General features: G+C 43.7%; 1 protein-coding gene and 3 pseudogenes across 1 annotated transcript; 2 read left to right on the top strand and 2 right to left on the bottom strand.

Moving 5' to 3' along the window:
* Window positions 1–16485: 16485 nt before the first annotated feature.
* Window positions 16486–35630, bottom strand: LOC136507335 (amino acid permease 3-like; annotated as a pseudogene).
* On the top strand, window positions 27058–31797 carry LOC136509382 (uncharacterized; annotated as a pseudogene).
* LOC136509381 (uncharacterized) lies at window positions 31878–32548 on the top strand (annotated as a pseudogene).
* Window positions 35631–53470: 17840 nt separating the features above from the next.
* Window positions 53471–55519, bottom strand: LOC136508109 (amino acid permease 3-like). Its single transcript, XM_066502730.1, has 3 exons — window positions 54703–55519; window positions 54459–54601; window positions 53471–54367 (listed from the first exon to the last, which is right to left on the bottom strand). Exons 1-3 carry the CDS (start codon window positions 55367–55369, stop codon window positions 53732–53734), a joined length of 1446 nt encoding a protein of 481 aa, XP_066358827.1. The 5' UTR covers window positions 55370–55519; the 3' UTR covers window positions 53471–53731.
* Window positions 55520–72089: the final 16570 nt, after the last annotated feature.

Here is a 72089-nt window from a genome sequence, read left to right as displayed (position 1 = left end):
TGCTTGGGACGGAGGAGTCAAACGCTCGGCTGTGAGAGCAGGTGACTCAGCAGGAGGAAGTACTCTCCATCCTTGAGAACACCCACCTCGGTATGTACCTATTTTGCTTTTGGTTGATGTCTTAGTTTTTCCTTTCCCTTGCTTCTGAGCTTGTTATCCTTCTTCCAGAACTAGGCGGAAGGGTTGGGTCGCTGGAGCGGGAACTGGAGATGGCCAAGGCGGCGATTGGTCGGAGCGTAGAGGTGCTGGCCAAGTCCCTTGAAGAGTGACATGCTCTTGAGGGGGAGCTCGACTAGATCCACAATGTCACCCAGGTCGTCGTCTCGAAGGTGTTCAGGTCGGCATCGAGCACCAGCCGCTCGCTATCCGACTGGTGGAGGTCTTGGATGAAGTTTGGGCGCTTATCTCCAATGAGATATTCTACGGGACGTTGGGGGTGCTGACCTCAGTGGCGATGCACCACCCAGACCTAGACTTCCCCGCCATTTGTAGTGGGTACGCCGATGGCTAGAGCGCGGACGCCATCCATGCGCCCAGGGAAAACTTGCTACCACACGCACAGTTGGTGGCGGAGCAAGTCTCCGCGCAGTGGGTGATGGAGGCTCACTATGCGAGCACGGCTGAAGGCGTGCATCAAGAAGATGTCACCCAGCTGATGGATGGAGTGGAGGCCGAGTCGGAAGCGAACATCATCCCGCTTCTGACCAAACCGAACGTCTCCCTATCGGAGAGCGAGCAACCCATATCTTTGTCGGTCGCGTCATTAGCCGATGCCACTGGGCGGCCACAGTAGTATTTGGAGTAGAAGTAAATAGCATATGTAAAGGATAAGTTCATGGGGGAGCCCCCGTGTGAACAGTTTGTATTCATGAATACATCAATTTTGTTTTGTGATGAATCACTTTGTGAGGGGAAGCTTGTCCCATCCGTTCTTTGTTTTTACCCTAGCATAGCTCTGTTTTTTATCATTTCTTTTTCGCACCTGCCCATTTGACCCATAGGCTACAACCTTAAGAGCCCGGGCATGGCCTGCAAGGCTCAGCTGCTTGTAACCGTAGGTCGTGGCGGGGTGTGATCAGTTAGGAGTTTAAAACAAAATTATGTAGGGTAATTAAAGGAGCGGACTACCCTTTCGTTTGGGCAAAAAGTAATTACTATATGATAGTAAAAAAGAGAGGTGGAATCACACCCTCGTGGAGCCCTTGAGTGACCTAGGCCAAAAGTGTCTAGGCCTAGGTGCTTTGTAGGAGCGAACGTTGAATGAAAGAAAGCGGTAAGACCGAATTTTAGGGGAAGAAACAATGTAACTGTTCGATGTTCCAAGTGATGGTGAGAATATCCTCATTGTCGTCCTTCAATCGGTAGGCGCCTGGTCAGATCACCTCGGTCATCGTATAGGGTCCTTCCCATGTCAAAGAAAGTTTGTGTTTCTCCTTGGTTGATTGGGTTGTCCGAAGCACGAGGTCTCCGACCTCGAGGATCCTCCCTCTAATTTTTCTTTCATGGTACCTTCGGAGAGTTTGCTGGTAGCGAGTGGAGCGGATGATGACCATCTCGTGAGCCTCCTCAAGCATATCGACCGCGTCTTGCTGAGCCTCCGTGGCTTGGTCGCAGTCGAAGGCCTTCACCCTTGGGGCGCCATGGTCGAGGTCGAAGGGTAGTACTGCTTCATCTCCGTAGGCTAGGAAGAAGGGTGTGAACCCTGTGGATCGGTTTGGGGTCATTCTCAGGCTCTAGAGGATCGCTAGGACCTCTACAGCCCATTGCCTAGCATACTTGTTGAGTCGGTCGAAGATGCGTGGCTTGAGTCCTTGGAGGACCATGCCATTGGCCCGCTCAACCTGACCATTAGTACGTTGATGTCCGACTAAGGCCCGGTCGATCCTAATGCTGTATTCATCACAAAAGTCTAGGACCTTCTTGTCGGTGAAGTTAGTTCCATGGTCAGTGATGATACAGTTAGGAACTCCAAACCGGTAGATGATGTCGAGGAAGAACTTGACCGCCTCTTCCAAATGAATGTTGGTGATGGGCTTTGCCTCTATCTACTTGGTGAATTTGAGTAGATGAGTGAAGCCTCCTAGGCCCTTTTTGAGGGGTCCTACCATGTCAAGGCCCCAAACCGTGAATGGCCAGGTGATGGGGATGGTTTGGAGCTCCTATGCTGGCAAATGAGTTTGCCGAGCGTAGAACTGGCATCCTTCGCACCTACGGATGACCTCCTGTACATCTTGTAGTGTGATGGGCCAGTAAAAACCTTGCCAAAAGGCTTTTCTGACCAGTGACCTCAGGGCCACGTGATGTCTGCAGATTCTGGCATGGACCTTGAGGAGGAGCTGTTTTGCTTGGTCAAAAGGGATGCACTTCATGAGTATTCCTGACGGACTTCTCTTGTAAAGTTTGTTACCGATTGTGACGAATGTCTTAGCACATCAAGCGATCCATCATGCTTTAGTCCTTTTGGGTGGGAGAACCTCCTCAAGGAGGTAGGCGAGTAGCGGCGCTCGCTAGTCAGTTTGATCGAGTGCTACCACGGCGACATCGGTGGGTTACATCATCACGGGAGCACCAAGGTCGGAGCTCCCGAGTGCCAGGTTGGTATCAGGGCATGTCTGGATCAGACCTTCCAGGATGCGGGTGGATGGCTCATGAAGGTCGTTGATGAAGACCCCATCTAGTGTCAGAACCCGCCTGGCAACCAATTTTGCGACAAAATCATCAGCATCGTTGTCCTTTCAACATGATGTAGTTCGATCCCCTAGAATTTGTCCTTGAGCTTGTGCACCTCCTGGCAGTATGCTGCCACGAGGGGGCTTTTGTAAGAGGACTCCTTCATGACTTGGTCAACGACCAACTCTGAGTCGCCACGGACGTAGAGCCACGTAGCGCCGATCTCGATGGCAATGCGCAGTCCGTTGATGAGGGCCTTGTATTCCATGGCATTGTTTGAGGCCGAAAAGTGGAGGCGGTTCACATAATGGATCCTGCTCCCATCCAGAGAGATCAGAACCACTCCAGCCCCCAAGCCGGGCGCCATTATAGACCCGTCGAAGTACATCGTCCAGTACTCGTGGGTGATGTCTGGAGTTAGGATCTAGACCTCCGTCCATTCGGTGATAAAGTCCACGAGAGCCTAAGACTTAATAGTGGTACGGGGGATATACCTGATGTCGTGGCCCATTAGCTCGAGTGCCCACTTGGAGATTCGTCCCATGGCATCGTAGTTGCGGATGATGTCTCCCAGTGGGTATGAGGTGACGACCGAGACTTCGTGGTCGGTGAAGTAGTGTAGGAGCTTCTGGGTTGCCATCAGCATGGCATATAGAAGTTTCTACACCTGGGGGTACTGAACCTTGGCGTTGGTGAGTACCTCCCCGACGAAGTATACGGGTCGTTGGACCTTAAGGTGGTGTCCCGGCTCCTCCCTTTCGGCGACTAGGGCTGCGCTCACCACGTGGTTGCTTGCTGCGATATAGAGGAGGAGGGGTTCTCCCCGTTCAGGAGCGACGAGGATTGGGGCCAATGTCAGGGATGCTTTGAGGCTTTCTAGAGCCTGCTGTGCCTCCTTAGTCCAGACAAACATGTCTATCTTTTTGAGAAGCTTGTAGAAAGACATCCCCCGCTCGCCTAGCCGGGAGATGAACCAGCTCAGGGCAGCCAAACAGCCGGTGAGCCTTTGTATGCCCTTGACGTTGCGCATGGGGCCCATGTTGGAGATGGCAGTGATTTTTTTAGGGTTGGCCTAGATGCCGCGTTCGAACACGATGTATCCAAGCAGCTTCCCCTTTGGAACCCCGAAAACACATTTCTCGGGATTCAATTTGATGGTGAACCTTCGGAGGTTCATGAACGTTGAGGCCAAGTTCGCGATCAGGTCGCAAGCTTGAGCCGTTCTGACCACTATGTCATCAACATAGATGGCGATTGTTGGTTTTGGCCACTCTCCTTGGTTAGGTTGGTCGAGCGGGTCGATTTGATCGGCGAAGCATTGCTGCATGCACCATTGATAGGTGGCGCCAGCGTTCTTCAGACCGAAAGGCATGGTTACGTAACAGTATGAACCATACGGGGTGATGAATGAAGTTGCGAGCTGGTCGTACTCTTTCATCGTGATCTGGTGATAGCTTGAGTAGGCATCCTAAAAGGAGAGGATTTCGCATCCTGAGGTGGAGTCGACTATCTGGTCTATGTGTGGCGAAGGAAAAAGGTCCTTTGGGCATGCCTTGTTGAGGCTGGTATAATCAACACACATTCTCCATTTCCTGGTCTTCTTTTTGACAAGAACAGGATTGGCAAGCCAGTCGAAGTGGTATACCTCCTTGATGAGTCCGGTTGCTAGGAGTTTGGTGACCTCCTCGCCTATGGCCCTACGCCTCTCATCGTCAAAGCGATGCAGGCGTTGCTTGGTGGGCTTCAAGCCCAGGATGAGGCGTAATGCATGCTCGGTGACCTCCCGTGATATGCCCGGCATGTCAGAAGGATTCCATGCGAAGGCATCGTGATTGGCACATAGAAAGTCGGTGAGCTCCCATTCCTATTTGGCCGGGAGCTGGGTACCGATCCACACCATCTTGGTTGGGTCGGTGGGTCGATTCCCACCGCCTTAGTTTCTTCAAGTGGGCGGAAGGCAGTCGAGGAGGTTGGCTTGTTATAGTCCAGGACCACCGGAGTCGATGATTCTCCAAGCTAAGGGAGCTCGACTAAGTTGATGACTACAGTGGTGAGCTCAAAATGCTCATGGTCGCACGTGTAGGCGTGCGAAAAGGTGCTACCCACAGTGATGACGCCATTTGGTCCTAGCATCTTCAACTTCAGGTAGGTGTAGTTGGTGATCGCCATGAACTTGGCATAGCATGGCTACCCCAAGATGGCGTGGTAGGACCCTGGGAACTCCACCACCTCGAAGGTAAGGACCTCCGAGCGAAAGTTGGCTCGGTCGCCAAACATGACAGGCAGGTCGATCTGCCCGAGTGGGTATGCCTGCATCCCCGAGATTACATCGTGGAAGGGAGAGCTCATTGGGTGGAGCTCCAACCGGGGGATACACATGGCGTCGAGGGTATCAACGTAGAGGATGTTGAGGCCACTGCTTCCGTCCATCAGCACCTTGGTGAGGCACTTCTTGTGGACAATGGGGTCAACGATGAGCGGGTAGTGACCCGGTCTGGCGATGTGGGTGGGATGGTCCCTCTAGTCAAAAGTGATCAGAGATTCTGACCAGCTAAGGAAGGAGGGGATGGCCATTTCGGCGACGCATACCTCTCTGTAGCGCACTTTGTGCTAGCGCTTGGAGTAGATGGCATTAGATCCCCCGAAGATCATGAGGCATTCCTCGGGATTCGAAAAGCCATCCCCATCATTGCCCACCGTGCCTCCTTTCTTGGCCGCTGCCTCCTTGCCCTTTCCTTCTTTTGGCCCGCCGGCCTGTCGCAGAAAGCGCTTGAGGAGTTCATAGTCCTTGTAGAGGTGCTTGACAGGGTAGGCGTGGTTGGTGCATGGCCTCTCCATGAGCTTGTTGAAGTGGTCAGGCTAGCCCTGCTAGGGTTGCTTGCCTGCACGATTAGCCATGGCGACCAACGCAGAGTAGGTCGGTCGGCGCTGATCCTTCTTGTTCTTTTTGCCCCTCTATGTGGAGGGCCCCTCGTCTTGGTCCTCGTGCTTGGCCTTTCCCTTATCCCGGCCTCCACTAAAGACCGCTCCGACTGCCTCCTCGTCAGAGGCGTGGTTTGTGGCGATGTTGAGCAGGTCACAGGTGGTATGGGGCTTCAGGCAGCCAAGCTTGTGGATCAGGGACTCACAGGTTGTCCTAGAGAGGAATGCGCTGACGACGTCTGCGTCAACGACATCAGGAAGGGAGTTGCATCGTTTCAAGAACCTATGGATGTAATCCCATAGGGACTCATTGGGCTCCTATTAGCAGCTCTTGAGGTCCTAGGAATTCCTAGGATGGACATACGTCCCTTGGAAGTTTCCAACGAAGATCCTCTTGAGGTCTGCCCAGTCGTGGATGCCATCAGGCAGGGGGAATTTAAGCCACGCTCGAACATGCTCCCACATGCAAATGGGGAGGTACTAAATGATGAAGTGGTCATCATCCACTCCTCCGGCTCGATAGGCAAGCCGAAAGTCTTCGAGCCATATACCGAGATTTGTCTCCTCGGTATATTTGGCGACGTTGGTGGGCGGTCGGAAGCGCTGTGGGAACGGCGCTCTCTAGATGCGTCAGCCAAAGGCCTGTGGTCTTGGGCCATCTGGGCTAGGACTTCGGTCATTGGGTCAGCGACCATGCCTAGGGTATGTTTCACTTGCCCCCTCAATGGTCCGGCTAGAGCCCGTGCCGCCTGCTCTCACCACCATCTGATGGACGTCATCATCATGCCGGGCTTGATGCAGGTTGTTGATGACACTATGAGCATCTCGGTTTGGCCCGAGGCATTCGCGCACAGGTTGTCAGTGTGGAGCAGGCCCTGGGTTAGGCCATGGTGTAGCTGCGGCCTCCTATTCCATGCCCGGTGGCTGTAGCGATGAACGGATGGAGTGATTCGACTGGTGCACCAAAATTCCCCTAGTGGGGAGAGAGGTCGCAAGTCGGTGTCGTGACCCGGAGCTCTCCGCCTGCTGAACGGCGGTGGTTTCCACCAACGCCTGGAGGTTCCAGTGGATCGCCTGCTCCTAGGTGTCGACAGGCTCTGGAAGGCCACACAGAAGCATTGCTGCAGCGGCGTTGTTCTGGCCAGCCTGAGCAAAATGTGGGGGATCGTTCCCCCATCCATGATGTTGCGCTACACCTGGCAGGCGTGACCCTAGGCACCACTCACCAGGTTACACGTGCGTGGCATAGCTTGCTGTGCCGAGCGCTCCAGTGCAGGTGGTGACTGGTTCTGCCACCTTTGTTGTAGCTCCTAGCCGTGCTCCTGCGCACACGCGAGGGCCTCCGCGCGAGGGTCCGGAACGGTGTGGGTCTATAGAGACTCTGCTACCACCGGTGGATGTCCCGGAGCATCCACCATAGCGCACTCCTAGGATAGAGGGTGGCTAGGTGCCACGACATCACCAATGCTGGAGCCATCGCTCTCAACCTCGTCATCCATGAGGTCATGGAAAGAGGCGGGAGGGTAGCCCGCCATCCCCATGAATTTGGATGTGAGAGGGGACGGCGTCCGCATCTTTCAGAGCCCCCGTGCATACACATCCATGGGGGACGCAAGGCCATAGGGGAACTGGTTGCATGGCAATCGCGGTAGGGACAATGGGGTCCCTCCAGAGAAATGGCGGAAGATAGTAAATAGTGAGTAAAGAATAATATGTACGTTACTCACAGTGGGGTTTGAGCCTAGCATAGGCTTGGAGCGAAGTGCAGGCGTTTCGTCGTTCGGGTCGTCGGGTGTCTCAGGGCCAATGGAGGGTGCTCCTCCTCTGATTGGTGCTGGGACAAGTGCCTCCTCGTGGAGGCAAAGCATGCCGAGCTGGACAGCGATGAAGTCCAGGTTTCCGAAGAGGAAGGCGTGGAATGGCTCAAAGACGGGAGGAACCCACGTCCCAATAGGTGGGAGCATGGGAAACTCCAGCGAGCTGAAGCGAGTCGTATCGCTTGAGCCCGCCATGCCGAAGGTGGAGGAAAGGTGGGCCATCCGATGACCAAAAGCGTGAACGTACGACGTTCTCCCCACGGACGGCGCCAACTGTTGGTGCGAAAAGTGACCAACACGTAAATATTTGTAGTTTTACCGTACGTTGTGATCGGATGTGGCCTAGCACTCAACGGCACAAGGTTTATACTGGTTCAAGCAACGTGCTTTACGTCCAGTTTGAGTCGGTTGGTGACTTTATTCCTGAGCCTAGGTGCTCGAAGTTTGTTGTGGGGTTACAAATGAGAGGGAGTAAGATGGGGGGTATCAGAGGTCCGGTTGGACTCTGAACCGAAGAGCCAAGAGTGACGAGAGCTCCAATGTGCACTAAGTGTTCGAACGTATGCTCTATCTAGCTTTAGAGTTCTAGAGCCAAGCAGAGAGAATCAGAATCAACTATCTGAATCGTCCTTCTTTTGGAGAGAGCCCATCCCCTTTTATAGATGAAGGGGACGTCTTTACAAGAGGGAGAGTGTGAGAGAAAGAGAGTGTGTGTGCTACCTAGTCTTGTTGCCCACACCGTCAGGTACAAGGTGGTTTGTCGACGCCCACAATACTGTTGACGCCCAAATGCATGTGGTAGGCTCCATCGTGTTCTTCTGGTAGGGCCAATGTCGGCGCCTACCATACAATAGGACAAATGTCTGCGCCCATAACAATGTTCATGTTCTGACATGCCTAGAAGGTTGCAGAGCACCCTTCTGACATGACCTAATGGTACTGTCCTGCAAGCATGCAGGGCACGGTCCTCGGTATTGCGGTTTGACTTCAGCACCCTGCCTTACTTGCTCTGCCTAATTATTTGGGTCCTTACCGAGCGGGCATCCCCGTTCGGTCATTTCCCAGTCGGCTCCGATTGCATCGGTTGGAGAAGAGCTGTAAGCAGAGGTTCGGTGTACTCCCAGTCGGAGAAGCGAGTTGGAGTCGGAAGTGAGCGTTGTCCCTCCTTGGCCAGGCCTTCCAGTCCGAGAGGCGGGTCAGAGTCAGAGGCGGGCGTCGGCCCTCCTTGGCTAGGCCTTCTAGTCGGAGAGGCGGGTTGGAGTTGAAAGTGAGCATCGTCCCTCCTTGGCCAGGCCTTCCGGTTGGAGACTGGATCGCCCTTCCGGCCTATCGTTAGGTATCTGGGCCGGCCTAGGAGTTGTGCATCATTCGCAACGTCGTCTGCTGGTCTGAGCTTTTGCTAGGAAGCAGGTCCATTAGGGACCCTGGGTTTATGAACCCGACACATGGGTTCTTTCAAACAAACATACCAAGATCACTTGTGCTATTAAGATATCAAAAGATATTCTTAACTTCAATCCACCAACATTTTGTAGGAGTAGCACTGCTACTAGATAGCAAATCATTACAAAAATAATATCCGAACAGAAACTTTTGCAAGATATATTAGCACATAAATAGCATAGAGATAATGGACAACATGTCCCAATATTTCATCTCAGTCACTATGACATAAAACAATCTTCCTCTATCATGAGGTAGAACAACCATAGGATACCTTCATATTGAATCACTCGATATGATCTTTATATAGATAACTTTTATACAAAATCCTGATAGAAGATGCTTGGATCATAAACACAAAATGAAATTTTGGTTTAGTCCGTATCTTCAATCTCAAACTCTGTCTTTAGATTACAACGTGCTATTAACATGTGTTCATCACTAATGATGTCAAGATTATTGACTATCATATAACATTATGAAATCCGATTAAGGACTTCAAAATGAACACCACGTGTAATCAATCCTATATCCCTTGAGTTTAGGGAATACACATAAACTCGATTGTACCAATTTCGACTTAACTACTTTAAGCCATATATTGACTTAAGCAATACACAATATGTGTTGTGATTTTATGTATGAGGGTTGGGTATGTGAACTCCTTCTTGGAAGCTTCACAAATACACCAAAGCAAGTGATCATATATATGTGATCACTACATCTATCAATTATCAACTGCAAAGATAGATGCTTTTATACTGCCAATCAATAGATAGAATCGAAAATTTATAACTTACTATGGAGAATAATTTGCATTGAAAATCAATGCCTGGACTTTGCATAAACCCCTTGTGCTACTAGTCTTGCTTTGATCTCACCACCACATTGTTTTCAATCCATTTTAGGATGAAAACACTTTTGTACCCACAGTAAAGGTACCTTGAGGTGTTGGCATTACAACCCAAAACATCTCTTTTCTGGTGAGCAAGACTATCTCTGTATGTATTACATCACTCAACAAGTTCCAGTAAGAGTGAGCAAAGCACTCTGCCATGGTCTTATTGACTGGATGACTTGGAATGTTGTATACGGTTTATTCAGAGAAGTACGTGTCGACACATGTAGCCTTTCTTCTATGATATAATTCTTCGGTTATCAAAACTCAAAGTACCCTGAATGACTCATTGTGACTTCCCAAAATGAGAGTCGGGGCTTTTCGATATTCCAGCATCAGTATTTAGGTGCACCTCTGTGCTAGGTTTGTGGATGGCATCCATCCACTAGGTAATAATAAATATTTACCCACAAGGTGTCGCCAACCATAGGTTGACATGCATTCACTATCTTAGAAGTAACGCCTTCTATTGCTAGCATGAATAATCCTGCTTTATGGTCGTACTTCTTCCCCTCTTATTTACAATTGGGAGTTGAGTGGTTTTACTTGGTACCACCACTCTTTCTGGCACATACTTGCAATGGATTAACAGGTTTAAAAGATACCTTAGTAATCAGTAAATGCATTTGGCAGTTTATTTGCAATATTATGCAAATCAACAATTATTTAAACTCAACATTTAGTACGTGATCTTAAGCTTGAAATGCCTTATGCATTCCAAACAATTTCCTAGCATTATGTATGGTACATCAAATCTCCACTAATGCCTAGAAATGCTCATTATCAAACTACAACCAGCGTATGAGGCTGTAAATAGATCCTCCATAAGAGGTCCTTGATACTTAACAATCGACGGAGATTAAAATCTCACATTGATCCCCAGTTTCCTGTGTGTGCCCACTAATTTACACTGCGGTGGTGAGATTGGTACGTATACAACGTAACCCAATCTTACGCAAAAAGGAAATCTTTATGGATTCCCACGTACTAAATGCATATAGGGGATATGCAGTTAATCTCAAATCAGGAGTGTGTAAATCTACCTGACCCCAACATGAAGTTGGCAAATAGCAATTCACTAACAATGGTCCTGCTATGATCTTGATGTCTTTCTTATAGATTCCATTTATCCTTTTTGGATACGTAACTAAACTTTTGTTACCAAACAATCATCATTGTAGGCACAAAAAGTCAGTAGTGTTCTGGATAATGAGCTCACAACATGAGCCATTATTTACCAAATGCATGGCTGAGTGTGAAACTTCACACACTCTAGATCATCTTATAGATGTATCTTCACAACCATTAAATGCCTGAACTGTCCATACAATCTTTGTATCGGACCCACACATATTCTCTTGAATATGATTAAGGAATCTAAGACACTCAATCTGATTTTAAGATAAGAGGGTCTTAAAATCCATTTCCTTGTGGCACTTATCGTATCCACACTTTGGGAAAATCTTGACCAAAAGAATTGCCAATAATTTTTCATGCATCCCTTTGGATGGCCAAGTTGATCATTCTAAATCTGAAATGCATCAACAGTGGCCAAGTTGATCATTCCAAATCCGAAATGCATCAATAGTGTGAAAAATTATCTTATATGCAACATATTGTACGGGGATGGTTGTATGCATAATACAACCAAAACGAGACTTATCTCATTACTTATATGCCATATCCAATGTTGTCTTTTTGTGTTTCCATACGAAAACATATTTAGATATCTCTATAATTTGATAAGATACGAGTGTAGTTAGGACATAATTAAATATCCTCAACTGCTAACTCAGTATCCATAGGAAGAATGATAGTGGCAACATAGGCCGAACTATCATTACATCACATCAGCGATGGCCAAAATTGTTCCCTCTTCTTGTCATAAGAACCAGGAACATTTTGCTTCCCTAATTATAGAGTTTGTGGTACAACTGTCCACTATGCACATATCATTCCACATTGGAATAATTCTCGTACAATCTACATATGACAAGAGTTTAATGAGATTCTCGTCTAATATATAGAAATTCATAAATATTGTCGAGTATCAAATACATCGATATGATACCCACAATAGTTATGCGTTGACAACACAAATATTACAACATCTTCGGTGGACATCATCGCATAACATCAATGGACCATGAGATTATTCCATATCTCAAAACAAATGATTCGAAGAATATTCGATGATCATGTTGTCCATCTATGTGATGTTCTCTTTACGAGAAAAGGAGAAGTGTTGTTATGTGATCCCATAAGATCCGACATAAACAACCAACCTCCTATGTAGCTTTAGATTTTTAGATTGAAGTATCCTTCATATCTTATTTCTGTAGCTCCTGTTTCATCCCTTATAGAATGTTGATATAGATCAACTACAAATTTGAGAGTACGGCATTGTTTAGCGCTATGCTAAACACAACCACATATATGACATTACTCTTTGTCATTCTTAGGTTCACATTGCCACCACTCATATTGCACATTAGGCCTTTTGTTTTTACTAGTGGAAGCAAATTGTATGAACAATATGATCATAATCTTCAATAGTTCAAAAAACTAGAGACATGATCCACTCATGATTAGCCTCAAGCTATATGAGTTTATTTATTGTTCATAAAACTCCTAAAGAGTTAGCCACGAAGAATGTGCATTTCCTTCTGCAAGATATTCTTATCAAAAAAACCTTGATAGATGTAGTACCTTAACAACAATAAGGCATCATTTCCTTTGATCTATAATGAAAGCAACCCCTAATTGAGGTTCATTAAATGCTTCCATTAGTCTATGGGATAAAACCAATGTCAATGTTCATTGTCCATGTGGGATGTTGATGCCATCAAGAGCGAGTTCATCAGACTCCTCTAAAGTCAAACCATTGATTTAATTAATTTACACCTAAGGTAAATTAAAAATCACTATGGTGATATTGTATCCAATGCAAAATTTAGGGGGTTCCATATCTTGTCACTTTGTTTTGGATAGTTGGAGATAGTCAACAAAACTATAAACTTTCCAACAATTGGAGGTAATCACAAGATGTGTGACCTCACAAACAATTATTATTAATGTTGGTACACACACTATAGATAATCTCTATGTCCAAAACATAAAGTAGATCTCTCAGCAATAGGCAAATAAATTGCTGCTATAGGCACGGTCTCTAGGCTGATATATTTGTATGAATATACCGCAGCCGATGCCTAAGGCTCTACTACCTGTATGTAGCCTTTACTAATGAATGATGGTAGTCACTCTAAAAGTGTACCATTCTTATATTTCCAAAACACTTATCTGGGACAACACAATGCAGGTAATCATTAAGTTTAAATAAATATGATGTAGACCTCTCATTAATGGGTGAATATTCACTGCTATAGGCACGGTCTCTGGACCGAATAATTCAAGATAAATTAACCGCTGCCAATGCCTAGGACTCCATTACTTGTGTTATGATCCCAAATATATCTAAGATATGCATTGAATGATTTTGCATTTAACCCATCATTAATTAAGAAACGCTTAATTAAGAGGATTTACCATTGTTAAAATACAATTTATAAAAAAAATTATCAAATTAACAAGGGTAACAAAGTACATATGTACTAATAATGTTAAAGTCATAGACTAAAATAGAAACTTACTAAGCACATAGTGCTATAGTTGGCTAGTGGCAAAACTATGCAAAATCCCGTTAGATCAAAGCAAAATCCACTTCCTATGTAAGCCTCACTAGCAAAAATAGCTTGGCTGCCATTTTGCTTTTTCGGATTAGGCTATGAGCCTAAATTCATCCAACCTTAATTAACTATCAATTAATTAAGAGGATCCAATTTTGTTGCAACTAAAATTAATTGCCAAACAACAAAATCGCCGAATTATGTATGTTTAGACATGAACAATTTTTTTGGTTGAAAAATAAAACAATGTATAGGAGCAAAAACTCTACCATACTACTGTTAAAGTCTATGACTAAAACAGATAATTATAGACGCAGAAAAACTTCACTAAACATTATCATAGTAAATTTAACTGCAATATAATATCATGATGCAGTTTATGAGAATTGATACGTCTAAAAAATTATCTATTTACACTAAGTAAATAATTACATCATAATTTATGTAGATCTGAGATCTAAACATAGCATTTATATCCTGTATAAATGTGGTATATATTGCAGTGATGATTTAAGTTAAAATTCGAGGGCTAAAACATAAAATCATGAATACGTTAATAATCTATTTAGATTATTATGCAATTCATATGAACCATAAAGGACTTCTATGAAAAATGGCACGGACGACACAAGGCGTCGCTCGGCCTCACGGCCATCGGAGACATCGTCGGTCTGGGACCGGATAGTGCCGTCGCCGCCGCGCTGGTGGGTGGGCCTTGGGCCAGCCACCGGCACCAACGGGGCTGTTAGGCGCTGCAGCCGTCAGGCGCGTGGCCACCGTTGCCTGCCGGGTATGCTGCCGCCGCCCCAGGCCGAGCGGGCTCGCAGCCCCAGCCGTCGCCGGCGGGAAATGGAGCCGCCGTCCTCTGGCCGGGCGCGCAAGTGCCTCCCATAGCCGAGTAAGCTCACCGCGTCCGGTCGGGCACGCGGGTCCGCTGCCGCAGTGGCCAGCGAGCAGGCCTAGCGCTTGACCCCGCCGTCGGGTGCACGGACGACTTCGCCGCTGGCCTGGCAGGCAAGCACCGCGGTCGGCCTAGCGCGCGGCAACCTCCTTCAGCCAGGTGCACAGAATTTCGATCCAATTTCAATCATTCAAGAACGCCAATTATGCTTACCGTGTGAATGAGCATCTGTTGCGTCTTTCTATTTCGGATCGATAAAAGCTTCCGTGCGTTCCTTCTTTTCTCCAGCTCTTCGATCAATGCGTTCGTTCCTCCATCAATGCGAAGAACACCGGCGTCGGCGTCTGTTCTTGTGGCCGATTAACCGACAGGCAGGGCATCCGGATCCTGTATTCTGCCATGAAGAACAGCATCGCCTTCGGTATTCTCCAACGAACTGCTTGTACGCCCTTCTTCTCAGGGAAGAACAACCTGACTGATAACGTGCTAGAAAATAGAGAAGGCAGAGATCGTGTGATGCAAATGATTCTCCGTTGTATTACCAACGAACAGTAGTACATATATACACAGGGCTAATGTGAGCGGTTATAAGTGTGAAAGAGAGAGTTGAAAAGACACCCCTTAAATTAATCCATAATTGATCACTAAATAATAATTCTCAACAAACACTACATTAATTCTTACGAGAGATACTTAGAAAAAAGATAAATCCTAAAAATTCTTATAATAATTAAAAACATCTTACTTTAATTTAGGAGACTCTAGTCATCATCACTGATAATAGCGGTTTGATCTATTTTAATTCATAAAAAAATTGTCCACCTAAGCCATTAAGAAATACATAAAGTAACCCCTAATTTTGTATCTAAATTACCCACATTTGCCATTATAAAAGATAATTCAAAATTACCTCTTAAATTTGTATATAAATTACCCACATATGCCATTATGAAAATATTCCAAAATAAATGCAAAATTTACATCTAAATTACTCACCTTTGCCATTCTAAAACATAATTCAAAATAATCCCCTAACATTGCATCTTGGGGCTATATTTTACGGTTCTTTAATATTACTGTAAAGTAAAAAGTCGACTATTATATAAGGCTTAAGTGTTAAAATTATCTTGAGGCTAGCACTAATACCCCATCTAGATCTCGCTTCAAACTCTGTTACTTATCTTAAGGGACATAACACAAGTTTCAAATGATTGCATATGGTGTCATACTGACCTAAAATGTTTTTTAAAGGTGTAAAAAGAAGAATTAATAAAAGGTGTAATAACTACAAGAATTTTAACTTAATTTGAGGATAAAAAATATGAAGCGATCAATAAGAATAAATTTTGAAAATTCAAAATTTAAATTCATGTCTTCATATCATATCTGATGCAACAAAAGCCACCATAGTTAATGGTAATTTTTCAAAATAATTACATGTTCAAAATTATAGAGGTGCCAAAGAAAAATATGAATATGGATAAAAAAAAATATAGATCGATCAGTCCCTTACAAAAAAAAAACTAGTTAATATGTTTATGATAACTGGATATAGACTACGGAGTATCTGTTAAGTCTATCATGTTAGAAAATAAGCAAAAAGAAAAAAAATACAATGTAATATAGGTAATTATTTATTAGTCAGATTAATTAAACAATAATTAATATTTATACCTCATAAAATTCTAGACCGTGAGAGAGCCTGAGTTGATGGACTAGTGGTACCTAATCTGTTGCTTTTTAATCATTCTCTGTTATCATACCTAGTCAAAAAATAAAAAAATATAACATTCTCGAAGTTATTATTGATAGTCAAAGTCTTAGACTTTCACTCCAATGTTGTAAAGAACGGCAAGGATTTGTGGATGGGCGAAGTAAAAGTATACGAATAATTGAGGTCACTTAAATTTGGAAAAAAAAAATGCTTCAATTTAAGTTACAAGAAACACCACACTAATGAAACTAGAAGCCAAGTGATGTATAGTTCTGGATCTTAGTTACCCTACTTTCTTCTCCTTATGCACATCCTTCTAAGTTGAGCTCAAATCCTTGACAGTTACGCCAAATCAGTCCTTTGATGAGGAAAAAAAAAGAGAATGTTCCTCTTCATCGCTGCATGTCTAGAGCTAACTACATACGTCCAGAAAGTTAACCGCTGAATGGCCGGTAGACCTTGAGGGCGTCGATGACGTCAGCTATGGAACCTGCTGCAGCGGCTATGGAAACAAGGAGACAACTGATGCTGAGCGTCTGGAGGCAGATCCACTTGGTGCTTCCGCGTGGCACGCGGCGCTGCTTGATGTACATCTCGACGGGGAAGTAGACGGTGAGCGGCCAGAACGAGACTGGCGCCGAGGAAGCCCACCAGGCACCATGTAAAAAAGCCATATATCCATCACATTTTCACGTACGCGATCAGTAAGGCGCGTCTGCTGTACTATAACTACAGACATGCCTTCTTGATGTGTGTTTGTAGTAAGTCGCTGGCGGGGTCGCAGGTCCGACGAGGTCAACACGTATCTGTAATAAACGCTTACTGTAGATGCGTGTTGGTAAAAGACGTCTGAGATAAATCTACAGACGCGTGTAAGTAAAAAGCGTCTGTATCTGCAGTAATTATTATAGACATATGTTGTGATTTCCGAGTCTCGGATAACGGGATCAAACGCTACGGACGCGCGTACGTGACACGTGTCTGAAATAAGATCTCTTATTGCAGACGCGTATGTTGTTGCAGACGCGTGTTTACAACACGCGTCTTGAGTAATCCTACTTGTAGCAAACGCGTCCTCCTCTATATGCATCTGTACTTTTGTGGTAGACGTGTGTTCCATACGTGCATCTGTAGCACTTGGCTTGCGTACTTAGCAGTTGGCACGTGCTAACGGGCAGAGGGAGGTACTTGGCGCGTACGGAACACAGCGGGCAGTGGCTCTTGCGCGGCTTTGAGGAGCGCGGGCGGAGTTGGCAGGCGGCGACCGGAGTTGCGCAGCGTAGTCGAAGGCGGGCGGACTTGCGCTCCGTGCACGCAGGCGGGCGGCGGGTGGTGGAAGGAGGGATGTGCGGTAGCCGGCGGGGCAGACTGCTGTGGCGGGCGGCAGGCCGGAGGGGCTCGCTGCTGCAGCGGGCGGCGGTGGGCGGCCTTAGGGCCGCGCCGCGTAGGCGGCCAGGCGTAGGTGAGCATGTCTTAAGGTCGAGCCACTGACGCTCCTCTCTTTCCCTCTTCTCTACCGGAGCACTGCCGCGCCACTCGACGGCAAAATTCATCGCCATTGTTCCATCTTGTACCAATTTCCCACGCTCCCAACTCCGCCTAGTTCTTGCGGTCCTCCTCGAACCGCAGTAGCCACCTCTCGCCGCCGCAATCGCCTTTGGCGTCGGTTGCCGTTGCGGCCGTGGCACCATGGCCGCCATGGGCAGCTCACCGTGGCCAGCTCATTCCGGCGCTCCTCTGGTGATCCCGTTTATTGTTTTAGCTCTCCTGTGACTCTGTGATGCTCATCGGCTCCATTCTTTTACCCCTACCGCGCAGGTCACGGCAGAACGGCGACCTCGCCACCAGTTCAACCAAGCAGTGCATCGACATCGCGGTGAGCTATGGATGTTGCCTGAGCCCTTAGACTAACCTATACCGTGTTGTATCTGCCGGAGCACCGCCGCGCCGCCGTTCTGTATCTACCGCACCGCCATGGCTGTGGTTGAGCTCGAGTCTGACTCTAACTTATTCCTCTCTGCAGTGTACTCGATCAGGTGTGCTCCGACCGTGTGCTTCTCTGTGAACAGTGGTGAAATTCTGTGAACAGTGGTGAAATTGTGTGAAGCTTGTCTGAAACTTGCAACGTGAACTAAGTCTACTGAAAAAATGTGATTTTTATTACTAAAGCATTGATGAATTTGCTTATATTCCTCCATTTTCACTCCAGCCATTGACAAACCGGCAACAATATATATGTAATATATTAATATATACATAGATGTATTTCCAGCCAAAGTATATATGTGATAGATCGAGTTTGCATCAATTACATCATCACCAAAAGTTAACACAGAGTTTACATTCACATAGAGTTTCATCAGCACAGAGTTATCACAGCATCACATCATCATTAGTTGTTTGCCGGCGGCAGAGGCATGGCGCCCTGCAACTTGCTCAGGAGGTCATGCACATTCTGAACCACGGACGCCAGTTGGTCACCAAGGTCGTCCAGGTTCTTCTTGAGACGCTTCTCCTTCTATTCATTCTCAGCCTTCTCTTTCTTGAGTTCGTGAACACTCCGTGGAAGACCGCCTATGCTCTTCATGATGGGTTTCAGAGCTGCGTCCAGGGCCTCGTGCATGGTACTTAGAGGGAGCTGATAAGATCGAACATATATGCACACAGAAAAAGTTATAGGAACATATATCAAAATCCAGCATAAATCTAGATACTGTGACAAAAAAACTACATATAAGTTTCATTTGCATTCATATAAGTTTCATTATCTAGCATATATATCAGAATCATATAAGTTTCATATAATCAATTATAGGCTACAAAGTCCATGACCTTGTGAACTCCAGAATCATAGAAAATTAGAAAAATAAAACATCTAGCTACCGCTAACAATGCACATAAAGACTTAGAGCTGCCCAAAGAGATGAAACCCAATCTACTCAAATCACAATGCTGAAATATTGAAGTGGCACCATCAAAATTATTCACAAGATTAAAATCAATGATCTATGATAAACATCTAGATAAAGCAATCTACTCAAAGCACAATGTTGCTGCAAAATACAATATATGGCAGTTTACATTGCTTGTATAAAAACTTGAGTTGCATCTGCATTTATTCTACACTAAGTTGTTTTCTCTACTCCATCTGGGTCCGGGATGAGAGAATGGCATGAGCCAAATTATTTTAGCAACAAACTCATCCAATTTAGAGGCTACCAACAAAACTGTCATGAAATTAAGAAAGAAAACCTACATATAAGTAGTTGTAATCTAAAGAGTGTGCATTACCTAGCCATGGGTGGAGCTTGAACCACTGACTTCGCCGCAGTTGATGCCGCCGTGGAGCCATAAATGGCACATCCTGGCTTCTCCCTCCAAGCAGTGGTCGCACATCTTGGTGGCCACTACCCTCGGCGCCACGACTGAGGAAGAAGGCGGCACCACCGCCGCCGTTTGTGTGGCCTTCCTCTCCTTCCTCCTCGCCTCCGTGGGTTCTCCTTCCTCCTCGCTATCCTTGAGGCCACGGCCGAGGAAGAGGGCATGTCTAGCCTAACATTCTTCTTCACCGCCACCAGCTGCTTCTCCATCATCAACGCCGCTAGGTGCTTCTCCTTCCTAGTGATGACGGCGGCCTTCTTCTTCAACCTCGGTGGGGTGGCCGGAACGGCCTTCTTCTTCAAGGCCGGCGTCTTCTCGAACCTCGACAGGGGGCTCACCTCCTCCTTCACCGCTGCCGAAGACGAGGAACGGCGGGCGAACCTCCCCGTCTTCTCATCCCTTAGGTTATGCCGCCTCTCTGGCCTCGTCATCTTCGACGGCGGCGGCTGTGGGTACGGATGTGACGGTAGGCCAAGGAGGCGAGAGGAGTGAAGGCGGCTAAGCGCGTGGCGGGGAAGGCGAGAGAGGAGTGGAGAGACAAGAGGTCGTAGTCAATGCGAGGGCTGCGCATGCAGCGTGGAAAGCGAGAGAGGAGTGGAGAGACGAGAAGCCGGAGTGAATGCCACTATGCCGGAGTGGCAGTTCCAATGCTTTGAACTGCCATTACTCTCTTGGTTGGCGGACGGCGGCGGCGGGTTACTCAATTGGCTTACTACAGACGATTGTTAATAACACGGGTCTAAAGTAGGAGCCTGATAGGACGGACCCACTACCACCCTGTTTTAATGTATTGGAAACATTTTAAAAAACAAACATCGCTCCCCGTTTGAACTTACGAACGTAGCGCTATGGTTAACTCATGGGGTTGTGGGCCTAAAGGTCTCAGGATCGATCCCTGTAGGGGTACAAATTTTTTGCCTTTTATTTAACTACTACAAACGCATTTTACAACATGTGTCTGTACCATGAAATCTTTTGTGGATGAATGCTTAGTTTGGTTGACAAGATGATTTCAAATCTAAAAGTTGTCAACTACAAAGTTTCATAACTTTTTGAGATCTACAACTTTTATTTTGGTAGTTTCTCCATCCGAGGTCATTTAAAAATTCAAATTTCAAATTTCAAAATTTTGGAAATTTAAACTTAGTTATCCATGACAAGATGACTTCAAATGAAAAAGTTGTCAACTACAAACTTTCTTGGCTTTTCGAGATGTAGATCTTTTATTTTGGTTCTTTCTCCATCCGTGGTCGTTCGAAAAATTTGGCGTCTATTTGTAGAGGCAGCTCAATAGAGTATTGTATTGGAACATCACAAACAACAATATAACATGAATTACAACTAAAACATCTCAGATTTTCATCACATATACTCAGGATCGAACATCTTCCATTACCAAAAGCAAAAGTGTTTCGATCATGCATACATCCAGATATATATACATATGAACACTAGCTACTCATGCCGACCTGCATTCACTGAAGAACCTAAGACACTCATGGTGGATCCTACACTCCTCGCTACAGGATAGTGCCCACATCTTCGATGCTTTGTCGACCCCGGTGATATCGCCGCAGCCTTCGCCTCGGCACTGATGCTCGTCCTGGTGAGACACCGGAGAGGCCAGAAGAGGTAGAGCAGGCCTCGTTGCATGGCATGGCAGCACCAAGTCATCCTGCAACACCACCCTTATAGCTCAGCGGCGTCGTGCACAGGTCTGGTTCTTATACGTTGCATTCTTTGCCGCCGGGCCCTCTTCGTCACCTTCCAACTTTCGCAGCAACCACCGGGCAGTGGCGTCGTTGGCGGCACCGTTGTTGGACCTGTAGAGCGCAAGAGAGAAAACATAGGTAGCCAGGTCATGGCCTGACTCGATGGCGCGCTCCAGCATGTCAAGCCACGGCGTGATGATGCCACGGTCTTCCTTGAAGATGGCAGACATCCCTGCTTTGAAGCAGGTCTCCGTGTGGCCGATGTTGGCAAGCCGGGTGATCAGGTCCACACGATACTCGCACAAGTAGTAGGGCTCCCAAGCCACACGGTTCAGCATCGGCTCTAGTGTGATGCTCTGTCCCACGTAGGTGGTGTCGCACACCCTTCGCATCTACGAGCACGTTGCCCGCAGGCTGCTGAGGTCCTCCATGGGATCCGCTGTGACCTTGGCGACGCGGCTCGCAACCTCAGCAGCCAACTCCATTGGAAGCTTCTCCATCAGGCGGCGGCGGCAGTGGGGGGAGCGACGTGAAGGGAGATCGAGATCAACCTGAGCGCACTGGGGAGAGGTGGATCGTCGGGGACCAATGCAAAAGGTGAGTTTCTTGAATGAAGGTGGAGAGGTGGAGCGGGGAGAGGTGGGATTTTATGAGTGCGCTGTCTTGAAGTTTCCACTTGGCCGTGGGAATGGCGAACGTCGTAGCGGTGTGAATGGTGTAAACCGCATAAATGCGTCTATAGTTCCCTAGGCTACCCCCCCATTTCATTCTTGTATTTACTACAGACGCGTTTCCAAACATGCGTCTGTAGCATAACTGCTGGCTCATTAATTCATATTGCAATCTGATTCAATTAGATTAATTAAGGAATAAAACATTCCAGCCTTCACATTCACAAGTGAGCAAATTTGGACAAATTTTATTTGCATTGTTGCTATGTTCACTCATCATTTCAGTTGCATTCAATGCAAATTTGGACAAATTTCAGTTGCATTGTATTTATGTTCACTCATCATTTCTGTTTCATTCAACTTCTACACATAACAAATTTGGACACCAAATTCCATACATCCATTCATTTCATTCATTCAATCAATGCATTGGGGATTACTTCATTACAACATACATCAGAACACATCCAAGGACAACACAGACAACACACACAATAAACATGTTCATCTTCCACTTCAAATTCTCTAGCGTCTACTCCAAGTTTTTCTTCTTGGTGACACCATTTGGACTGTCCACTGAACCTTCTTGTTCATCCAGCAGCTCCGCCCAATTCGAAGGGCGAACAATTATGATGCCATGATCCTTTGACTGCTGGAAGTACTCCTTTTCGAATCAATAGTAACCATAAAGCTTAGGAAACTGAAAACAGCCACAAATTAGAACTCTAACTGTGCAAATTGGGGGGGGGATAACACTACAAAGAACCCACCCCATTCCTAGCACACTTGAAGTAGAGTCGGCCGTGGTTGTCACTATCCTTCTTGGTCCACCCCTCCACCACCCAAGCAAGACCGCAATCCGGGCAAGGGATCAGCGGGAACACGCTGAGCTCACCAACTGGATCAGGAACGACGCCGTGCTTGGAACCAATGCGGGTGCTGCGGGCACCTTGAAGCCTACTCCTTGCCCGTCCACCTCTAGATGACTCCGCAAAATGAGATATCATGTCTTGAGCTGGGAAAAGGGACGGAGAGCTTGGTGGTGGCGGTGGAGGAGGAGGAAGGCAGCGAGAAGAAGTGGGATAGATAGAGTGAGGCAGAGACAGAGGGAGACGGAGGCGGATATATATTTAATATGGTCCAACCTTGCTATAGATGTGTGTCAATAACGTGAGTCTATAGTACTTTGCCTGCATACTTAGCCGTTGGCACGTGCTAACGGCCAGAGGGAGTGGCCTGCATACTTGGCGCGTACGAAACACAACGGGAAGTGGCCGTTGTCACACGCCTCTCATGCGGGTGGCACCGGCCATTGTCATGCGTAGCATAGGCTTGCTGCTTTGAGGCGCACGGGCAACGGCTAGAGTTGCACAGCGCTCCCGCGGGTGGAGGCATGGCGCGCATCCACCCGGTGACCGGAGGGGCACGCTGCTATGGCGAGCGGTAGGCGGAGGGGCGCGCTGCTGCATCGGGTGATGGCAGGTGGCCATAGGGCCTTCTCGAACTATAGGTCAGCTCGAGCCGCCGGTGCTCCTCTTTTTCCCTCTTTTCTCCTAGAGCACCGCCGCGCCGCTCGATGGTGAAATTCATCGCCGTTGTTCCATCTTCTCCCAATTTCCCGCGCTCCCAGCTTCACCTAGTTCTTGCGGTCCTCCTTGAACCGTTGTAGCCACCTCTCACTGCCACAATCGCCCTTGGCGTTGGTTGCCTCCATGGCCATGCCACCATGGCCGCCACGGTAGCTAGCTATGGCTAGCTCGTTCTGGTGCTCCTTTGGTGACCTCGTTTATTGTTTTAGCTCTCCTACAACTCTATGATGCTCATCGGCTCCATTCTTTTACCTCTAACGCACAGGTCATGCCGGAGCGGTGACCTCACCACCAGTTCACGCCGCTGCACGTGCCATCAGTGCCGGCTATCTAGCTCCGCCTCATCCCCGGTTCAACCAAGTAGCGCATCGACATCGCGGTGAGCTACTGATGCTGCCTGAGCCCTTCGACAAACATCTACCATGTTGTATCGGCTGGAGCACCGCCGTGCTACCATTCTGTGTCTGCCGCACTACAATGGCTACGGTTGAGCTCGAGTCTGACTCTAACTCATTCCTCTCCGCAGTGTACTCGATCAGGGGCAGCGACCGTGCTTCGCCATCTCGAGTTGTAGGGGATCACCGACGTGCTCAGGTCTCCTCCCTGGTCACCGGCATGCTTTGCTCTTTGGCCTCCTATTCTCTAGGGTGTGCTTCTTTTGTAGACTGTGGAGGATCGAGGCCACTGGATGTATCTTCAGAACCGTACTTGTAATGAGTACTTGGAAGGACTAAAACATTTCCTAGCTATTGTAGAGGCGGACATGAGGAATGGACATAAGTCATCTATGTTGTGCCCATGTGTTGACTGTAAGAATGAGAAGCAGTACTCGAATCAGTTGTCAGTCCATGCCCACCTAATTCTTTGAGGATTCATGGATGACTACAGATGTTAGAACAAACATGGTTAAGGTGTCAATGAGTGAGATGGTGAGGAAGGACTTCATGAAACTTGTGCTGGTGGCAATGAGGAAGCACCCTTTGGCAATGAGGAACTATGTGATGATGATGTAGTAGAGATTGCTACCAGCCTTGTCCCTATGGTTGAGAATCTGGAGGAGATGTTGCGTGATGCCTTTGGCTTTGATGAGTACACTAGTTTGGAGTTCAAGAAGCTGAAGTAGTTGTTGGAAGATATGAAGACACCACTCTATCCGAGTTGTAATGAGAGGTATACGAAGTTGTTCGCTTCACTAAAGCTTCTCCAACTGAAGGCGACACATCACTGGACAAACAAGGGCTTCAGAGAATTGCTAGAACTACTCGGAGATATGTTTCCCAAGGGGAATCAAATACCTAGGACTACATATGAGGCCAAGAAGATTGTTTGTCCGATGGGATTGAAGTTCGAGAAAATTCATGCTTGCAAGAAAGACTGCATCCTGTTCCATGGTGACAATGCAGCCCTCACTAAATGCCTCAAGTGTGGGACCTCTCGTTACAAGCAAAGAACTGACGAGGGTGATGGCGGCGAGGAGACACGTCATAGAGTTCCTAGGCAGGTGCTGTGTGCTGTGTTGCAGCACACAACAGAGGTGGAACCTTACATCGAAGAGCATATGGAGATGTTGAGGCAACAAAACCTGCACCGAGGTGAAGCTTGGTTAGAGAGGGCACATATGAGTGGGTTCAACATCTGGTTTAGAGATCGACATGCTAGTTCAACCTCTTGCACAGACAAAAGGCTTTGAAAGCTGGCAAAGGGGCCTTTCTTCACAGTCACAACCTATCAAGGCTATGATATAAATGGATATACCTTTTACACCATTGATCAAGACAAGAAGAGTGTGTACCAGAACAATGTTGTTCGTGTAGATGCATTTGACAGCAAGATGCAAAAGACAACGTACTATGGTCAGATTAAAGAGATATGGGAACTCTTGTATGCAGGCTTTAAGGTGCCTGTTTTTCGGTGTCGATGGGTTCAGGGAAGTCAGGGTGTCATGAAAGATAGGTATGGCTTCACTACGGTTGACCTCAACAAAGTTGGGTACAGGGACGAGCCATTGGTAGTCGCAAGTTAGGTTTCCCAAGTCTTCTATGTGCGCGACACTAGAAACAAGAAACGACAAGTGGTTCTCCCTAGGAAAAAGCGGGTTGTCGGACTTGAAAATCCAGTGGACGAGGAAGAGTTCAATCAATCGAATGAAGTGCCTCCTTTGGATACTTCCATCCTCCCTATGATTTTGGTGAGCGAGCTAACTCCATGCCTAAGAGATGGCCATAAAGAGGTTGCCCCCATGGCAAAAAGTCACCGAAAATGGCAAGTACGCAAAAAAGATGCTCATGTGAGTTTTTGAACAATGTGCAATCTCATTTTTTAGTTAACAATATATATTTGTCGTCGCTCTTACTTACAGTATGATGTTACTTTCAGGAATTCAGGAATGGATTCTGGCTAATGACAGAAGTTCATGTCATCAAGGATGTAAATTATAGAATGAGAGATGTAAATTGTACTAGATAAGTTCATGTCATCTAGTCTAGGATGTTAAGCCCACAACTCCTTGTAATGTGTATGGTACCTTGTGGATGTATGCTGAAATTTGCTTATCAAGACACACACATATATAGCTAATTAACATGTATGTGTCCATACATATCCCAGCAGCATCCAGTCACTGCTATGGTCATAACAGCAACACACATAACATATATATACATAGATAGCTCTCTTCTCCTCCTTCTCAGCCAGCATCTTCTTCAACTCATGAGCATCCAGTACATGAGCATCTAGTATTTGAGCACACAACACATACATGAATTAAACCAGCAGCATCCAGTGGCTGCTATGGTCATCACACCAACACAAATATGCACCACATATAACATATATATACATAGATAGCTAATTAATTTAAGGTGTCCATACATGATCAGCATCCAGCACATAGATGAGCCAGTGTCCATACAGCATATATCACCACATAGTACATATATTAGCTAAGTTAATCAGGTAACTTAAGGTCATCACTGTTTCAATGGCATGATCACTTCGGCTTCTTAGCTAGGACGTCGTCCACCTCCTTGGTTAGGCCCTCCAACTTCTAAGACTAAGCCACCAGCTAGGCACCCATGGTGTCACCATCTCCTTAGTAGGTCCCTTCTCCTCCTTCTCAACTAGCATCTCCTTCAACTCTTGTGTTTCCACAGCTTGATTGTTCAACTACTCCTTGACGACGTTAAGCGTCCAGTGAATAGCCAAGAGCCTTTCCTGTAGTGGTTTCAAAACCACTGCCTATAGGGCCTCATGCATGGTAGCTGGAGGGACCACAAAAGATAGAGCCTACATATATACACAGAAACAGTTATCAAACAGTAAATTCTTGACAATGCTATTTTCTGAACTAAGATAACTGAAGCCTGAACTATTTTCTAAAAGTGTTCAGTAAACATGAAACACTGATAACTTTGATCAAATCCTCAATTACAGTGACAATTGACTCAGGCAAGTTTACTTATCAACCAAACACAATTCCAGTCCCACCAAACATATTTCCAGTCCCACAATGACCACGGGAGCATCGCTCAAAACCAGCAACCAGTAATTCCTCATCAAAATGCAGGCATATATATACAAAGGCTAACTTATAGTTAATTGAAACAAATTTAAACATAAACACATGCATATATATACAAAGACTATCCAATGAGATGTCCACCTCTAGCACGACCGTCGGCTCCTTCTCCTTCTCCATGGCCTTCCTCCTCGCCTCCACCAGCTTCACCGCCGCCGAGGAAGAGTGCATGCCCTTCTTCTTCACCGCCACTAATGAGACGGGCATGGCCTTCTTCCCAAAAGCTGTCCCATACCTCTTCTTGAACCCCGGCGAGCGCACCGAGACATCCTCCACCTCCACCTTCACCGCCACTAGCGTCGAGGGTGTGGTCGCGAAGGAAGGGGCGAACCGCCCAGTCCCTACGTCCCTTCAGTAGTGGCGCCTCTTGGGCCTTGTCATCTCCAAGGGCGGCGACGACAGAGAGGAGGCGAGAGGGGTGGAGTGCGGCAGTGGTGACTGAGGCGAACGTACGGAGGCGTAGAGCGTGGAGTGTGAGGGTGGCGAAGTGAGCGAGGCGATGTGATGGGGTGGCAGCAATTATATGGAAGGGACGGCGCCTATTCAGATCTGAATATGAAGGGAAGTAGTAGTACAGACGCGCCTTGACTACACACGTCAGAAGTTACAACTACTCTAGACACGCCTTTAATACACGCGTCTGTAGTAATTAATTACTTCCGCGCGTCTGCAGTAGTGAAATTGATAATTTCAATTTCAAATCTTCGAATACAATTTTAGTGCAGTAAATGATCTAAAATAGAAATGTTGTAAACATAAAAGTTATAGAACTCATCAAGATCTACAACTTTATTTTGTAAAACTTTTCATGTGACTTTATTTGTACAATTCAAAATTTGAATTTCGAAAAATGGGAAGTTCAAACAAGATTTTCAAACACCAAATGATGTCAGATGAAAAAGTCATGAACATAAAAGTTGTATATCTCAACAAGATCTACAACTTTTATTTTGGAAAACTTTTCATGTGACTCTTGTTGAACCATTCAAAATTTGAATATAAAAAAAGGCAAATTCAAATAACATTTTGAAACACCAAATGAATTCATATGAAAAAATCATGAACATGAAAGTTGTACATCTCATCAAGATGTACAACTTTTATTTTGGTCATTTTATCATCTAAGAAAGTGAGAGTAACGTTGTTCACAAATTTTACATATCTCTCATATGGTTTCATAAATTATAAGAGAGATATGTAGATTTTGTGAACAATGTTACTATTATTTTCTCGGATGAAGAAATGACCAAAATAAAAGTTGTAGATCTGGATCAGTTCTACAATTTTGTTGTCGATAATTTTTTCAGCTGAAACCATTTATTGCTTCAAAATGTTGTTTGAAGTTGCCATTTCTTGAAATTCAAATTTTGAATTGATAAAACATAGTCACATGAAAAAATGACAAAAATAATAGCTGTAACAACACAATAAATGGGTAGAGCATGATTTTACAAAAAAAAATGGGAAAAAATCATCAAATTTGAAGTAAGTATGAGGGAGAAAGACTAGTTACAAGTTTTAGCCAAAGTTTAAACAAAAAAATCACACTTGTTCATCAATCTTTGAACCAATGAAAATTATCGCGTTCTCTATTTAAATTATTCAAACCACTTTATGTCCAAACTCCTTACATAGCGCAATGGAAAGACACTTGCTTCTAGGCCTACAGGTCTTAGGTTCGATCCCTGGGTGGGACACAATTTTTTGACCTATTTTTTTATTGCTACAGATGCGTCTTGGCTACATGTGTCTGTAGTCAGAAATTTCCTTTTGACCGCCATTTTTGCGCGCCATTTTTTCCAGACATTCTAATTTCCTTTCCCCCAAGTCCATTCACATCCAAGAACCGCATTCTAGGGTTCCACTGTTCGTTGCCCGCTCCCATCGTCGCCGCTGCATCCGCGCCCCTCCGTCGTCTTCGCCCGCGTCCGCTCCTCGCATTCTAGGGTTCCACCGCTGTCGCATCCACTCGCCGTCCGCATCCACGCACCAGTGTCCACCCGCCTTCGTCTCCGACTCCGTTCGCCGAGGTTCGATAGCTCCGAGGTTGTCCTCCGCCATTGTCTCGAACTCCATCCAGTAGGGCATGACGCACCGTCTCCAAAGCGGCTGCACGTGGCGGTGCCGTTCCAGAGGCACTATGAGCGTAGCAGAAGGCCGTAGGTCGACAACATCTTTCGCTTCTAGCAACCCCTTCATCATCTTCAACAGTGCTAGCCTCCTCCTTGGACCCCACCTGGTGAGTTCTAACATGGATTTTCTTGAGTTAGATGTAGCAGCTTAGTGATTTTGCAATAGCCAAGGATTTGTAGTAGGAAAGGCTATTATGGAGTCTCTGTTTGTTTCTGGTTGAGGGATTTTTTATGGATAGTTGTCAGGTATAGTAGATAGATAAGGAGCAGTAGATGGATTTTTGAAAATTAGAATGTCTGGTTATGCTTGTATGTGGATTGAGATGTTCTTGTGCCTATGACATGAAAAAAATACTAGACTAGTAGCATTGGTTTCTAGAGCATGAACTTGTACATTAATTTTAGTCTTATCATGTAGATGCTATACAATGGGTTGTAAATATTGATCTGGACTACTAGCTTTGCTATATTACTGAACACTTGCTCATACTCTACTTATGCTTGTTGATCAGTATAAACTCTTGTGGGTCATACTTAGCTGAGAATTTCAGTTAGTATTACATAATGTTGTATTTTTTGTTGCTTCCTAAACTAATGATCTGGTTATGTGGGTCATATTGATGCTTGCTCATACCCTACTTTGCTGTTGTTTTCACTGCATATGTGTCAAACATGGCTCTGCAGTGCTGTGAAAGGTGTCTGCACTGCTAGCTATTGACTGTTGTTACAGTCCCTATCAGAATGGTAAGATGCAGCTTTGTGATATACTAATACTAGTTACTATTAGATGTCAATGCTCTATCATGTTCACTAACAACCTTGCTCATCTTTGTTTGATAGAATCTGAGCATGCATCTACGGCATCATCAGCAGGAGAAGGCGAAGAACCAACCAACTGTGGAGAGGAGGGACACAGTAGAGATGCTAATGAAGAGGAGGAAGAGAGACATGCGGATGCAAGGAACCAAGAGGGAGATGGTACTGCAGAGGATGAAAAGAGAGATGCTAATGCAGAGGCACAACAATCTGAACCTCCTTATAAACCCCGAACAAGAAATAGGACAGTCACCCAGTGGCTAGATGATAAGGTAATCGTCATGGGACTCACTTCGACTAGGTTTCCCACAGAGAAGAGGGCCCAGATAAGAATGAGGAGGCTGGTTGGTCTGACTGCTAGACAAAGAATCTCCTTGGTCTTGCCTTCATTCAATTCACTAAGTGAACAAGACAAGATGATTATATTTGATGAGTGTGTCTAGCCTTGGTTGGAGTTTCCAGAAGAATTGAAGGCTACAGCATGTAAGAAGATAATGCAGATGGTAGCCAAGAGTTGGAGAACCCACAAAAGCAACCTTACACACAATTGCATCAACAAAGGGTTGGATGCAATGGTGAAGCACACATACATTCCGAAAGAAGATTGGGCAGTGTTTGTGTAACTAAAGGACAACGAAGAATCAAAGGAAACAAGTGAGAAGTACTAGAAGCTTCAGGAGAGGAACAAGCATGACCACTGCCTAGGGACGGGAGGGTATGAAGGAAAAGCCACAAAGTGGGAGCAGGAGGACAGGGAGTTAGCCACCCAAGGCATCAGTAATCCTTGGGACCAGTTTCCAGGTGGCCGCCCAAAGAATTTTCTGCATGCACAAAGTACTTTGGTTAGGTCAGAAGGAAGTGCTGAGATTCGTTGGTTGAAAGATTCAGCTAAAAGTGTATCTAAGCTAATTTTAGAGAAGCAAGGAGCCCTTGAGTCTTCAGGGCTCTCTTTGGTTCAGGAAAAGGATGTGCTCATAGAGGTCTTGGGCAGCCCAGAATAGATAGGCCACGTGCGTGGTGTGTCTCGTTACTATGGTTGGAAGCATTGGCCGGACTGCGCCGGCATGTACAGAAAGAGGAAGCAATCAACAAGTGATGTGGATGTGGAAGCCATCAAAGAAGAAGTTAAAAGCCAAATGATAGAAGAAATTACCAAGAAGGTCACAAGTGATATCATGGCCATGCTATGTGACCAAGGAGTGCATTTGAGGTCACCTTCCAACACCCCTAGCCCTGTAGGTGGTCGAAAGAGCAGCTGTGCCTCAGCCTCGGATGCAGTCGAAAGAGACTACATCGATGGACTTGAGGCAACTCTAGATCCAGATACTGTGGACCTTCTGATAGAACCAACACCGTGTAGCCTACTAATCAACCCTAGAGGTTATTAGATGGAGGTAACAAGGGGTCGGGTCTTCCCAGCGCAAACTGAGCTATTTTCACAACCAGTAATGGAACATAATGTCGTTATACATATTGACTATGTACATCCGGAACATGAGGATAGACCACTGAGTCAGCCCGCAAGTCCTGAGGTAAGAACTCTTGGACAGGCACTATACAAGAGGGTCCAGTGGAGGAGAGGCCAGATTGTGATATCAAAGGTGCTCTCTTCTACAAAGTTTTCAAGACGTCCACTGCCTATGAGCTCCAAAAGCAATCTAAAAGACTTTGTGATAGGTGATGAGAAGGCAACCTCTAAGAGTGCAACTGTTGACAAGCCAAAGAGTGGCACTACTATAGAAAAGAGTGCTTCAAAGGAGACTGATGCAGCGCCGGAGGAGCCTAAGTCCACAACTGCTCCAGCTGACCCACCGACAAAGCCGAAGAAGGCTAAGTCCACAATTGCTCCAGCTAACACACCAAAATAGCCTGCAGCAGTCAAGAGTGACTACAAATTGGAGCAGCAGTAGAAGGTGGAGAAACCCCCCAGATCGTCTAAGAGTGACCATGGGGTTCTGTATGGAACAAGGCCAATGCCAAGTTCAAATTTGGAGAGCGATTCCTATCAGAAACAGAGCTTGAGACGGCAGGACCTAGGTGTGTTGCTCTTCATGCTTGGTACATGAAAGAATGTGAAGAGAAGAGGACAACCGGGATGGTTGCTATGTTCAAGAAACATTATTTTTTGCGTGAGGCAGACACTGAGTTTTTCGCTGTGGGATTAGAAGACTTGTTTGACCTCTTCAAACTTGATGGATTAGATGTAGGACTTCTTCGCGTGTTGTCACTGTAAGTACAATTTCATCTATTTTCTGGGCTTGTTCATTTTTAGCTAGGGATGCTCTTCATATATTTGCTTGCTAAATTGCTTTTGTATGCTTCTTTATTCCTAGATGCCTGATTGTAGAAGCTAGGACCAAAGATGTGCCTGTTGGCATTATTGATCCAAATCTAGTGTCAATAAAGACTATGAACACTGATAAAGGCTATAGCGTGGGTTATCTGTAATATTGCCTAAGGAAATATGCCAAGAAAAAGTTTATGATGTTTGCACATAACTATGGTGGGCACTGGATTACTATCATCATCGCTCGAATGTGGCAGAAGGTGATATACCTCGACTCCAATAGAGGCAAGAAGTCAGATTTGACTCTTATCAAATCTGTGATAGATGAGTGAGTATTGTCTAACCTATTATTGACCCATGTATTTCTTTCTTAATTATGTTAATAGAAGTCAAAAAATTTGATAACAACTTATGTTTGTGTAGTGCTTTTGGCAATTGCCAACCCAAGCTGAAGAAAGGGTAGAGAAAATTGAAGTTGACCCATGCATTCAAAATTCCAGTAACTAGTGCCTCACTTTCAGTTGTGAAGTCATTTTGTCAATTCAATTATTAACCATGTTTCCTATGTTCGCAGTGCCAGCAGCAAGGTCTGGACCACACATGTGGGTTCTTTGCGGCCGACAACTTGATGATGGCGATGGGACAGGCCAATCTGACTGATCCTTAGGTACAACTGCATATATATATATATATATATATATATATATATATATATATATATATATATATATATATATATATATATATATATATATATATATATATTACTACTCAACTGTTGTGATCTACTTCGAATGCCTTGATCTCCTCTTGTTGTCATATATACTGCTGCTGTCAATTTTTGAAACCGCTGCTGTGATCTGGAATAAGATGAAGCTGCTGCTGTGATCTGCTGCTATGACCCTTTTGTAGACTATGGCTGGCTTATATACATTTACTTGTAATTTTTGGTTCTGCTGTTGTCATATATCTGCTGTGATCTCTTATTGTGCAGCTTTATTTTATGGATGATGGCTATAGACATGTGCAACTTCATCTTATAACTACCTTTCTTTGTCTTAGGATTTTGAAGTGCAGTCCACTGAAATCAACTTTGCGGACATTAGAGAGAAGCTCGCCTCGTTTATTGTGTCGCATATCCTCGACGAAACAGGCAAGTTTCATTGTTCATATACAAAACCATGATGAAGTGCCTAGTATATATGTTCATTTGATTTGTGAACTATGTTTGGAGCATGTGAGATACAATTAGAGCCGTGAGATATAAACATGTGAACAATCGATCTACTGTGAACTGTGTGATATGTGTGTACTTTAAACAAATTAAGATTTGAGATGAACATATATGTCATTTCTGTGAGATCTGTGTGTATATATATATATGTGATCTGTGTGTGTATATATATATATATATATATATATATATATATATATATATATATATATATATATATATATATATATATATATATATATATATATATTTGATCTGTGTATATCTGTGCTATTTTGGCTGTGCTATGGGCTACAAACGGGTCTAGGTTACAGACATGTCTGTAGCATTTTTTTACTACAGACGTGTCCGTAGCCTAGACCCGTCTATGGTAAAGAAAATACTACAGACACGTGTAGAGAACACGAGTATGTAGTATGCTACTTACTACAGACGTTTTCACAAACATCGTCTGTAGTAGAATTCTTACTATAGACGCGTGTATTGTACACGCGTCGATACTATGTTTCTTCACACAGACGAGTTTACAAACATCGTATGTAGTAGGATTCTTACTACAGACGCGTGTACTTTACACGCGTCATCACTATGTTTCCTCACATAGACGCGTTTATAAACATCGTCTGTAGAGGATTCTTACTACAGACGCTTGTACTGCACACATGTCGGTACTATGTTTCTTGACACAGACGCGTTAACAAACATCGTCTGTAGTAGGATTCTTACTACAGACGCGTGTAAAGGACAAGCGTCTGAGATATGGTTCTTCACACAGATGCGTCTTAATTTTCACACGGACGCGTGTTGTGAACACGCGTCTCCAGTAAGAGCTTATTGCAGACGCACGTACATACTCACCAATCTCTATTAAGGGCTCGTCACATACGCGTGTTCCTTTTTGTCACAGTCACGTGTTAGTAACACGCGTCTGTAGTGTGTGCTTATTACAAACGTATAATAAATCTTATTTCAGACGCGTTATGGCAGAAGCTCTCAGGCACCTCTGCGATGTGCCTGAACACGCATCTGTGATGTGCTTTTTTTACGTTGTGACGTTGCCGAAGAACGGGAGCAGCATGGCGATCACGGTGGTGACGCACACGAACGCTGACCGCCACGTGAGGCGGAACACGCTGATCGCGAACGGGCCCACGCGGAGCTCCGGGGAGACGAAGGCGCTGTCCGGCCAGGCCGCGGCGGCGCAGCGCTCAACGAAGGCGAAGATGGGTTGGCAGAAGACCTGGTAGGCGCCGACGAGGTGCACGACGATGGCGATGTTGGCGATGTCGATGAGCCAGAACGGCTCGAAGAAGCCGAACCCCGTGAGGAGGTTATCCGGCGCGTTATCACCAAACGCCGCGTACCCCATGCACCCGCACAGCATGTAGAAGATGGTCCTGGTCGCCACGCTGAGACGCGTCGCCTTGATCGTGTCCTGTGGAAGAACCAGAGCAGACTTTGTTAGAAACAGGGGAATCCAGTTGCAGGGGACAGAACAGTGGAGCAGAATAAGGGATTGTAGCTTACTTGGATCTCAATAAGGATGTTGGAGAAGGAGTAGGCGAATGCGATGTTGCCGAATGCCTGAAGCGTGTGCCAGATCTTCTGTGTGGAGGTGACGCCGGCGCCGATGCTGATGCCAGTGAGACTGCCCATGAATCGACCATTGGCTGCAAACAATTGCATCGATTGAACACAGGTCAGTAACCAATTCCAGCAATCATAGTCACAGGTCACAGCATAAGTGGCTAACCAATCCGATTGAAGAATCAGTAAGTCAGTAACTTACAGATGGTCTGTGCGATGCCGAGGGAGAGTCCGATGGAAGAATAAGTGAAGGACATGACGGCAGCGACAATGGATAGCCACCAAATCTGATCGAAGTCCGGTATCTGCGAGAACAGAATCTGCACTACGCCGAAGAGGATCATGTACGGGGTGCTGGAGCTCTTGCAGGGATCAGCGTGTCCATGGGTGTGGAAGTACCCAGCTCTCCTGATGGCCTTCATGCTGATGGACGCCGCGATGGTGTACCCGATGGCGACGCCGATGAGGTTGGCATACTGGATCACGCCGCAGAAGACGACCTTGGCGCCGCCGAGGTTGGAAATAAGTGTTTGGTAAAAAAAAACAGCTGACAACAGCTCATGGATATTGTGAGCTGTACAAAATAAGGCCATAGAGGTAGACCCTTTTTTCCTCTGGTAACAAGTATGACTCACCAACATGGATGAACAAACATCACTTTCACACCAACCACGAGTTCTTCTCTTCTCGGTCCTCACACAAAGATATATAAGGCTCTGTAATTTCACTTTGATTTACAGGTGTAGTCAAAAATCTCTCTAACATTAAAAATATAGAGTGATTTTCAAAGGCGGACAACTCATTTAGGAAGACACCTAATAAACTACCACCTCAAAAAATTGACTACAAGAGGAGGATCTCTTAGGGGTCCATCTCTTAAAAAGGGGAGAGCCCCGCCTGTGTTAATAGTTAATAGAAATCTGACCTATCTTGACTCACTACTAGCCTTAGTATATATTATAAGGGTTGTAAAACCCTAACCACTCCTCTCCCTCTCCACCAGCTGCTGCAACCCATCTTCTCTTCACCATCATATCGCCCCTCCTATGCATGAGCTCATCGGATCCGTACCCATCTTCTCTCCACCCAACGCTGCTAGTGCCACCCATCTCTCCACCGCCGCCCCCTCCCCCCACCCTCATACCACAGGTTATGGACTCAACCCTCCCTACCAAGACTAAGTGTGTGCGGTAGGAGGATGTGGTGGGTCAGGCACGGAGGCGATGCACAGATCTCCCCACCATAGTCGTCGTGCGATGCGAAGAGGCGCGGGCCGGGCAAGGATGTGGCGGTGTGAGATGACGAAGTGGCAGGCCTGGCGAGGATGTCACGCTGTGAGATGAAGAAATGGCAGACCTCCCCACCATAGCCGAGTCGTGTGGCGTGAGGAGGCGGCAGGCCATGCATGGATGTGGCGGTGTGGAAGCGGAAAGATGGCTGAGCTCGGTGCAAGGAGGTGGGGGACCATGAAAGTAAGCGTGCCCTTCATCTCTCCCTTTCATAGATCTGGAGGCAACGGATTGGATTCGGAGGAAGAGGCAACAGAGGAGACGGTGTCGAGACGGGACAAGGAGACTGTGGTGGGCTACTATGAGGAGGAAGCAATGCGATCTATGATGCGTGCGCTCGGCACCAACCTTGGTAGTAGGCTTGTTGATAGGTGCTAGCAGGTCACCTTTTTTATTTGATTTTTCGAGGGCAACATATTATTTATAATTAATTAACACAAGTGCTTAGACAGTGACTAGCGGGTGCCCGTCTAAGGCTAGAGATTTCATGTCCCTCTTTCTAAGACTTTCAAGTGTTTGAAATAGTGTAAACAAGTTTCATTGCCCCGATAAAACTCATTTCATCCTATAAAAGTTTTATCATATCTCTTCATTTATACTATGCAATGTTAGTTTATTTAATGCCTATAAAGCTCTTATAAAACTCTCATTAAAACTGACCTAACATATTTTGACCGCAGTTGATAACTCTTTCGCCTCTAATAACTCTTTTGGCAGTAGCATGGGTCGAGGGGCCAACAATGGCACTACAAAATCGTCTCTAGCGTGTTGATGCCATTTTATACGGCGCCATGACTTCCACGCCTCGAAAAAACGACATGCACGGCAACCCACGGTCCCAAACCCACACATGACTGAGCAGCAATGGGTTGGGCATGCGGCTGCGTCGCGCGTCCGCCTCGTCAGCCGGGTGTCCGCGTCGCGAGTGACTGCGGCGCACTGGCCAGAGCCCCAGGGCCCAGACAAGTCTTCCCGGCGAGCTCACGCGCCGGCTTCGTCAGCCGGGTCGCTGGCAGGTTGCGGGAATCGTTGTTCACTGACCTGCCGGCTGCCGTGCTTGATGTCGATCTGTGCTTACGTTTGATGTCAAGCGCTTCGTTCCAATTATTTGTCTCCACAAGTCAAATGCAAAATCAATCAGTGTAGCGTGTGTCTAACTTGTACGACGAGTTTCTGGAACTGAAATCTCTCATCATCGTTTTACACTGAAAATAAACTCCCATTTATATTTGACTTGGAAGCGACAGTACTCCCCAAACGGGAAAAAAAAACAAAACATCTACGGGAGCCTCTCAGCTGTATACTCATCCTTGTGATCTTGTCGCATGGACTTCGTGGAAAAATCCGCTGCCTCCCTTTTTCTCCTCGTCTTCCAAATATTACTCCTAACACCTCCACTTCTCAACAGAAATATGGACGGATTTTCATCCCTCGTGAGTTCGTGACTCTACATTCCCAACCCCCGACAAGGTGACGTGTGACTTCCAAGTTTCCAAGCAAGAATCTTGACAGAAGTGTTAGGACGGGGAAGGAGAGTCGTTCTTATAGCTAGATTGGCATGCTTATGAGGGTTTGTTGGTTTGGTGCTCAAAACCAGGTGTGGCGGGTTTGATAAACTTCAAGGTGGTAACAAACATGAAATATGCTGGTAAGCAGAGTTGATGGTAAACCACGTGGTTTAGGCTTCAAAACCATCGGTGGCAGGTTTGATAAACTTCAAGGTGGTAACAAACATGAAATATGCTGGTAAGCAGAGTTGATGGTAAACCACGACATCTAGAAATGAAATGAAATCAATACTATGTATAAGTCTTTTCAGAGGCAGTAAAACATCGTTTATAGAGGTGGGTGCACCACCCGCTTCTATATGTCGATTTTTATTAATCAAACTTTCTAGAGGCAGTCACAATGTCTGCCTTTGTAAATGCATTAAAAACAAATCTAGAATCGTGTAGTGCTAACTCCTGAACCCATCGCTGAGCCAGCTCCTAAGCCCACAATCATGGTCAAGTCCGCTCCCAATCCCGCCAATGAGACCATCAAGCCGAGTGACTGCCTGACATCATGGAGCCTCCACTAGCTGTGGATTTTGCCACCCACCGTCAACCTACATAGAGAAAGGAAGAAGAGGTGAGGACGATGAAGACGGAGCCAAAGGGGATATGGACATGTACCGACCTAGAATGATAGATGTGTCGTTAGCCCGTTAGCAGTGCCTGACCAAGCCGACCACCATGGCAATGCCTTCTCCGAAGCCACCCCTTTGAGGACCCACATAGTCTACCAAGGTCGAATTAGGGCAAGTACATTGGTGTTGTCTCATAGGTGGTCTCATATAGTTCCACGTAATTTTAAGACGACTTAATAGACAACATATACAATGCTTGTTTTTAAGTTGTCTTGTACGGACTCATAATTCCTTAATTTATGAATAGATTTAAAGTAAACTTGGGAGTTGCTTGGCAACAACAACTCATACAATGCTAAAATTGTTGTCTCATAGTCCTAAATGTTAGCTCGTGACCTCTTTCTCTCTCACCTCTCTTTCCTCCACATAAGCAAAAATCTTACGTGGCATTGCATGAGATGGAGTATAAGACCGCTGACGTGTAGCATACTTGCCCTTAGCACCATGGCACATCCACCACATGAGATCTCCTGCCACTTGCACTAGATTCGTCGTCGCCACGACGGGATCCATGGTCGCCTACACTAGATCCATGACACCTGCCCGCATGGATGGGATCCACAACCTCCTCACTACTACAGAATGGACTTGTTGTCCCGGGCGGTAACAGCCTTTAGTCCCGGTTACCGCGCCGGGACAACGATCCCGGGACTAAAGGTGGAACCTTCAGTCCCGGGTCATTGAGCCGGGATTAAAGAGGGACCTTTAGTCCCGGTTGGTAACACCAATCGGGACTAAAGGCCCTCCAGCCGAGCAAACCTGGTGCATCCTTTAGTCCCGGTTGGTAACACCAACCGGGACTAACGGTTCACCCTTTAGTCCCGGTTGGTAAACCCAACCGGGACTAAAGGTTCCTTTTCTTTTTCTTTTTTTTTGTTTAATTTGTTTTCAGTTCAGTTACACGTATTTGTTTAATATATAATATGTTTTTATGTACGTATTCTACGCTGCTAATATAAATACACGCATGCGTATAATTACATCTAATTCTCATCTTGAGCATTATTATATTCGAATAAAGTATGAAACTATATATTATATATATATATATATGTATATATACAACACTTTCATAATCTTGTTCTCGAAAATAACGATATCAATAAACATTTAATTTACATCATTTATTCCTTAGGATCAAAGTAGAACTCGCCGTTGGGATTTAGCATTTTTTCTAGAAGATATCCTGCTATTGACTCTTGAACTACTTTCAGATGGTCTTTTTGCATGACCCTTCGTTTCAACCATTTAGTCTTGCATTTGAAATAAAAGGAAAAGTATTAATACACATATATGTATATATATTCATTTAAAAATAAATAAAAATTGATATATACGTACTCTGAGGACATCTTTAGGAGTTCTTATGTGCACAGTGATAAATTCACAAACGTAGTATCCACACAAGTTATTACCTAGTTCCTACCGTAAACACCAGTGTACGAGAAGAAGATTATTCTCATCATCTCACACGTAAATTGAAGTACGATATAGTAATTAAACACGTGGGGAAGTGTATATAGTACAACTTACTGGTATTTCAACTACATTAAGTGGTGCCTTGCAATCCTTGCGATGTTGCCGAATAAACTCTTTCCAAACCCTGTGCGACCAATAATGTACGATCGTTAATAAATTATGGCAAAGTCTATTCAATAATAGTTGTGCACGAGAGATCGAAATTACCCCTGGATAATGTCTATCATATCTTGGTATAGTGCCCGTTCTTTTCTCAACGAGTCAAAGATTAGTAACCGACTTGAGTTTAACTCAATGACAATGAGTATCTAGTGAAAACTGTATTGGTTTATACACATACGTACATGCATATAAGTTGTATTAATATTACATAAAATGTGTAGACTACATTATTATTAACACTTACTCAAAGTTGTACGGGAAAAGTATTGTTGTCTTGTCGTGCTGCTTCACGAAGAACATCATGATATTCTCCTATGCTTCAAATACCCATCGCTCCTTGACAATAATACCGGTTTTGAATACGATATAAGGATCAATGAAGCCAACACTGGTGTCTTGTATTCTTTGGAGCTCTGACATCTAGAATCTGTATATAAATATAAGTTACATGTGAGGATAATTATATATACGTACGCATGGAAGTGAGTTTATTAAATAAAAGTAAGAATCACTTACAAACAAAAGGAGCTAATGATTGATTTGTCCAGAGCGTCCATGTGGTATAGTTGATGCAATTCTTCGAAACTAATATGTAAGATGTCATCGCCACGGAAGTAATGATGGTCTCTAAATCTGACAAAGATCCACTGCTCACCCCTGCCACACGCCTGCATGTACCACTTGTTGAGCAAGTACATTTGCGTACCCAATTCATTCAGAGTCGCAGGGTTGTACAGACTTTTGCCATATTTATAAGTCTTCCAGGTATCAACTTCCAGGTTCTGGATTGGAGCTTTGCCCGTCAATTGATCCAAGGTTAAACCAGTATCTTGAAAAAAAGCATTAAGGGCTTGAACCGACACTTCTCCAGAGTTGTCTGGTCGATAGACTTCTATGTTGGAACCATATTGATTAGCAACAACAAGATTTTGCATTGGTTGCTTCTGTTGTCCGAGCTGTGGGACATCCTTCCCTGATGCTCTTTTCCTTTTTCTTATCTACATCATGTGACTTCACGAGGGAGCGGTCATAGTCTGATAGTGGCGAAGGCTTACGAAGTTCAATCATCTTTTTCTTGTGAGCATCGACCTTCTACCTCAGCACCTCTCGTGGTAGGTAAAAGTACGGCTTCTCCTTAAGCTTCACTTGACTCTTCTTTTTGGTATCTATAAAAAAATCTTTCACTTTTTTGTCTTCTTCAACTGCTATTTGCTCATCAGTCTTTTTAGAAAGTATTTCTTGAGAAATAACTCTTTTTCTCGGGGTCTTCTTTGCCGCCGGGACCTTAGACGTCTTTGTAGTGCGTCGCTGTGGAGGGGGTGGGGGCGGTGTTGGAGACCGGCGTGGAGGCGATGTGGCCGGTGTTGGTGGAGACCGGCGTGGAGGCGTTGGAGATCGTTGTGGAGGCGGTGGGGCCGGTGTAGGAGTTGGAGATCGTTGTGGAGGCGATGGGGCCGGTGTAGGAGTTGGCGATCGCCGTGGGGATGAAGTCGTCTTGCCCCCCGTGATGCTGTGATGAGATGGGGAATGAATGATTAGGCTAGGCTGGGGGGAGACCCTGCTACAAAAACAAGTTGTGTGTCAATTATTTTTTAAGCCAATAGAAAATTAATGGAAAATAATATTTCATTCACTTTCATTCGTACCTAGGGTGAGGTAGGGGAAGCGGTGGCGCCCCAGGAATGATGATGAAGCGTTTGCGCCATTGAATAAATGTCTTCTCTGCTTCTCCTAGTGTCTTCTCCCCATTACCGCCTTCAATGTCAAGAGAAACATTGCTGTAACCTTTGAGCACTCTATCGACCGAGACGCTAGCATATCTAGGTTGAATAACTGACCCATGGATTCTTGGTGTCTTCGTTCGGTCTATTGGAGATACAACCCCGATAGCCACCATGATTGATGCATTATTACCATCTGGAATGTGCAGCTCACGTGTTGTTAGAGGCTCGGTAATGTCATCAACAGGGAAGCGCAACCCAGCATCGTCTTGAATAACTGGCAGCTCCGTAGAAGCACAACAACTTTTCATCTGACCAACGGGGCTAATGGTGACTCCTAGCATTGATTGCGATTGCATTTGACTCATTGCTAGCTACACTTGCCTCTTGATCTCCTCCTGCATTCTTGCCTCAAGAGATTTTTCTCGTTCACATGATTCAAGCAATGCTTGTCGTGACTCATCAACAAATTGCTCCAATGCATGGATTCGTTCTGCCTCCTCATCCTTCTTTCTCTGGCGGCTTCTGTAGGTATCCTTGTCTGCTGGGAATGCATGTAGCCACGGAACCGCCCCATAGCCTCTTGTTCGACCACCGTGTTTGGGATTCTCTAGGGCATATGTCAATTCATCCTTCTCTCCATTGGGCTTGAAAACATCACTATCAGCTTCTTCCCTAGCACGAGCTAGTCTCTGTGCTGCTCTCTCAATTTTTTGGTCGAAAATTAGCTTGCCAGTGTCTGGGTCTAGGCTTCCCCCATGAGCGTAGAACCAATTCTTCGCGCGTTGAGGCCAGTTCTTCTCTATTGTTTCAGGTATGATTCCCTTGGCAGTAATCTCTGCTTCTAGGTTCTGCCACTTGGGAATAGCACTCTTATAACCACCTGATCCCATGCGATGATGGTATTGCTTCTGTCGGGCATTCTGCCGATTCCTCATCACACGTTCCTCACTGTCTTGGGATGTCTTGTATTCTACGAAGGCATCCCAATGGGACTCCAACTTGACAAATGCCTTAGCATTGAAATTCGGCGTAGCATTCTTCAAGATAAACTTTTTATACAATGTCTTCTTCCAACTCCGGAACAATGTTGCCATCTTCTTCATTGTCCAATCCCTCACTAACTCCTTCAAAGCATCATCTGCTTGTAATGTGAAATGCTGAGTGATATCTCTCCAAGCTAGGTTCTTGTCACGATCAGATACAAAACTAACATTAGGAGCCGATATCTTCTGCTTCCATTCACAAGCACTAACTGGGATCCTATCCCTTACAACGAACCCACATTGATTGACATATGTCTGAGCATGTGGTCCCAATGGTTTGCCGATGTCGGTGTCGAATTCTGATATTATGAAACGGCCCTCTAATGGCTTTTTTGGCCCTCGGACTTTCCTACTTTTGTCGGTGGTTGATGTAGATCCAGAGACCGGCTACATGAGTAGAAACACAACGATTAACAACAAATATACGTACGCATGCATCTATAAGAGATGATAGATAATCAAATATACCTCGCCAGTATTTTCTTACGCGACAATTTGTTGATCTTCAACCACCGGCATATTCAGGATATCCTCATAATCAGCAAAGTACTGACTCGTGTCATCTACATCCACATTGGTGCCGGCGTTGATAATATCCGTCATTATGTCATCACTCAAGTTATCATCCGGAGCAGCCATTTGTATCTTTAAGATAACACATAGATAGAATTACTATGGTACATAACATAAGTACATGTGATAACACATATAGAATTACTAAATCCAATTAAATATAATAACACATAATATTTCATCAACATGGAAATAAGTACATGTATATATATACACATAGAATGATACAATATATTTTCTCTCTTTCCCAACACATAGAAATAAGTGCATATGTCTATATCTCTAGATATGCATGTGATACACATAGAATGTCTCTCTAGATACAATTTTCTCTCTCTCTCAACACATGAAAATAAGTACATGTATATATACATATAGAAATAATTAAGTACATATGTATACATATAGAATCTCTCTCTAGATATAATATATATAGAGAGATAGAATATATAATTACTAAATCCAATTAAATAAATCTAACATGAAATTAGATAAACTAGTAATAGATAATACATTTTAATCTAACATATATCAAAAACTATAATAAAAACTATCTAAAAAAACTATCTAAATAAAATACTAATTAAATTTTAATACATTTAAATCTAATATATCAAAAACTATCTAAAAATAACTAAAAAACTAATAATAAACTACTAATTAAAATTTAATACATTTTAATCTAACATACAGCCGAGACTTTGTAAAAAAAATCTAAAAAACATGGCCGATCGAGAGCAGCAGATCAAGATCGAGTTCGACGGAGGCCGTACGGCGTGGGCGCGCGGGAAGCGTCGGCGACGGAGGGTGGGGTCGGGTGCGGCGGCGGAGACGGGATGCGGCGATGCGGGCCTGGAGAATGGCGCGGCCGGGCGGGGGTAGACGACGACGGCGGCGCGGCAGAGACGAGCTCGACGACGGCGGATGGCGCGGCCAGGCGAGGCTGAGCGACGGAGGCGAGATCGAAGATGAACATAACAGACGTTCGATATATATAGCCCGTGACCCTTTAGTCCCGGCTGGTGTTATCAGCCGGGACTAAATATATTTTTTGGCGGGCACCGAAATTGCCGCCCACCCTTTAGTCCCGGTTCTTGGTCTGGACCGGGACTGAAGCCCTGAAAATTTTGCCAACCCGCCAGCATAATTGGAAAGGTCTGGGATTTTAATTTTGTTTAATACTAGGTTAATCAATTAATTCCATAGCAACTTCAATACTTTGCAATATTTATTTTAAAAAATACTATTGATTAACTAATTATTTATTGTAAATAGAAAAATTTTGTAACCTAAAGTTTTTAATTTCTTTTATGAATATAGAATATAAATGTTACTAATACTAAGTATTTTGTTAATGCAAAAATATATTTGTAACTTAAAATTAATAAAACTAATATTATTCGATAGGAAATTTATTATCACATTATTGTAACGTCAATGTTTCAATTTTTTCGGTTTTTAACCAAAATTGACAGGAATTTTTTGTTGAACCTATAAAAATAGAGAAAATATAGTATTTTTTGTTCTACAACTTTTTCAAATGAAAAAATGGCCTATATAAGGATTGTATATATTGATGAGCTTAACAAACTCGGTATTCAAAACTTTTCAATTTGAGACAATCTAGGGTTCCGAAAACTAGTTTGTAGGCGTCGAAATTTAAAAATCACAAATTTGAACCGTCCAAACTTTCTCAAATGGAAAAGTTGACCAAAACAACAATTGTAGATCTTTTTGAGTTTAACAAACTTGGTATTCAAAACTTTTCAATTTGAAGTCATTTAGAGTTCATAATACTAGAGTCAAAGTGTTGTTTTTTTATTTGACCAAATTTGACTTGGTCAAACTTGCTCAAATGAGACACCAAATGACCTCAGATGAAAAAACTCTGAATACCAAGTTTGATCATCTCAGCAAGATCTACAATTGTTACATAGCTCATTTTCCCATTTGAGAAATTTTTATCAAACACTAGTCACAACTTCTTGAATCTCATATATACTTTCTAAAACTATATCACACACTTATGAAATTTGAACTACATTTTGTTCAAGATTTCTCAAATGAAAAAATGGCCTATATAAGGATTGTATATATTGATGAGCTTAACAAACTCGGTATTCAAAACTTTTCAATTTGAGACAATCTAGGGTCCCGAAAACTAGTTTGTAGGCGTCGAAATTTAAAATTCATAAATTTGAACCGTCCAAACTTTCTCAAATGGAAAGTTGACCAAAACAACAATTGTAGATCTTTTTGAGTTTAACAAACTTGGTATTAAAAACTTTTCAGTTTGAAGTCATTTAGACTTCATAATACTAGAGTCAAAGTGTGTTTTTTTATTTGACCAAATTTGACTTGGTCAAACTTGCTCAAATGAGACACTAAATGACCTCAGATGAAAAAACTTTGAATACCAAGTTTGATCATCTTAGCAAGATCTACAATTGTGAAGTCATAACATATTACATAATATCCGTCTCTAAAACATAATATATTAAACATGCATCGTTGTATCATGCGGGCATAACAGTGAATTTCTTCTTGACGTATGACCCTTGGTTATGATCTTGTCATAACCATGGAGTGTCTTCATCATTTAACATGATGCTTGGATCTTTCTTCACTATGAAGGGTGGAATTCGGACATTTCTTTCGTAATCTTCTGACATGTCTGACTTGTCTTCAATTCTCACTATATTTATTTTTCCAGAAAGAATTATGTGGCGCTTTGGCTCATTGATCATTGAGTTGATGTTTTTGTTTTTTCCTCTCTTTGATTTTGTAGACATGTCTTTCACATAGAACACCTGACTCACATCGGCAGCAAGGACGAATGGTTCCTCTTTGTACCCAATATTGTTGAGGTCCACTGTTGTCATTCCATACTCTTTGTCGACTGTTACCCCTCCTCCGGTCAGCTTCACCCATTGGCACCGGAACAAAGGGACTTTAAAATTAGGTGCGTAGTCTAGTTCCCATATCTCTTCTATGCGGCCATAATATGTTTGTATATTCCCATTTGGATCTGTTCCATCTATGCGAACACCACTATTTTGATTGGTGCTCCTTTTATCTTGGGCAACTATGTAAAATATATTCCCATTTATCTCGTACCCTTGGTACGTGAGGATATGCCACGATGGCTGCCTAGCCAACAAATACAGTTGCTCATCAATATTGTCATCGCCTTGACATTCTTTTCGCAACCAACCACTGAAACTTTCCATGTGCTGACGCTTAATCCAAGCTTCAGTCTTCTCTGGAAATTTGGATCTTAAGAACTCCTTATGTATCTCAATGTACGGATGCACCAATGACGAGTTCTGAAGAACTGTGTAGTGTGCTTTATTGAAATAATCGTCTTCCATGCCGATATATGTTTTCTTCCCTAAAGTTCCTTTACCACTGAGTCGCCCCTCGTGTCGTGATTCGGGAACGCCAATCGGGGCAAGGTCAGGAATAAAGTCAACACAGAACTCAATGACCTCCTCTGTTCCATAGCCCTGGGCGATGCTTCCTTCAGGCTTAGAACGGACTTTCACATATTTCTTCAAGACTCCCATAAACCTCTCGAAGGGGAACATGTTATGTAAGAACACAGGTCCAAGAATACTAATCTCCTTCACCAAATGAACTAGGATGTGTGTCATGATATTAAAGAAGGATGGAGGGAACACCAACTCAAAGCTGACAAGACATTGAACCACATCATTCTGTAGAGTAGCTAGTTCCACTGGATTGATTGCCTTCTGAGAAATTGCATTGAGGAATGCACATAGCTTCACGGTGGCTAGACGTACATGTGGAGGTAGAATTCCTCTTAAAGCAACTGGAAGCAATTGCGTCATAAGCACGTGGTAGTCATGGGACTTTAAGTTTAGGAATTTCTTATCTGGCACATTTATTATACCCTTTATATTGGAGGAGAATCCCGATGGGACCTTGATGCTGCTTAGACATTCGAACATGATGTCCCTCTCTTCTTTGCTAAGCGTGTAGCTAGCAGGACTTAAGTAATGACGTCCATCATCTGTCTTCTCTGGATGAAGGTTGTCTCATTCTTTCATGCCCTGCAAGTCCTAGCGTGCTTCAAGTGAATCCTTTGGCTTCCCGTACACACCCATGAATCCTAACAGGTTCACACAAAGATTCTTTGTCAGGTGCATCACGTCGAATTGCGTTGCGGACCTCTAGGACTTGCCAATAGGGTAGCTCCCAAAAGATGGACTTCTTCTTCCACATGGGTGTGTGTCCCTTAGCATCTTTGGGAACAGATTCACTACCTTGTCCCTTTCCAAATACTACTTTCACATCCTTGACCATTGCGAGTACATCTTCCCCGGTTCGGTTATGAGGCTTCTTCCGATGGTCTGGCTTACCTTTAAAATGCTTCCCTTTCTTTCTTACTTGGTGATTCAACGGAAGGAATCGGCGATGGCCAAGGTACACGACCTTTCGACATCTTTTCAAATATATACTGTCAAGGTCATCAAAACAATGTGTGCATGCATTATATCCTTTGTTTGTCTGACCTGAAAGATTACTTAAAGCAGGCCAATCATTGATTGTTACGAACAACATTGCTCGTAGGTCAAAGTGTTCTTGTTTGTACTCATCCCAGACACGTACACCTGGTTTGTTCCATAAAACTAGAAGTTCTTCAACTAATGGCTTCAGATAGACATCAATATCGTTGCCAGGTTGCCTCGGACCTTGGATGAGGATCGGCATCATAATGAACTTCCGCTTCATGCATAACCATGGAGGAAGGTTGTAGATACATAGAGTAACTGGCCAAGTGCTATGACTAGTGCTCTGCTCTCCAAAAGGATTCATACCATCTGTACTTAAGGCGAACCTTAAGTTTCTAGCCTCATTTGCAAACTCTGGAAATTCCCTGTCTATCGCTCTCCACTGGGACCCATCAGCTGGGTGTCTCAGCATATTGTCTACCTTACGGTCTTCTTTATACCACCGCAACAACTTTGCATGGTCTTTATTTCTGAACAAACGTTTTAAGCGTGGTATTATAGGAGCATACCACATAACCTTGGCAGGGATTTTCTTTCTAGGACGTTGTTCACCCTTGATGTCACCTAGGATCATCGCGCCTGATCTTATACCGCGATGCTTTTACATACCGGGCATTCATCCAAATTCTCATATTCATTGCCATGGTAGAGGATGCAGTCATTAGGACATGCATGTATCTTCTAGATTTTTAATCCCAATGGGCAGACAACCTTTTTTGCTTCGTACGTAGTGGTGGGCAATTCATTTGGCTTCGGAAGCATCTTCTTTATGAGGTTCAATAAATTCCCAAATGCCTTGTCGGATATACCATTCTTTGCCATTCCACTGTAGCAATTCCAGTGTTGTACCCAGCTTTTTTTGCCCCTCTTCGGCCGTCGGGTATAGCAACTTCCTATGATCCTCAAGCATGCGCTCGAACTTAACTTTCTCTTTTTCACTTTCCCATTCTTGTTGTGCATCACGAATGGCATCGCCAAGAGCATCACCGAGATCATCTTCTACCGCTACCTCTTCTTCATCTCCCCCCATTGTAGTATCATCAAAGGCACCATACTGAGCAATAATGTCATCAATGTCTAAATCTTCTCCTTCACCTTCTTCCATCATGACCCCGCTTTCTCCATGCTTAGTCCAACATATATAGTTTGACATGAAACCTGACTTAAGCAAATGTGAATGAAGACTCATTGAGCTTGAATATTCCTTTAAATTCTTACATAGGGCACATGGACAGCACATGAAACCATCCCGCTTATTTGCCTCGGCCACACCTAAGAAATAGTGCAAGCCCTCAATAAAGTCTTGGGAGCGGCGATCGACATTGTACATCCAATGGCGTGACATAATCTGTATTACACGACAAATTATGAAAACCTTGAACATAATTTAGTATTTTATTACACAACATAAATGACACACACACGGTTGATTAATTAACTAAGTCTGGCTACAACAGTAAGCAATCCCAACTATCACTAAACAAACTAAAACTACAATGCACTTCAGTAACATAATTATTTCGTGATCGTACGCAACTAAAACAGACAAATCATTCTTCTGTTGAATATCAATAAGCTTCTCCTGCTGGCTCACTGCCTCATCAGCAGCAGCCGCTACCTCAAGCGCACCCAAATTCTGCACATATGTAGCATAATCTTCCTCCCTAGTACCAACCATCGCATCCATTGCCCTTCCACTGTAATTAAAGCCAAAAAATATTTAGTCAAAAATATTCAAGAAAAGCAGGTCAATTAGCCATAAAGATAAAATGCGTAAGAAACTCACATCGCGATCCAGGCACTTGTAGAAAACACGACCCTTGTTGGGTCCCTGTCTCTTGACTCGGTACTCCATCACAATCTTCTGCTTACACTTGCCGCAGATAATGAGAGGGAGTTCTGGCCTCAGTCGTTTCGCAACCGAACGAGAGGCCGATGATCCGGTACCAGGTTGTCATCTACTTTATATACTTATTTTTGCAAACTAGTGTAAATTTCATATTTTCTAAAATGATATATTTAAACAAAACTAGTACGGATTTCACATGTTTAATAAATAACCATCCGTACTAGTTGACCTTGCTTACGTGATCATCTCGGCCAGCATTTCTCCACCGGGACGGCACCGTACTTGGCTAAGGAAGAGCTCCGATTCTACGAGAAAGGGAACACGGTCTTCCACGACCGTTGCCGCTCTCCCTCGTAGCATCAAAGTTCCTCCTTGACGTCCGTTACCGCTCGGCAGAGAACATGTTGGCCAAGCTGAACACGGTCCGCAAGTTCAACTAGTACGGATTTTCTATAATTCTCTAACTATTTACTAAGTTTTTCATTTCATGGAAAATTTAATTCTAAAAAAGGCATGATTTCTAAGTAGTTCATTTCATGGAAAAAATAATTCTAAGTGACCTGCTCGATATCAGGCGAGCTCGCGGACGTTTAGGTTGCCGAGGATAGTAACATTTGTAGATGACATTTGTAGGTCTGAAGTTATCAAATATCCATCAAATTATAGCTCAAAAACATGTTTCAATAAATAACCATCCAGTACTAGTTGACCTTGCTTACGTGATCAACTCGGCGAGCATTTCTCCACCGGACGGCACCGTACTTGGCCAAGGAAGAGCTCCGATTCTACGAGAAAGGGAACACGGTCTTCCACGACCGTTGCCGCTCTCCCTCGTAGAATCAAAGCTCCTCCTTGACGTCCGTTAGCCGCTCGGCAGAGAACATGCTCGCCGACTTGAACACGGTCCGCAAGTTCAACTAGTACGGATTTTCTACAATTTTCTAACTATTTTCTAAGTTTTTCATTTCATGGAAAATTTAATTCTAAAAAATAAAAGGCATGATTTCTAAGTAGTTCATTTCATGGAAAAAATAATTCTAAGGGACCTGCTCGATATCGGCGAGCTCGCGGACGTTTAGGTTGCCGAGGATAGTAACATTTGTAGATGACATTTGTAGGTCTGAAGTTATCAAATATCCATCAAATTATAGCTCAAAACATGTTTTAATAAATAACCATCCGTACTAGTTGACCTTGCTTACGTGATCAACTCGGCGAGCATTTCTCCACCGGACGGCACCGTACTTGACCAAGGAAGAGCTCCGATTCTACGAGAAAGGGAACACGGTCTTCCACGACCGTTGCCGCTCTCCCTCGTAGAATCAAAGCTCCTCCTTGACGTCCGTTACCGCTCGGCAGAGAACATGCTCGCCGAGCTGAACACGGTCCGCAAGTTCAACTAGTACGGATTTTCTATAATTTTCTAAGTTTACATATAAAATCATAATAAAGTCCAACATATAAAGTTACACATGCATCTACATCGCAAAATGAGATAAGCTACTGATAAAACATAAGAGGATTAAGTTTGTTACCTCCAAAATCGAAGAGCAACACCAATGGAGGGGGAGAGAGCAAGAACAACAGCAAGCTGAAAAACAGAGGCAGTGAGTTTGAATGGAATGGCTCGGGCTCGGGGAGTAAGAAATGAGCTGAATTATAGGCCGGGATTATTAGTCCCGGTTAGGGGTCCAAACCGGGACTAAAGATTAATCTTTATTCCCGGAGCATCACCCAAACCGGGACTAAAAGCTTTAGTCTCGGCTAGTATTATCAACCGGGACTAAAGGTAACCTTTAGTCCCGGTTGGTAATACCAGCCGGGACTAAAGACCTCTGCCCCGCGGATGACCGTTGGGCAGGGACCTTTAGTCCCGGTTGGTATTACCAACCAGGACTAAAGGGTCCTTTAGTCCCGAGGGTAAAAAATGCCGAGGCTAATGTCAAATTGGGACATCGTTCTAAAGTCTGTTCTCTAGTAGTGCCTGCACCAGAGCCGTCACTGCCCACAGAGGAGAGTAGTGTGTCGTAGCCGGTAGGAAGGTCGGTTGCATGTCGCTGCTAGCCATTCAGAAAGAAACAGAGGGAAATGGAAGTTCTCAAGTGAGAACAGCATCTACGGAGGCGCAGAGAGGCAGAGGGCTCGGGTCACATGAGAGAGATGCGGAGGGTCTCAGGTCAAGATCAAGAGAGAGAGAGAGAGAGAGAGGCTTGCATTGGGTTAAAGGCTCTGGTGGCGGTTGAGAATGATACGAAGGAAATTGTGGGACATGATTATATACTATCAAAGTTTGATGGACCGATAGTGGCCTTTTGACATATTTTTGGAGGCGGAAGGCTTAAGAGGCTTGCTTCTGAAAAAGGCATGATTTTTATTTAGATGTGGACCTCTTAAGCCATTCGTCTCTGAAATTTGATTTATAGGTGAGTGGTTTTGTCTTGGGGTCTTGGAATTATGAGAGAGGGCACTTTTTATGTACGCCTCTGAAATGGATGGCGGTGTCCTGTAAAATCCTTTTTATAGTTGTGAATGTCAGTAAATATATGTATAAATGAAGCATGATATTATACTAGGCTTATAGTACTGTATGTAGCTTGAGGTTGTAACGTTGTCAACTAAGCAAAAGAGCAAGACATAGCTCACACATGTTGCTAACAGTGGAACAACTTACTTGTAATGATGAGAAATGGTTATGAAGCCATCGATTTAAGAGCGAACCAGATGCATATACTAAAATGAATAAAAAATGAATAGCATGGTCCACTCCACTTTGTTAATTTTGCACGTAGCAAAGAGAAAAACCATTGAGGATGATTGGGCTCAAGCGGCCAACCTCAAGTGTGTGTGTGTGTGTGTATATATATATATATATATATATATATATATATATATATATATATATATATATATATATATATATATATATATAGGGAGAGTATATTCAATGTATAGGGAGAGTATATTCAGTAGCCAGCTACAAAATAAGTTATTTTGTAGCCACCTCCATTTACGATAATTTTATATATTAATTTACGATAATGTAAATACATATTTACGATAGTTGAGTTACTATAACACATGGGGATATTTAACATAACGTTATAGTAAACCACTTAGTAAGGAGTTACTATAATATCGTAAATTAACATAGTAATTATCGTAACTCAAAGTGGCTACAGAATAAGTAATTTTGTAGACAGCTACAGGTTAGTAGTTATATATATATATATATATATATATATATATATATATATATATATATATATATATATGTATATATGGTGTATTTTATATACTCCCCGGAGTAGTTACTCTCATAATCAATAAATCACGTTACGTATGCGTACATACCCATTTATCTGTTTGAGTATGTTGACATACTAATATTAAGATACTCCAGATCTTTACTATGTGAAAAAATTCAAAAGAGCACATATTTTTTAATATATTATATAATACTATGATAGTAGCATATAAAATAAGTATAACCATATACTATAAGTATACATATATACTTGGTATACATAGTACCCTAGATGGTCTAGTATAATGATATACTCCTTCTATATACACTTCGTTGGGCCATATACGCCATAAATATAGAGATATACACATGAGAGTAACTACTCCTGTGAGTAGGAAATAATTTTCATATATATATATATATAGTCAAAAAAAAACCTCAAGTAAAAAAAATAGGAGTACTCCACTATTATGGACCACTCGCAACGCCAAAAAAAAATGCTGGTAACACTCGACCTCTGCGTTCCTATTCCAAGAACTAGTGTGTACTTCAGATAGAAATAGGGTCAGCGACAGCTAGACCTATCACTATCGAATTGTCCTGCCAAGTTAGCCGCTGAACGGCCGGTACACCTTGAGCGCGTCGATAACGTCGGCGATGGATCCTGCTGCGGCGGCGATCGAGACGAGGAGACAGCCGACGCTGAGCGTCTGGAGACAGATCCACTTGGTGCTGCCGCGCGGCACGCGGCGCTGCCTGATGTACATCTCGACGGGGAAGTAGACTGTGAGCGGCCAGAAGGAGACGGCGCCGAGGAACCCCACCACGTTGCCGAAGAACGGCAGCAGCATGGCGACGACGGTGGTGAGGCACACGAACGACGACCGCCATGTGAGGCGGAACAGGTTCAGGGCGAATGGACCGACGCGGAGCTCCCGGGAGACGAAGGCGCTGTCCGGCCAGGCCGCAGCAGCGCGGCGCTCGACGAAGGCGAAGATGGGCTGACAGAAGACCTGGTAGGCGCCGATGAGGTGCACGACGATGGCGACGTTGGCGACGTCGAGCAGCCAGAAGGGCTCGTAGAAGCCGAAACCCGTGAGGAGGTTGTCCGGCGCGGAGTCGCCGAACGCTGCGTACCCCATGCACCCGCACAGCATGTAGAAGATGGTCGTCGTCGCCACGCTGAGACGCGTCGCCTTCTGCATCACCTTGGACTCCGACGGTGGCGGCGCCTTGATCGTGTCCTGGAAGAAACAGAAGATCTTGGTTAGAAACAGAACAATAACTATGGATGAAGAAAACAGAGCACAACACAGGAGGCAGTTTGATGCTTACTTGGATCTCGATGAGGATGTTGGAGAAGGAGTAGGCGAAGGCGATGTCGCCGAATGCCTGCAGGCTGTGCCAGACTTTCTGCGTGGAGGTGACGTCGGCGCCGATGCTGATGCCGGTGAGGCTGCCCTTGAACCCGCCGTTTGCTGCAATTCAATGGATTGAGCACAAGTCAGTAACCAAGAACAGATCAATCATGAACATATATTGAAGAGGAACAAACTAGAATCACAGGGAAAGGACATACCAACAGTTTGTGCGATGCCGAGAGACAATCCTATGCTGGAGTAGGTGAAGGACATGACGGCGGCGACAATGGACAGCCACCAAATCTGATCAAAGTCCGGTATCTGTGAGAACAGGATCTGTGCAGCGCCGAAGAGGATCATGTACGGCGTGCTCGAGCTGTTGCACGGATGAGCGTGCCCATTGTCATGGAAGCATCCCGCCCTCCTGATGGCCTTCATGCTGATGGACGACGCGATGGTGTACCCGATGGAGACGCCGATGAGGTTGGCGTACTGGATGACGCCGCAGAAAGTGACTTTGGCACCGCCGAGGTTGGAGCGCACGGCGTCCATGTACGTGTAGTTGCGCTTGCCCGTCTCCGGGTTGCCCGTGCGGTAGCACTCGGCGAGCAGCGTGGCGGTGTAGTAGGTGACGAAGGCGAAGAGGAGCATGGCAGTGGGGCCGGCCACCCAGCCGAGCTGCGCGATGGCCCAGGCGAGGGAGAGGACGCCGGAACCGATGACGGCGGTGATGATGTGCGAGCTGGCCGTCCAGAACGTGCCGGTGCGGCGGGGACGGCTGTCGTCGTCCAGCCACGTGGCCTCCCCGACGTTGCCGGCCTCCACGGAGACCTCCATTGGTGTTGGCGCCACCGCGTGCTTGTTCACTCCGTTGTGCACGGCCATTGTTCACTCCTAGCTAGTGACTGAATTCCTCAGTTGTGACTGCTGAGGGATGGAGCGCGGCAGGGAAGCGCTGATGAGATGACAGATTTCTTGGATGCTCTGAGGACTGGATTGGAGTGAGGCTGAAATTAAAGGTGGGAGCTGAGAAGAGGAGAGGAGAGGTTGTGTTTGTATCTGAAGAGGGAGGAGGCGGGTTTATATAGAGGCATAGAGCAGACGAGGAAGAGGCGTGGATGCCGCGTGCGGGAGTGATGCTGGTCAGCGCGGGTGTCTGCGTCTCTGTTCTTTTTTTTTGTCCTCTCATTTTTATGATTTTTTTTTGTGTTTTCTTTTCCGCCGCAAAGCCACACGCCAAATCTGGCTTTATCTACTACTCCCTCCATGCTAGAAAAGTCGTTTTAGAAAAGCCACATGCCAAATCATGAATAACTTTTAAGATGTTGAGTTTGAAAATGTGAAAATCGTATGTATAGATTTGTCTTGAAAAATACTTTCACAAAAATTTACATATATCACTTTTTGATAAATATATTTATAAAAATAAGTAGTCAAAGCTATGCTTTAGAGGCCGTGTGACTGTCCAAAACGACTTTATTTTTTTTAGTACAGAGGAAGTACAACTTTGAAGTAACTAGGGTCATGGCGTTCTTAAATAAAGTGGATGCACGTGGTGACTGGAATAAAACGGGAAGGCGCCCATCTCTATTTTGTACTATTTTTTTCCTTTTTGTCGTTGCTCAACCCTTAGGAATTTTGTTGTTTTTCCGTAGTTCTGCTAAGGCATGTACATGATTTGGTTTAACTGGTCTTTCGACAAAACCTAGTCCAACCCGTAAAAGAGGATGTACGTTCATGTACAATTCGGTAAAAATCTTTGGTTAACGACCATATACAAAATTTTCCCACCATTCAATATACAAATACAAAATGACATAGTAAGTTTCAAATTTAACAAATTGGCCATATATCAATCCCGGTTTTTAATTCAACAATTCTACACACAAAGTGCATAATGCATCTTCTATGATTGCTCACATGCCATGTTTCTATAGAGAGCAGTCCATATGGTGTTAGGATTTAAGCCACCTCGGAATACCCATAACTTGTTTAATGGATAGTACTCTTGGAAAGACAAGAATTTTCTATCACTATTACTGATCGGTGCGGTGGCCATTTTATGGTCAATCTGGATAACAAGGAACAAAGTTATTTTTGACAATTATCGACCTAGTTCTCTTTTGAAGGTGTTATTCCGGGAGACCCATTGGCTTCAGTTCCAGGCCTAATTGCGACGGTGTGAGGTTCCACAAGCGCTCATGCTGGAGGCTTGTTGTTTTTTGGAGACCTTGATAATAAGTCTCTTTGCGTCCTATGGATGGCCTTCTTTGTCTAGAATTAGGTTTTTGAGTTGTTTTCTTACAAGAACTTTGTTTATCCAGAGTTGCTTAGTAAGTTGTAATAAGTTGGTATATTCCTCTTCAATGAGGATGAAGCCGGATACTCTTTCCATATCTAATATGGGGTCATCTCGTCTACTGTCACCCAGATGCTACAGTTTGTATACCTTGGGAAGTTTCCAGGTTGGGGCATACGGACTGGGTCTGATGTGGTGGTGCTGGTGCCTGGATTTGGTGGGTAGTGTAGGGGACCGTGACGCCTAAGAGGGAGGGGGTGAATTAGGCAACTTAAAAATCTACTTCTAAATTATGGCCTCTTTTTCTAATCTTAGCTAAACCTATGCAATAGATAAACTATCTAAATGTGCAACTATGGTTTTGCTAGTGTGTTGCTATCTCTACCGCAAAAGGAGTAATACAATCAATGTAAATGTGAAAGCTAAAGAGCAAGATAGAAATATGCAAACTCCCGTCGATGACTCCGGTATTTTTACTGAGGTATCGAGAAGCACGCAAGCTTCCCCCTAATCCTCGTTGGAGCCCCTCGCAAGGAATCCCTCGCAAGGGCCAAGCTCCCGGTCGGGTAACTCCGTGGATAGCCTCAGACCTTCCCTACGTGCAAGTGGGTCTCCGACGTGCCTTCCGGCAAGCCTCTTCCGGATGCTCCCCATCGTCTTCACTATCAAGCTTCCGGCCAAAAACACCGTGGGCCTTGTTCCCTCTGGTACACGGTGGCGGCCACACCACAAACGCGGTTGGTGTGATCTCGCAAGACTACAAGCCCCTCCGATGTACAACAATGGTGCACACAAGCACCGAGTGGTAAGAGGTATGCAAACCTCACTAAACACTAGGCCTAAACCTAGAGCAAACGCATAAGCGGTGGTCTAATCAACCTAAGCACTTCGCAAAGCACCTACGCTAATCACCTAATGAATCACTAAGCACTATGCAAGTGGAGATCACTAAAATGGTGTATCAACACCCTTGATATGTTTCCTTAGCTCCACTTACCTCATTTGGCCGGTTGGGGGTTGTATTTATAAGCCCTTCTGAGAAACTAGCCGTTGGGGACGAAATCCAGCTTTTCTGCTACTGATCGGACGCTGATCATGTAGCACCCAGTTTTAAAGAACAAAACCAGATACACACCATATGTGAGCCCAGGAAGTCAGATCTCACATATAGCTACAAATAAGGGTAACATCAAAAGACAACGCTTAAATACATAGCGTATTAGTATAGAGATTACAACCTCATAGTATAGACAGCGGAAAGACAACTCCGATCTTCAGGCGAAGACTCCAAATCCATAGGGACAACTGACTAGTTGATCACAAGCCTAATTCCTCCATACTCTAGCAATCTGGTACCCATCCGGGATTTTCATCCAAAAAATTGAAAATAAAGCAAGCGTAAGTACATGTCGTACTCAACAAATATAACATGGGGTTCATGAGGCTCAAAAGGCTGACACTGGTTTAACTACGATTAGCTTTTAATGAGTCATGATTTTAGCAATTGAGTAGCAACAAGTTCATTCACAAGCCCATAAACACATGATCAAGTAAACATGAATAATGAATAGCATAAACAATTAACCATTAGTGAGCATCTTCATCATCCATATCATTAGTGTTCATCATCTATTCCATAAATATTCCAAGGCAGCTAGTGACCATGAGCACGGCTGATATACCAGTTTTACACTCTGTAGAGGTTGTACACTTTCACTGTGATTCGTGATTTACTCTTTCACCCGAGGTGATCAGCCTCTTGACCCACTACCAAGGAAGGTCGGCAGGGTTCACTATGAAGCCTTTCAAAGGTTCGTCTAACAAGTTAGGGCCATTAGATTCACTCGACAAACAGATGTAGAGCCCCCCTTCCCGATGGCACAATGACACACAGCCTATACACAAGGGGACAGAGGCCGTACTATACCCGATTCGTCAAGCCATTCTTATGCCAATAAAGGTAACTACTAACAAGCTAGAAAAGGTACTCATACTGAGTTAAAGCTAGAGCCATGTAGCCCTCATAGCTGTACTGTAAGTCCCGGATGATCACTTACAGATAAGTCCTTAGGGAGAGAAATCTAGAGCATCATAAAACAGCCCAATGCTCTAGCCCCCTTGTTCCATGTTGCTAAAAAGCATCTTTTAATGTTTATTGCATATTACATTAGTCAAGTTACAAGATCATGGTTGTAGTTGAGCACTCCAATGCAATAACCCAAAGGCATCAAGGTACAAGTGCAAATTACTAGGAAATCCTTAGTGGCAGTCAAGGTAGACACATGCAGCATGAATAAAATGATTAACAGTGAATAGGCAACAAGGAAGATCCCATGCTATACTTGCCTTAAATACCGATCCTTCGGTAAGCTTTAATCTTCAATGTTCTTCTTCTTCTTGATCACCACGTATAACTCACCGACTAGACAAGATTATAAAGCACCACACAAGCATCTATGCAATCATACACGAAGCAAACAATAGATCTAAATTAGAACAGTACACCAAACATAAAATCGAGATAAAAAGTTTGTAAAACGAATCTACGTCTCGCTACGAACACACAAACACGAAAAAAACGCTAATCGAGGCTACGGTGAAAAAGATACATCTACCAAAAGATTCGCTCATAGGAAAAAATATAAAACTATTAGCTTCATGTGTTTTAAATATATAAAAACATATATAAGATATTTCATAGAGATTATAATTTAAGTCAAATTTAGATTTGATTTATAAAACTAAAGTGAAACAAATCATGTTCTATTTATAAAATCCAGTTGCATAATTGTTATTTAAGATATGATTCAAACCATGAAATTCCAGTATTAGTGACATGATAAACACTATTATTAACACGTAGATCTTGACGCTATGAATCTTGACGCTATGAATCTAACGCAACTTGAATGGACTAAAACGGATCTAAGACGCAGAAGATATGATTTAAACAAGATTTCTTTTAATCGAATAATAGATTAAATCTAATCATGAATTTTAAAAGTTAAAATCATACTTAATAGTAGTATGAACAGGCAGATTATGAAATTACTAACCTAACACAATTTGAACGGATCAAATCAAAGTTAAAACGGAGAAGTTATGTCTAAAACAAAATTAGTGGCAAATTTGTAAATAACTGAAAACGTACTTTCGAAGTGAACCGACTAAAATACGCTTTTAAAAGAAGAAGACGAAGTCTTGGAAAACATTTTAGATGGCGCCTTACCTAGGGGTACCTCGACGGCGTAGGAGGAGCAAGACGGCAACGACAACGGCAACGGCGATGGCGACGGCGAGAGAAGGATGAGAAAAATCTGATTTACTACACGAGGGATTTCCCAAACTAGGGGCTCCCTTTACGATAGTTTTGGTGTGCTTTGCCCAAGGGGTTGGTTGATATATATAGGAAGAAAAACTCCACACATCCACGTCAACTAGCGATATGGTACTAATTGATGTTGCACCCTCCACATTTACTAATAGGCCTAAATAAACATTAAAGCCCATTAGTAAATAAATGCATAGGCCTTTAGAATTTATTAGGATTATTGCACATGGGCTTTGAGCATTGGTGGGAAAACATGATATTTTATTACTTTCGGAATTGATTAATTTCGTGGATAAAATAATTCTAGAAATGTCCAGAATTGATATTTAAGCCACGAAAAATACTCCGAGACCTCCAAAAATTTGGGGAAAATTCTCAGAGACACTTTGGAACATGATGAACCCAAATAAAGTATTTGGAGCTCATAAAAAGATTGTTGGGAACTTGGAACATAAAGATTAAGGTGAAGGAGGTAGGAATTAAATTCTAGAAAGAAGCTGGAAAATTCCTGGAGATAGACATTCGTCTCCTAAACGTATAAAAACACACATTTTGCACATAGAAACACGAGGTGCGACTGCATGAATGCAACAAACATGTTTCTACCTTATGATAAATTTTAAATTAATGAAAATTTTATTTTCCTATGTTTTCATGTGCTCAAAAATTCAAAAATAAATTATTTTAACTCTATTTTCAAAAGTGGCAAATTTTAGGGTGTTACAATTCTACCCCCCTTAAGATGAATCTCGTCCTTGAGATTCGGAAGACGTCGACTAGGAGATAGGAGTACTCTGTCTTTAGACTCTTCTTTACTTCCTCGTGTAGTTCCATTGTCTTAAAATATCCACTTTCCAACAAAGCCTGCTGAACCACTTGGTCAGAAGAAAAATCTACCACAATCTTCAAAACATTATTGTTTCTGGCTAGGTTGCTCGATCTAGGAATACAATTCTTAGTCCTTGGTGTCACCCGAACCTTCTTAGCACAATTCTCCATTGCTAAGGGCATCGGCTGTGACTTCTACTTCTCCAGGTGATAGCACTATTCTAAGTCATAACCAATTTCGTTCCAACGAGAGTAACACAAGCTCAAGACCAACTTAGTGAAGATGTCCTGTAGATTCTTGTGACCCTTCGAGATGTCACCCTTACTTCAAAAAGATAGTACTTTCATGCTTCACAATGGATAACTCTGGATAACACGTTAGGTAGTTCATCTCATGCTTCCTTAGTCAACTTAATGAACAAAGTACTACCTTTCCTTCTCACACATCTTTGGGTACCACCATGCTTTCGCTGCGCAAACTAGAACGTAGGACACTTCATCTTGTAAATTCCTCAACTTGGCTACCCCCTTAAGAAGAGATAAACTAGGAGACACCAAAGTATAGCTTGCACATTCTTTTAGATGAGCTAACTAATATCAAGATGTTCTAACATCCCAACGATACTCTTGTGTATGGGCAAGAACAAGAAATCTGGAATGCCTCGCGAGCACAAAAACAACAGTGTCATAAAATGGCTGTAACTCTGATTCTGTTCATCCAATGAAGTTGTAGATTATACCGTTGGAAAGCTTATAAAATTATCTATAACTTTCTTATAGAACACTTTTCCAAATTCTGCAGCTAACTTGATCAAAAACCGTGCACAACAGAAATTGTTTCAGGTTCCAAACAGTACAGATGCATCGCCTTGTGATTTTCGTATCTCCGTAACCAAAATAGCTATCAAGGTGATTCTTGTGCTCAGAGAAAGATATTGAAGTCTACTGTTGTACAAAATTTTCTCATGATTTATGATCATCCAAAATCAGAGATATAAACCAAAGAGTGCAGGCTGCTTCAAAAAGATAGGATGGAGAGAACAGAAGAAAACCATATCTCAACTTTTTATTACATTGATCCTTATACCTTAGGCCTATAAACTAAATGAAATTGTGGGAACTCCCAACAAGATCATTACAATCATTACAAAGATTCAAAGCAATCATAAGCATTATGACAATTCAACAAAACAATAAAGGTGCACAACTCAATCTTTGACTCAACTTGTGATACTATAGTTCTTGTTGTACTAGGGGTAACAATCCTAAGACTTATCTTCAGATTACGTAAGAAGGTGATGAGGAATAGTTCTAAAAGCATATCAAACCAAGGAGTGAAGATGAGAACAAAGACTTTAAAATAAGCACCAAGGTAGACATAAATAGCAAGGGTACAGATATAGTAGAGAAGAAAATATCAAGGTTTAGAGAGCAAGGGTTTTTGTAGCAACATCTAAACCTTAGAACGACCAGTTCCTACTAGACTTGCGTCCTACAGTCAGCATTGCTCTGATACCACCTTGTAGCACCCAGTTTTAAAGAACAAAACTAAATACACACCATATGTGAGCCCAGGAAGTCAAATCTCACATATAGCTACAAATAAGGGTAACATCAAAAGACAATGCTTAAATTCATAGCATATTAGTATAGAGATTACAACCTCATAGTATAGACAGCGGAAAGACAACTCCGATCTTCATGCGAAGACTCCAAATCCACAGGGACAACTGACTGGTTGATCATAAGCCTAATTCCTCCATACTCTAGCAATCTGGTACCCATCCGGGATTTTTATCTAAATAATTGAAAATAAAGCAAGCGTAAGTACATATCGTACTCAACAAATATAACATGGGGTTCATGAGGCTCAAAAGACTAACACTGGTTTAACTATGATTAGCTTTTAATGAGTCATGATTTTAGCAATTGAGTAGCAACAAGTTCATTCACAAGCCCATAAACACATGATCAGGTAAACATGAATAATGAATAGCATAAACAATTAACCATTATTGAGCATCTTCATCATCCATATCATTAGTGTTCATCATCTATTTCATAAATGTTCCAAGGCCGCTCGTGACCGTGAGCACGGCTGATATACCAGTTTTACACTCTGCAGAGGTTGTACACTTTCACTGTGAGTCATGATTTACCCTTTCGTCCGAGGTGATCAGCCTCTTGACCCACTACCAAGGAAGGTCGGTAGAGTTCACTATGAAGCCTTTCAAAGGTTCATCTAACAAGTTAGGGCCATTAGATTCACTCGGCAAACAGATGTAGAGCCCCCCTTCCCGATGGCACAATGACACGTAGCCTATACACAAGGGGACAGAGGCCGCACTATACCCGATTCGTCAAGCCATTCTTACGCCAATAAAGGTAACTACAAATAAGCTAGAAAAGGTACTCATACTGAGCTAAAGCCAGAGCCATGTAGCCCTCACAGCTGTATTGTAAGTCCCAGATGATCACTTATAGATAAGTCCTTAGGGAGAGGAATCTAGAGCATCATAAAACAGCCCAATGCTCTAGCCCCCTTGTTCCATGTTGCTAAAAAGCATCTTTTAATATTTATTGCATATTACATTAGTCAAGTTACAAGATCATGGTTGTAGTTGAGCACTAGCAAAGCTACCCAATGCAATAACCCAAAGGCATCAAGGTACAAGTGCAAATTACTAGGAAATCCTTAGTGACAGTCAAGGTAGACACATGCAGCATGAATTAAATGATTAACAGTGAATAGGCAACAAGGAAGATCCCATGCTATACTTGCCTTAAACACCGATCCTTCGGTAAGCTTTAATCTTCAACGTTCTTCTTCTTCTTGATCACCACGTATAACTCACCGACTAGACAAGATTATAAAGCACCACACAAGCATCTATGCAATCATACACGAAGCAAATAATAGATCTAAATTAGAACAGTACACCAAACATAAAATCGAGATAAAAAGTTTGTAAAACGAATCTATGTCTCGCTACAAACACACAAACACGAAAAAACGCTAATCGAGGCTACGGTGAAAAAGATACATCTACCAAAAGATTCACTCATAGGAGAAAATATAAAACTATTAGCTTCATGTGTTTTAAATATATAAAAACATATATAAGATATTTCATAGAGATTATAATTTAAGTCAAATTTAGATTTGATTTATAAAACTAAAGTGAAACAAATCATGTTCTATTTATAAAATCCAGTTGCATAATTATTATTTAAGATATGATTCAAACCATGAAATTCCAGTATTAGTTACATGATAAACACTATTACTAACGTGTAGATCTTGACGCTATGAATCTAACACAACTTGAATGGACTAAAACGGATCTAAGACGCATAAGATATGATTTAAACAAGATTTCTTTTAATCGAATAATAGATTAAATCTAATCACGAATTTTAAAAGTTAAAAACATACTAAACAGTAGTATGAACACTTAGATTATGAAATTACGAACCTAACGCAATTTGAACGGATCAAATCGGAGTTAAAACGGAGAAGTTATGTCTAAAACAAAATTAGTGGCAAATTTGTAAATAACTGAAAACGTACTTTCGAAGTGAACCGACTAAAATACGCTTTTAAAAGAAGAAGACGAAGTCTGGGAAAACATTTTAGATGGCGATCTTACCTAGGGGTACCTCGGCGGCGTAGGAGGAGCAAAACGGCAACGGCAACGGCAACGGCGACGGCGACGGCGAGAGAAGGATGAGAAAAATCTGATTTACTATACGAGGGATTTCTCAAACTAGGGGCTCCCTTTACGATAGTTTTGGTGTGCTTTGCCCAAGGGGTTGGTTGATATATATAGGAAGAAAAACTCCTCACATCCACGTCAACTAGCGATATGGTACTAATTGATGTTGCACCCTCCACATTTACTAATGGGCCTAAATAAACATTAAAGCCCATTAGTAAATAAATGCATGGGCCTTTAGAATTTATTAGGATTATTGCACATGGGCTTTGAGCGTTGGTGGGAAAACATGATATTTTATTATTTTCGGAATTGATTAATTTCGTGGATAAAATAATTCTAGAAAAGTCCAAAATTAATATTTAAGCCACGAAAAATTCTCCGAGACCTCTAAAAATTTGGAGAAAATTCTCAGAGACACTTTGGAACATGATGAACCCAAATAAAGTATTTGGAGCTCATAAAAAGATTGTTGGGAACATGGAACATAAAGATTAAGGTGAAGGAGGTAGGAATTAAATTTCAGAAAGAAGCTGGAAAATTCCTAGAGATAGATATTCGTCTCCTAAACGTATAAAAACACGCATTTTGCACATAGAAACACGAGGTGCGACTGGCATGAATGCAACAAACACGTTTCTACCTGATGATAAATTTTAAATTAATGAAAATTTTATTTTCCTATGTTTTCATGTGCTCAAAAATTCAAAAATAAATCATTTTAACTCTATTTTCAAAAGTGGCAAGTTTTAGGGTGTTACAGATCACGTCCTGACCGGACACGTCCGGTCATCCCGACAGTTAGAGCCGCGATCAACTGATCGGACGCTGCCAGCATCCGGTCACATGCCACCGGACGCGTCCGATCATAATTTCACCTCTCTGGAACCTTTCTGTACTCGAGCAGACAGTGTTGTTCTACGTCCGGTCGATTTGCCACCAACGTCCGGTCCAGCGTTCGGTCGCTGCTACTGATGCATGTTGTTGTCGAGCCTCTTGATCGGAGCATCCGGTCACTTTCCGCCAGCGTCCGGTCCAGCGTCCAGTCACCTTTGTGAGCTCGTTTCTTCGCGATCTTGCGTACGGCTTGGTTCCTATCTTCATGCTTGGACTTTGCTTGATATCTTGTGTCTTCTCTTGTGCTTCTAAGGTCTTGCTTATGGTGTTGATCATCGGATCATCACGTCGCCTTCGTCCAAGTCACGTCTTGCACTCTATTGAACTATAAAACAATCACTTACAAATTTATTAGTTCAATTTGGTTGTGTTGGTCATCAAACACCAAAATCCAAAGTAAATGGGCCTAGGGTCCATTTTCCTTACAATCTCCCCCCTTTTGGTGATTGATGACAACACGACCAAAGCAAGCAAATAATGAAAATTTGGAATTTAAAAACTATCTACTTGCTAGAATGCAATGCAAGGGGCAAGGTTATATGATGCTAAAAGATACTACTTGTAAGACTAAAAGATACTACTCCCTCCGTACCATAATAAATGCAATTGTAGGACCAAACACGTTTACCAAGGAATGATACCAAATTACAAAAATACCCTTGCATAGTTAAAGTCTCTGGAAAAAAGCCTGTGTGAAATGTTCTAGAAGACCCAAACATGTGGAGGAGAGGGCACCACATCGTTCATGAGCCTTGCTTCTGATTTTTTTTTCTACATGCAGCAGCTTACTTAGGATGGGTCCCACAAGAGAATATGGCAGCCTTTGCTCTATGTATGCATTTTTTATGGGACAAATTTTAAACTGTAGGATTGCATTTTTTTTGGGACGGAGCGAGTACATAAAAACTTATCTTGCCCTTGCAAATGTCCTCATGTGGCATTATGGATTTAAGCCTTCCTTCCTACAAATTCTCCCCATTACATAGGCAATCCATAATCCACTATCCTCCCTTTCTCGGACCATTACCACTTGTAGACCATTACCACTTGTAGATTATTATGATCTAGCTTTTGGTTCTACAAAATAATGCTTGCTTTTGGTCCTCTAAATTCTCCACCTTTGGAATCAAACACCGAAAAGAAAGACATTAGTAGCACAAGGGAGGGTCAAACTTTAAGATCCTTTGTGTGTAGAGTAGAATAGGTCATAAAATTTTACTCTCACATTATATAGATTAAGCTCCCCCTAAATATATGCATACATATGGTAGAAGGCAAAGCATATGCATAATTGAAAAATTATTGCTCAAGGGAATTTTAATCTATATAATGTATGGAGAAAACATATAAATATCAAAATGAAATCAACATGATAATATGGGTTTAGAAATACCACATGTGGAAACCAATTTGATTTCTACCACTTGCAATAGGTGGTGGATATTTGAAGTATGATGCTTAATCCCGGGGACTCCATTTTCCTTGCAATGAGACTACTACACACATGATAAGCTTAAAAAGGTGTTAGTCTCAAAGCATCTAACTTGTAGAGTAACCTCCCCCTAAATTTGTGCACACAAGTATGGAATACTTATAGGAAAAATGCACATTGATTTTACAATAAAAAATACCACTTGAAAGATGACATCACATGAATGTGAGAGTCATTTTCAAATGCGATATTCGGGAGAGATTATCTACAATTTGGACCTTGGCATATATTAGATGAACAATCAAAAGACAAGCTATGTGACGTGCTCCTTAAACAATTTTAAACCATGTAGGATTGCTTCAAGGGATAAGAATGAAACCGAGCAAGCCTACCATAAGACATACCTAGTGTATGCATGACAAAAGATAAAAGCATGCAAATACAAACCTAGGCATGAAATGTAACTAGATGCTTAAAGATACCACTTGAAGCAAATTGAATCTAGTTACCTAACATGGGAAAGGAAATTTTGGGTCCATGGTGTTCACTAACCCACTTGGCAATGAATTTGTCCATCATGATGCACCCCATAAAATGCATCCATACTTTGCCAAGTCTCCAAATTCCCCGAAGTCCATTGGACCTCTCACTTCCCTTTTGGGATCCAAACCTTCTTGGTGCTCTTCGTGTTGGAAATGATTTCCTTTGGCACCCAAAAGCATTTGACCCCATTGATGGCTTGCTTGTTCACATTGATGACCACCACCTTGTCATTTTTCTTCTTCTTTAACAAGTATGGTGTGGAGGCCTCTTGTCCACTTTGTTGGTGTAAGTGTTAGAGAGCTTGCTTGTTTGCTTCTTCTCTTTCTTCTTTGCTCCTCCCCCATTCTTCACCTTGCACTCATAGGCCTTGTGACCTTCCTTGTGGCACATGTAGCAAACCATGGTTTGTCCTTCATCAAGCTTCTTCACTTCCTTGACGGTGTTATCTTGATGAAGTTGGGCTTGCTTCGCCTTGCCTTTCACTTGAGGCAAGTCCTTGGTGAGGCGAGCTACTTCTTGCTTGAGTTGCTCATTCTCCTTTGCAACCTCTTGTGTGCATGTATCTACAACAACTTTCTCAGCACAAACTTGGTTGCACAAAGATGAGTCTAAATATAAATCATTACAAGAAGTAGAGGCATCCATTTTAGGCATGTTAAAGATGGAACTTTTCTTTTTAGATGCCTTGATGGGGGTTGTACCGACGGCTCCAAGATTAGCAACTTTAATAGTTAGATCATCACAATGTTTGCACATGGTTTCCATTTTAGCAAGCAAACTTTTATAAGCATCTTGTGAGCTAGCTAACTTTTCTTTTAATTTTTTATTTTTCTTTACAAGTTGCCCATCATTGATTGTGCATGCATTTCTTGTTGCACCAGCCTTAAGTTGCTCAATTTTAGTAGATAGTTCAACATTGAGATTAGTAGAGTTCTCATATTGTTCAAGTAAAGTTGTGTATGCTTCTTGTGAACTATCTAGCTTTTCTTTTAATTTTTTGAGCTTCTTTTGTTGACTAGTGCAAACTTTAGCATAATTAAGATTTTGTTGCACAATTTCATCATAAGAAGGCATTTCATCATCACTATCACTCTCACTAGAGGATGAGCTTTCATTACCTCGTGCCATAAGGCACATAAGAGAAGAGCTCGATGATGAATGCTTGCACCCTCGCCTCTTGTGATGGTGTTCTTCTTCACTTGAAGAATCATCCCATGACCTTATTGATGTGAGGGCTTGGTTCTTGCATGCCTTCTTCTTTGTCTTGGGTGTGGGCTTGTTTGGACAAACTTCCACAAAGTGCCCTAACTCGCCGCATCAATAGCATCCTCTCTTTCTTTGCTCATTTCTTTGATTGGTGAAAATGAGATCTTGAATTTGGATGGGTCACCCTTGACATTGAGCATTTGGATCATCTTCTCCACCTTGTTGATTAGTTTGATTGATTCTTCATCAAGGTCGACGGTGGAGGAGGAAGATTGATCATCATCATTTGAATCTTCATTTTCATCATCATCATCATCCTCATCTTCTTCTTCATCTTCACTTGAGGAGCTTGAGCTTGAGCTTGTCTCAACTTGCTTGCCCTTGATCTTCTCCTTCTCGCTACATGCGAGAGCTTTGCCTTTGCTTAATGAAAAGGCTTCTTCTTGACCCATTTTACATGACATTTTAAATGCCACTATTTTGCCAATGACTATGCCTGGTCATGGTGCTCAAGTCCTCCATGTTGTGAAGAATGGTGATGATGCTTGCATATTTCTTTTGTGGTAGCACGGAGATTATCTTCCTCATGATGTCTGCATCATCTAGCTTTGTTAATCCTATTGAATGGAGCTCATTGACAATTAGATTCAAATGAGAATACATATCACGAACAAGCTCATCATCATTAATTGTAAAGGAATCCAAATTTTGTTTAGCTAGACAATGTTTTTGCTCACGAACATTAGATGTGCCGTCATGGAGCTCTTGTCACACCCTGAAAATTTTCATTTTCTAAAATAGCCAAATTGATTTATTTAAGCAATTTTTGTGAGCATTGAACCTAGGGAAATAATAGTTTTATGGAATTAAAATCAATTATAAGGTTAGTAACCTCTTGATGCATATATGCTGCTGCATATTCATTCTTGGGATGATTGGTTTGACCAAATTGAAAACAAGAATTCAAATTCATTTGAAAAATACTTTTGAAAAACTCTAAAAATAAAAAAGAAAAAGGATTTCTTCTTTTACCTCCACTCCCTTCGTCATTTCTGGCATGCTAGCCATTTCCCCGCTGGCCCCTTCTATTCCTCCGCGCCAGCCCAGCCCAGCCGGCCCAGCACCGCCCGCCCGCAAGGCGCCGACCCAGCAAACACCGCTGCTCCCTTGGCCTAGCTCGGGCGCAACCATTGCCGCGCCTCCCCCTTCCTTCTCCCCGCTGATGGCCCGGGTCCACCAGTGAGCGCCGTCCCCCACCTCCGCATGCCCCACGCTCGGTCAAGGCGAAACCGCCGCTGCGCCCACCTTGCATTGTGGGAACGCCCCCCCCCCCCCCCCCCCCCCCCCCCCCCCCGCGCCCCGGCCTCTACAAAAGGGTGCCGAGCCCTTCCTTGCTCCCCCTGCTGCCTATCCCCGCTCCCTTTTCGCATTGCTCGAGCCGAGGAAGCCGCTACAACCGTCGCTCCAAAGTCGTCGGAATCCGCTGTCCGCCCCTCCGCTCGAACCGCCATCCCCGAGCCGTTTTTGACCCCGTTTGTCACTATGGTGAGCTTCGCCGTTCTCCCATCTCTCTCCCCGTGCAATTTATTTCTCATTTCATGGCTTCTAGAGCCCATTTCACGTGCGGCCGTGTTCTCTCGTCGCCGGCCATGGCGACCGCCATCTCGGCACTCCCCTCCGGCCGCCGTATCGGCCTAGTCAAGTTCCCCTGCTCCCTCTCTCTCTCCCGGTGTCCTCGGTTCTTCGAACCGTGGCCCGTAGGCCCCTAACCGTGCGCGCCGGTGACCTTCTTGCCGCCGGCAATGGCTGTGCCGCCGTGGATGCACTGCTCCGGCCGGCCAACTTTCCTCCAAGGCACCATAGCCGTCCATCTCCAGATCTGCGGCCATGATTAGAAGATAACCTTTCGCGTGTAAATTTGCTAAAGAGTCCCTCGGGTTCGGACAAATTGAACCCGCCATCCCTAGCATAGTTTCCAGAGTACGCTTTCTCATTTTGAAAACGTAAAGTACACTGTTTTAGTCCAAAATACGTTTTCAGTATTTATAGAAATGCCACTAGATTTGTTTTGCTCATAAAAACTTCGTCTTAGCTCCGAATTGACCCGTTCAAATTGCGTTAGCTTCGTAATTTCATAATATATGTGTTAGTACCACTGTTAATCAAGTTTGTAACTTTTAAATTTCATGGTTAGGTTTAATTAAATAAAGTGCTATAGGAAACCCCGTTTAATTCATAACTTTCACGTTTTAGCTCTGAATTTCGTGAACTTCGCATTGACGTGATCGTAGCGAGACATAGATTCATTTCATAAACATTTTATCTTGTTTTCTATACTGCTGGTGTACTGTTCTAACCGTAGGATTGTTTGCTTTGCATGAATGTTCCTAGAATGTTGTGTGTTGCCGTGTTGGTCGTGTTTAGACGGTGAGGAGAACGTTGGAGATCAAGAGTTCTTCAATGATCAGTAGGACCAGCAGGAGTTTGTGAACCAAGACAAATATAGCATGGGCCTACCTTGATGTCCTATTCACTTTAATCATTTACTCATGTGCATGTGTCTAAATTTGATAACCATAAGGACATCCTAGTTATTTGATGACATGTTCCCTTGACTCCTTTGGGTTAATTGCATATGGGTAGATTGCTAGAGCTCTAACTGAACATGACCTATACAATGGTTAATGGTTCTGTGGAACTAAAAGTAAAACATGATTTATAACAACTGATCCATAGGGCGAAGGTGCAAATGACTTTTGATCATGTTGCTCCTGGCCCTCCATAAGGACTTATCTGTCGGCAAAAGCTGGGACTGACAGTGCAACCGTGAGAGTCATATGGCTCTGACTTTAGCTCAGTAATAGGACCTTTTCTAGCTTGTTAGAGGTTACCTTTATGGCGCAAAAGGGGCTTGCCACGTTGTGTATAGAGCTGCCTCTGTTCCTATGTGTATAGCCGCGATGGATATGTGCCATAGGAAAGGGGGGTTCCTACATCTGCCTGCCGAGGAAACCTAGCGGCCCTAACTTGTTAGAGAAACCTATGAAATGGCTTCATAGTGTACCCTGCCCGCTCACCTTGGCAGTGACATGGGAGTAATTAACCCGGGCATAGGGGAATCATGACTCGCAGTGAATGTGCACCACCTCTGCAGAGGGTTACAAACTGTTATAACAGCCGTGCTCACGGTCATGAGCGGCCCAAAAAAGTTACTCATTGTGGTTCATTTATGATGGTCTACGATGATAATATGATGCAAATGACTCTGATATCTGCTTATGTGGGATTAAATGGGAGCTTAAGCATAACTTGATTAAACTTGATAATAAAATCTAGACTTACTAAAAGTGCTA

This window comes from Miscanthus floridulus, chromosome 15, assembly GCF_019320115.1.
Source record: "Miscanthus floridulus cultivar M001 chromosome 15, ASM1932011v1, whole genome shotgun sequence".
Lineage (NCBI taxonomy): Eukaryota > Viridiplantae > Streptophyta > Magnoliopsida > Poales > Poaceae > Miscanthus > Miscanthus floridulus.
The sequence above is the reverse complement of the archived record's forward strand: the minus strand, read 5'-3'. Positions and strand labels throughout refer to the sequence as shown.

Bases quoted from the DNA above. Each gene is read 5' to 3' on its own strand.
- LOC136508109 (XM_066502730.1), bottom strand. From the start codon at position 55,369: ATGGCCGTGCACAACGGAGTGAACAAGCACGCGGTGGCGCCAACACCA. The intron at 54,602-54,702 runs GTATGTCCTTTC...ATTGAATTGCAG, and splicing joins CGGCATCGCACAAACTGTTG to CAAACGGCGGGTTCAAGGGC. The intron at 54,368-54,458 runs GTAAGCATCAAA...TGTTTCTTCCAG, and splicing joins ACATCCTCATCGAGATCCAA to GACACGATCAAGGCGCCGCC.